Here is a 72,089-nt window from a genome sequence, read left to right as displayed (position 1 = left end):
TCTGTGCCTACTCAGTCACAGCCTCATTTCATGCTTTGCCTACATTCACAGCGATTGAACCACGGCAGGCATATATTCCACATACATAACTGGACTCTTACTCACACAGTTCCTTTCTTTTGCAGGTCAAGATGATAAACAACAGGGTGGAGCAGCAACGGACTGGAGTTGGGGTGTGGGGAGGGGCGGGGGTGCGGGGTGCGTAGGGAGAAGTTGAACTGCGCCAGCTTTCTGACGTGGAGGAGCAAGTGATGCAGCTTGTTGACCTGTAGGTGGTGGGAGCCATAGCTGGTGGAGACATTGAGCCCGCTGAGGGCAACAATGGTATCTTTATCCTCTCTTCTCATCCTACTTTCCCATTAAAGCAGAAGGTCTTATCACTTTCCAGCGCCTCATACTGTCTGCCTTCCTTGCTCCATTCCTTCCCCCCTGCCCTCACATCAATGTGACTCGTGTGTCATTTATGCTTTCAAATAATCAGCCAGCAGATGAGCAGCCTGTCCCTGAGCAACCTTCCCCCCACCCCCCACGCCCCCCGAGTCACGAGGGAGAAGAAGAGTGGGATGAGGATGAGGTGGAGGGGGAGGAGGAGGAGGAGGAGGAGCTAAGCACTGCATCACTGCTTCTCTCACCTGCAGGCACCAGCTCAGATACTGGCACTACGCGGTCCTTAGAGTTTGCTTAGTACAGGGGTCTGCACTGGGTGATGCAATGGGACCTAGCGGGCTGCAGCCCAGTCAAGGGGAAAGGGAAGCTCGGGAGCCATCTCCCCGGAGGGCGAATTCGCGTGCAGGTTCTGCTGCAGACGACTCAGATGCGGACCTCGATGGGGAGGCGTTCACACAAAGGGTGATGGCCATGCACTCCGACATGACACGTGCAATGGCAAGGGTACCCGAGAGACTGTCGGAAGTGCTAAGGAGCGTGGAGGAGTTCGCCTCCCACATTGTGCATGGAGCTCTGCACTTACCATGGAGCCCATCATTGCCAGTGTGCAGACGGTGGTGAATTCCAGGGGGACTGTTCGGATCCAGACCTCATAACGCGAGTCATGGGCGATGTGGCAGCTTCCATTGTGGCACAGGCGGAAGCAACGCAATATCTTGGTGCTGCAAAAATCAATGGTTGCTCGCATGGATGCTCAGACTGCTCTCATGTAGTCTCAGCTTGATGCCATGTAGCGTCTTGGTGATGTCATGCAGTCTCAGCTGCATGCCACGCAAGCTCTGACTACTGCCACCGCCACTGGGTCCACCACAGTCAACCGGGGATCTCCTGGTGTTGCAGCAGGCCACCAATCTGTGCTCCAGCAGATAGGTGGAGATGCTGAGATGCTGCTCCAGGGGAGTGACGGTGGGTCAGTGGAGCAGGAGCCTGCTGTCCTCTCTCAGGATGACAGCATTCCCGATCCCACCACTGCCACTCCACCATTACATTTGTCGATGCCTGTCACCCAGCCAGCCCAGACTGCCGCCGCCCAGCCTGAGGTGGTGCAGTCTACAGTTGGACCTTCCAGGCCCAGAGCTGTTCGAGGGAGTCCTCCAAGGTCATTTATAGTCTCTGGCCCTGATGCACAGCAGCCTTCCACCAGCCATGCTGCAGCCACGGGGAGCCACTTCAGAGTAGTAGTATAATAGGTGAACGAAAAAGGGGCTATAAGGAAATGCATAGGGGTGATGAATAAATACACAGTTACACATTTTATTGTTGTTTGATAAATGGTGATTGGAATGTTTAATGTTTGCTGTTGTCTCTCATTTCAGTCTTGGGGCTTTGGTATGGAAGGGCAAATTAATGTCATGATGGGGACGTCGAGAGGAACCGGGAAGAGGGATTGAAATCAATGAAAATGAGCTCTGATAAGATGGTTGCTGACCTCCCTTGCAATGGGGTTGCTGCCTCCTCCATCACGACTGTTGCTGCTATTGCTCCTCCTCCTCGTCCTGCTATTGCTCCTCCTGGTCCTCCTCCCCTTCTGAGGTGATGCGGCTATACCTGGTGGCAATGGTGGTGCTCTCATTGAGCAGCATGCAGCAGACGATGACAAATAGGGACACCCACTCAGGTGAGTACTGGAGGACTCCTCTCGAGCAGACAAGGCAGTGGAACTGTTGCTTCAGCACTCCAATGGTCTGCTCAATGATGCTCCTGCTGGCGTCATGGCCCTCATTTTATGAGTGCTGGGCAGGAGTAGTGGGGTTACGGAGGGGAGTCATGAGCCAGGTAGATAGCAGATAGCCCTTGTCTCCCAGTAGCCAGCTGCAAGCTGTAACAGAGCTGGCACACCGGTCTGGCGCAGGAGGAAGGCATTGTGGCTGCTGCCAGGATAACGGGCATTCACGGTCATTATTTTGCATGTGTGGTCACACACCAACCGGACATTCAGTGAGTGGTAGCCTTTGCGGTTATGGAAGATCTCTGGATTGTGATGTGCTGCACTAAAAGTGACGTGGGTACAATCAATTGCATGCTACACCATGGAGCAGCCCGTTATCCTGGGAAAGCCACATGCATGCTCGTGCTGCTGCTCTCTGCTCATGGGGAAGGAGATGTAGTTCCTCTTCTGTACAGAGCATCTGTGACCTCACGGATAGAGCAATGAGCGCCAAACTGGGAGATGTTGGAGATGTCTCCCGTTGCTCCCTGGAAAGATCCATTGGCATAGAAATTGAGAATGATGGTGACCTTGACTGCCACTGAGAGAGCCGTCCTCACCCTGGTGTGAGGCTCGAGGACTGCTTGCAGCAGATGGCAGAACTCTGTGACCAAGTCCTTTCTGAAACGGAGGCTTCGCACACACTGCTCCTCAGAGAAATTGATGTAGGAGAACTGCTGCCGGAATACCCTGGGGGAGTAAGGTCTCCTGTTGCCAGCCCTGTGGCTCCTTCTTCCTCTGACAACATGTTGATGTGCTTCTGCCGTGCCGCTGTCTGTGTTTGGACCTGTGCTGCTGGATGTGCTTGTCTGTCCCTTTCCCTGACCCTTTCCCTGTCCCTTTCCCTGTCCCTGTACTGCACCCTGTGGCATGCTCCATGGGCCTGTCCATGGGCCTTACCCTGTGGTGCTCCCTCTCTTTGTCGTAGCCTTTCTCTCTCCCTCTCTCGATGCCTTTTCCTCTGTAATTGGTGGCTCCTCTGTCTTCGGCAGTGCATGCTCTGATGGTGAAACCAGAGCAAGCGGCCGGCACAGCCCCCATGAAGTGACAGAAATGGTTGAACGTTGAAAGTGCTGTGAGTGATACAGGGGAAAAGGTAGGAGGCAGAAGTATCTTTAAGTTAAAAAATCTCTGCTATCGATCCACCAGAAACTCTGCCTAACTGTTGGAAAGCAGAAATAAGTAATGGCTGACAAAAAATACTTTCCGAAATGGCGCCTTTAAATAGCGCAGGACATCCGGTTCCCGACTGCAACTCAACAGCTCAAGCTGTCGTTGTCATCACCAGGCACGTGTGTGGGGGGCCTGACCCATCCACCTCCATGGCACGAACCTGGTATTGCAGTACTTGCAGTGGGTCTAGGCCTTTTGGCTAAGAGCATTGGCGCAGAGTGATCCTTGATGTGTGCAAGGTGACCTCTGGCGTTTGTGATTTGACAAAGAATTGGAAAGATTGGCTACGAATTAAAAAAAAAACTAAGGTAGGTTCCGCGGGCCAATTTAACTTCCGGGGTGGTAAGGGAGAGATGTGCACAGCGATGATGTCATCATTGGCGTGCACTGTAGAGCGGGGCGCTTCCGGCAGGATTCCGCGGGGACGATTTTTGTGCCGCGCCTGGGCGAGTTCTATTTTGCGTCCCATTAGCGCCTAATGGCCGTCGATAAAAGGAACAATTTTGGCCTCTTCAATTCTATTTTATTCAGTAATTTATACAGTTGATATACATAAATGATTTTATTTGTTTTCAATCATTTTCAGGTGTCATTCAGTAATATCAATGTTCATACAACCGAAGTTCTGCAACATTTCTAAGTTCTGTAATAGTCTGATCTACCTGGTAGATTTTTCTGTTCTCAGACCATGTCCATTCCTTTTAGTCTTCTATGAACTGGATGTGTCTGCGGAGAGCATGTGGCATTGGCTCCGGCTCCCAACTCCCTCAAATTGCAGAGAAGTGAAAACACTTTGCAAGGGCAGGCACGGGTAGCATGCCACCACACTCTCCCAGTTCTCCCTGGCCATCCTGGGCACTACCAGACTCCACCCTTAAAGCAACATTCATACTACTAACTCTTCACACTACACTCTGAGTAAGGGTGTCTACAAATCCCCTAAGACATACCAATTACCTTGCGCAATCTAAAAGCCCCTTCCTCCACTATAACATCCTCAAAACCCGCAACCCTCACTTCACCTCTCCCATCATAATTGCCACACACAACTTAACTGACCACTTTATCCTTACACATACAACCTTCCACCTCCTAAGTGTGCAACAAATAGATTTGTTTATTTGAAATACACCAGGCACTTGTCTCATGATTTGTTATTTATGACATATTGCAATGAATCACGAAATAGACCATTCAGTAGGTTCGGACTTCTTCACATGTGAGGATTCCTGGTCAGGGCCTGCTGGGCCAGCAGATCTGCTTTGGTGTCATCTGATAGGTGTGTAGAAAAAGGTAGGCTGAGGTGTTGACTACAGTTCATCAATTGATGAAGATATCCTGCAGAAATTTGACCTCTGACACCCTTTGCAGCGACAGGTGAGGTTTGCATCGCAATTGAGCTGGATGTCCTGGAATGGAACCCCTGCCAACTCATACATGTTAATGGAAAGGAAAACCGGTTGAGGTGTATAACAGGCGGCCAATCTGCTGCTGTCTATTTAGTACCCCCGCTGGAGTTGAATTTCACCCCTGTAAGGGGTTCTCGGGGAGTGTTGTTGTGCCTTGGGTGTCTCTCTCTGGGCTTCTGCCCTCACAGCTTATGCCTGACCTGTGAGGTACCCTGAATGCTGCAAGAGCACCCCTGGAGAGACTGTGTCCACAGCTTATGAAGGGGTTTTGAGATTCGTGCATCCCCACAGCTTATGCCTAGCCTGTGAGGCACCTGTGAGTGTCAAACACTCCTAACCTCTTCTTCCCTAGCCTGTGACACACAGTTGAGCATTTTCGAGGCGCTCCTAGCTTCCCTTACACTGTTCTGACATAAGACTCACGATCAGGAGATTTAATACAATAGAACTGAGACAAGGTGATTCCAAGAGGAACTTAGGCTTCCATTTATTTGACAAGGTGTATCTCAACAAACAGCAATACACCAACAAAACAATCCCCCTAAATCCCACTAAACGGACACAACGAAAATTTTTACACAAGTTTAGCAGTACAATGCCCAACCTCCCACCTTTCCTGGCCTAACTGAGTTGGGAGTTCTGGGGACCAGACACTACTGTGCCTTCTGCAATCTGGTGGTTTGTTTCTTCTATCTTCGGTGTCTTCAGACACTGGTTTTCCTTCAGTGTCGAGAAGCTTGCTGGTTGTTGGATCACGAGAGCAGAAAGCCACCCACACTGGGTCAGAAACCCCTTTTTATAGCCAGATTATCCAGTCCGCCTCTCGTGCTGAAATCGATCCTTCCCATTGGTGGGCTTTGTGATTTTGAAAAATGCAGCAGTTTTAGATTATTGCGGGGTTTTTTCCACTGATGTTAACCTACTCAAGGTTTGAGTAGGTGTTGAGTGCGTTGGCCTCTTGTAGCCATTGTGTAGGCCCTTGGGTTGTTTTGGGTTCCCTAGTTTTCTGAAGGTCAGCATAATTTCCCTCCATAGTGTAAACATGGGGAAGACAATAGCCCGATAATGGTAATGAGTCAGTCCCACAGTTTTTGAGCAAGTGCTCTCCCATTGGCTTGAAAGCCCCATGCTTCGGGCTGACTCTGTCCTACCATTGGCCCTCCGGTGTCCTCCTCCGTCCAATCACTGCTCTGCCAAGGTCAAACCATCTCGGTTTCAATTCACATTGCAGCACGGACAGATCCCACAGCTCTTTTCCTTCTGGGTAAAATGAAGGGTTTTCATCCTCCCCTACACCCCTATAGTTTTTGCTTCAACTAGTAATCCAGGAGGTAATTTCCACAGTGTCACAATTCTCTGTAAAGAAGTTTTGCTTACTCTTTGTCCTAAATATCTTGAATTCAATCTTTTATTAATGATCCCTCATTCTAGACCCTTCAACTACCCTGTCACTTACATATGCAGACTGTCGATATATTCTCTGTGTAGTCACTGTATAGTTGCATAAGATGGAGACTTGTTTACCTGATGTACTATCAATAAGGTTTACACTGTGTATATACTATGCTGGCACCACTAGAGGGTGCAACTGGTTGAGACCGGGGGTTTCCTGCCCAGGTGGCAGAAGCTGTATAAAAGGTTAGCCACCATGCGGCTGCCTCACTCTGGAGTTACAAATAAAGGACCAAGGTCACAACAGTTTGTGTACAATATATTGCCTCATGGAGTCATTCATAAGTACATTAAAGACATAACAACTGGCGACGAATATACGGACTTTCACGCGATTATGGCTACCTTTGGCACACTAAAAGACTTTGCAGAGGATGATGATTGGGATACCTTCACAGAAAGGCTCAAGCAATATTTCATGGCAAATGACCTGGCAGGGGAGACGGACGTAATGGCGGAGCAGCGCAAGGCTATACTGCTGACCAATTGTGGACCCGAGGTCTACCGCCTCATCAGGGACTTGCTGGCACGCACAAAGGTCAAGGATAAGACATACGATGAGCTGACTGAACTAATTCGCGACCAACTAAAACCAAAAGAGAGCATCCTCACGGCCAGGCACAGATTCTACACTCACCGCAGACCTGAGGGCCAAGAGATTTCAAAATATGCTGCTGACCTCAGGAGACTTGCGGCACCGTGTGATATTAGCACGCACCTCACCGAAGCATTGTGAGAAATCTTTGTTATGGGAATTGGCCACGAGGGCCTCCTTCACTTGCTATTATCTGCTGACACCACAGTCAACCTGCAGAATACCATCAGCATCAGTCAGGCGTTCATGACCTTGACCTGCAGCACCAAGCAAATTATTCATCCTGTGTACTCAAACCCGGCAAGTACTGTACACAGAATGGTGCCTTTCACAGGCAAGACTGTAGGATGTGTCTCTGCCCAGGTCAGAGAGCACAGATCTCAGGGTTCCAGAACTCAGAGTCCGCTGAGGGATGCTAATCGAGTAGCACCATGCTGACGTTGCGGAGGAAACCATAGGGCTCACCAGTGTCAGTTTGCGGAGTACGTATGCAAAGCCTGTATCACGAAGGGCCACCTCCGGCATATGTGTAAAAGTAATACGACTCACCGTCTAGCAGAGGAGTCGGTAGATAACTTTGAATCCAGCGGGGAGTATGATGATTTGGCCAGAGAGGCAGCTCAGCCCCAAGAAGAAGTGAATGGAGTGTATACCTGCACCACCGATTGTCCTCCAGTGAAGATGGAAGTCGAGAAAAACAGCATTCCAGTCTTCATGGAAGTGGACACGCGAGTGAGCCAGTCAGTGATGAGCCAGGATGCCGTTGAGAGGCTATGGAACGAAAAACGACCCGAGCTGGTTCCAGTACAGGAGCAGTTGCGCACCTACACCAAGGAGCTGATCCCAGTCCTTGGTAGTGCGGATGTAAGTGTAATCCATAATGGTGTGGTGTGCAAGTTACCTCTGTAGGTGATGGTCCAACGTTACTCGGAAGAAGGTGGATGGGGAAGATCCAGTGGAAAGGGAAAGACCTCTTCACTCTAGCAATCGATGTCATCCGTGCTCAGAGGCAGAGCAAAACCTCACCTTCGCTTGGGCCAGGCACCAGAGAACAGACCAGTGCAGCATCTAGGCACAGACCGTCCATCACGATTGCGTGGCATTGATCCAACCGGAACGACCTAAAAGTACCTTCCTGGCTCCAGTGGCAGGACTCCTGGGGAGGAAGATCGAATTCACAGGCACTCTTCCAGCTTTTGTGGCAGAATCATGGGAGAGAAGGATCAAGGCAGTCGACCTCAAGGACTGAGGCAAGATGGTGTCCCTGCTGCAGCGAGGTGCAGCGTGGCTGAAAAAAAAGTTGGCCGTGGCCATATCACAAGGTGCAAAGCTGAGGGACCAACACGTGGTGTCGAACAAAGGATTTGATTGGGGCAAAGCCAGCTGGGTTCTCTTAAAAGAGACCTACAACCAACTGAACTTAAAGAGACATTGTATGTATGGCAATCAATGTAACGAACCGATTAAGAATGTGAACAAAATGTTGTTGCGAGATGTCGGGAATAGAGTGTCCCCAAAGTAGCAAGCGAGCGAATTTGGGAGGGTAAAGGCGCTGATCCTGATGCCCTGCCCCAGGTGTCCCCACAAGTTATAGGCCAGTGACCTCAGGAGGGTAAAGGCACTGATCCTGATACCCTGCCCCAGGTCTATCCCATGCTGCAGGCACCCAATGGCACTAATTGCCACGGACAAGGAAACAAAAATGGTGCCAATATGCGCAGTCGGCCGCCGTTGCCCACCACCCAGGTGGAGACGGTGCAGCCCCCAGACCCACTCACTACCTCGGCCATGTCCGGGAGTGGAAGGTCAGAACAAACAAGCTCCCCATCGGGACCTGAAACAGCCAGGTTCCTAGCACTGTTAGAGAGCAGGCAGAAGTTTCTGCAGCCCTCAAAAGAGGACCGGGAGGCCACACACATCTGTGGCTCTGCCCCACTAGGCAATGACAAAGGCCCTGCATCCTGGAAAGGTGAGTGAACCAAACTCATCCTGCTAGCAGGGGGCGCAGCGCTGCTATCAGATGACTAGGATCTCGTCCGGTTGCTCTGGAACTAGTGTCTTCGCATATTGCTATCTCAGTACTGACCATGACTGAATCATGAATTCAATCTACCCAACCATAGTGCACGACCGTAAAATGTAACAAATGTAAGTCACTTCACCAAGGTTTCATGATACAAACTGTAAAAAAAAACATTTTTCTGCCTTTCTTTGTACTTGCACTGTGTCTGATCCTGTATGTTAATGAAATGGGCCAGCTGCATGATCTCGCTGTGGGGGGGGAGGGGGGGGAATGGATGTATGTAGCCATGGACACACACATGGATCACACCCAGAACCCACAGGGACCTCCACTGCATCATTGAACCATCCAAATTGGTAATCACTACCCAACGTTGTGGCAAAAGAACTTGGGAGTTAACAGGGAGAGAGCCAAGCCAAAGCACAGCCAAAGTGCAAGGGCTATGTACAGCAAAATTCTAAAGTGTAATAAAAAGGCAAGCCTGAAAGCTCGGTGCCTCAATGCGAGGAGTATTCGAAACACAGGAGAGGGCTCTGAGCTAGTTAGAGTGGGTGAGAGCGCAGATGAACAGGACCCCAAGAAAGAATGCAAAAGGCAGGAGGCAACAGAGAAGAGTAGCACTGGGGTAAGTGTAAACCACAAGGTGATAGGAAGGGACAATATGTATGAAGATAAAGGGGCTGCAGGAGGGGTCAAAACAAAAAATCATGGTTTAAAAACTAGGATTAAAACACTCTACCTAAATGCATGCAGCATTCGAAATAAAGTAAATGAGTTGACGGCACAAATCATTACAAATGGGTATGATTTGGCGGCCATTACAGAAACATGGTTGCAGGGTGTCCAAGGCTGGGAATTAAACATACAGGGGTATCTGACGATTTGGAAAGATAGACAAGAAGGGAAAGGTAGCTCTGTTAATAAAGGATGATATCAGGGCAGTTGTGAGAGACGATATTGGCTCTAATGAACAAAATGTTGAATCATTGTGGGTGGAGATTAGAGATAGTAAGGGGAAAAAGTCACTGTTGGGCGTAGTTTAGGCACTCAAATAATAACTTCACGGTGGGGCGGGCAATAATCAAGGGAATAATGGAGACATGTGAAAAAGGAACGGCAGTAGTCATGGGGGATTTTAAACTACATATCGATTGGTCAACTCAAATCGCACGGGGTAGCCTGGATGAGGAATTCATAGAATGCATACGAGATTGTTTCTTAGAACAGTATGTTACAGAACTTACAAGGGAGCAAGCTATCTTAGATCTGATCCTGTGTAATGAGACAGGAAAAATAAACAATCTCCGAGTAAAAGATCCTCACGGAATGAGTGATCACAGTATGGTTGAATTTCTAATACCGATTGAGGGTGAGGAAGTTTTGTCAGAAACGAGCATACTATGCTTAAACAAAGGAGGCTACAGTGGGATGAGGGCAGAGTTGGCTAAAGTAGACTGGGAACACAGACTAAACGGTGGCACAATTGAGGAACAGTGGAGGACTTTTAAGGAGCTCTTTCATAGTGCGCAACAAAAATATATTCCAGTGAAAAAGAAGGGCGGAAAGAGAAGGGATAACCAGCCGTGGATAACCAAGGAAATAAAGGAGAGTATCAAATCAAAGACCAATGCGTATAAGGTAGCCAAGGTTAGTGGGAAACTAGAGGATTGGGAAAATTTTAAACAACAGCAAAGAATGACTAAAAAAGCAATAAAGAAAGGAAGGATAGATTTCGAAGGTAAACTTGTGCAAAACATAAAAACAGATAGTAAAAGCTTTTACAGATATATAAAACGGAAAAGAGTGACTAAAGTAAATGTTGGTCCCTTAGAAGATGAGAAGGGGGATTTAATAATGGGAAATGTTGAAATGGCTGAGACCTTAAACAATTATTTTGCTTCGGTCTTCACAGTGGAAGACACAGAAACCATGCCAAAAATTGCTGGTCATGGGAATGTGGGAAGGGAGGACCCTGAGACAATCACTATCACTAGGGGGGTAGTGCTGGACAGGCTAATGGGACTCAAGGTAGACAAGTCCCTTGGTCCTGATGAAATGCATCCCAGGGTATTAAAAGAGATGGCGGAAGTTATAGCAGATGCATTCGTTATAATCTACCAAAATTCTCTGGACTCTGGGGAGGTACCAGCGGATTGGAAAGCAGCTAATGTAACGTCTCTGTTTAAAAAAGGGGGCAGACAAAAGGCAGGTAACTATAGGCCGGTTAGTTTAACATCTGCAGTGGGGAAAATGCTTGAAACTATCATTAAGGAAGAAATAGCGGGACATCGAGATAGGAATAGTGCAATCAAGCAGACGCAGCATGGATTCATGAAGGGGAATTCATGTTTAACTAATTTACTAGAATTCTTTGAGGATATAACGAGCATGGTGGATAGAGGTGTACCGATAGATGTGGTGTATTTAGATTTCCAAAAGGCATTCGATAAGGTGCCACACAAAAGATTACTGCAGAAGATAACGGTACGCGGAGTCAGAGGAAATGTATTAGCATGGATAGAGAATTGGCTGGCGAACAGAAAGCAGAGAGTCGGGATAAATGCGTCCTTTTTGGGTTGGAAATCGGTGGTTAGTGGTGTACCACAGGGATCGGTGCTGGGACCACAACTGTTTACAATATACATCGATGAACTGGAAGAGGGGACAGAGTGTAGTGTAACAAAATTTGCAGGTGACACTAAGATTAGTGGGAAAGTGGGTTGTGTAGAGGACACAGAGAGGCTGCAAAGAGATTTGGATAGATTAAGCAAATGGGCGAAGGTTTGGCAGATGGAATACAATGTCGGAAAGTGTGAGGTCATCCACCATGGGGGAAAAAAAACAGTAAAGGGGAATATTATTTGAATGGGGAGAAATTACAACATGCTGAGATGCAGAGGGACCTGGGGGTCCTTGTGCATGAATCCCAAAAAGTTAGTTTGCAGGTGCAGCAGGTAATCAGGAAGGCGAATGGAATGTTGGCCTTCATTGCGAGAGGGATGGAGTACAAAAGCAGGGAGGTCCTGCTGCAACTGTACAGGGTATTGGTAAGGCCGCACCTGGAGTACTGCATGCAGTTTTGGTCACCTTACTTAAGGAAGGATATACTGGCTTTGGAGGGGGTACAGAGACGATTCACTAGGCTTATTCCGGAGATGAAGGTGTTACCTTATGATGATAGATTGAGTAGACTGGGTCTTTACTCGTTGGAGTTCAGAAGGATGAGGGGTGATCTTATAGAAACATTTAAAATCATGAAAGGGATAGACATGATAGAGCCAGAGAGGTTGTTTCCACTGGTAGGGGAGGCTAGAACTAGGGGGCACAGCCTCAAAATACGGGGGAGCCAATTTAAAACTGAGTTGAGAAGGATTTTCTTCTCCAGTGGGTTGTGAATCTGTGGAATTCTCTGCCCAAGGAAGCAGTTGAGGCTAGCTCATTGAATGTATTCATGTCACAGATAGATAGATAAGGGAATTAAGGGTTACGGGGAGAGGGCGGGTAAGTGGAGCTGAGTCCACGGCCAGATCAGCCATGATCTTATTGAATGGCGGAGCAGGCTCAAGGGGCTAGATGGCCTACTCCTGTTCCTAATTCTAATGTTCTTAAGTCTGGGGAGAGCTAAGCCAGAGCACATAGTGCAAAGGTAATTGGCACAAAGGACTTGGGGGAGAGTGATGTTATATATGCAGACTATAGATATACTCTTTGTGTAGTCACTGTATAGTTGCATGAGATGGAGACTTGTTACCTGATGTACTATCCATAAGGTTTACACTGTGTATATACTATGCTGGCACCACTAGAGGGTGCAACTTGTGGAGACCGGCGTTTCCTGCCCAGGTGGCAGAAGCTGTATAAAAGGGTAGCCACCATGTGGTCACCTCAATCTGGAGTTACAAATAAAGGACCAAGGTCACTACAGTTTGAATACACATGTTGCCTCATGGAGTCATTCATAAGTACATTACAGGCATTACAGTGACATTCTTTCATAATTTTAAGGACTTCTGTCTATAGCACCCTGTAATTTGTATTGTTCTAATGAGGAAAAAAAAACATTTTTTTCAGTTTTTCTTCATATTTGTATTTTTTCATATCGACAGCATTGCAGTCAATCTGCCTTGTACCCTCTCATGTGGAAAAGCCCAGAATTCCATTAGCTTTCTTCATGGCCTCATTAACCTGCTAGTTGTAGCTTTTAAAAGAATGAGAGGGAATCAGATAATCTGAGAAAAATGATCCAATCACACATGGTTCAATAAATTGGGGGCAATTTTTACTTTGGGAGCGGGTGAAAAACTAGGTGCCCACCCCCCCCACCCATTATTGGACGGAATGTATAATGGGCAGCTTATTCACAACCATCAGCGTTCCACAAAAGTATTATAGGATGTGTTTGATGATGTGCACGAAAAGTAAAACTTTGAAAATTTGAGATGAAAATTCCTTGGGTCACAATCCCAACAGTTTTCCTGGGATCAAGTCTGACGGTGCCCCCAGCACTGAACCTGTAGGTAGTTTGTAGGGTTAATGTGAATAGCATGAACATGCAGGTGCAAACATCACCTCTGTTGTCCACCTGCCCCATTCCCATGGAAACGTTGGCTATGGTCCTCCCTTGGCCCGCAGTCCTGCACACATCCTCCCCCCTCCTCCTGCCCTGACCCCAGAAACATTCCACTCAGCTCCCTGAGGAAGGGACCAATTAAAATTCTACTCAGCGGAATTCAGTGGAAGGCATTTTTTAAAATTCTACTCAGCGGAATTCCAGTCTACAGATTCATAGAAACATTGTTATCTAGCAAGAATTGCACAGCAACTGAATGAATAATGTGTTCCTGGGGATAATGTTTGAGGAAGTGATATTGTCCAGGACATTCGGGGTTAGATCTTGACTTTGTGCAATAGTGTAAATCGGGTGTTAACGAGTCGGCAGCGCATTACATTTTTCCCGATTGAAGTTAATGGAACTAATAGTCGGGGGAGTTGTGAAATTGGCTGCTGACTCAATATCAGCAATTTTACACTATCGCACAAAGTCAAGATCAACTCCCAGGACTCTCCCTGCCTTTCTTCACAAAGTGCAATGGGTTCTTTTACATCCATCTAAACAGGCAAGAAAGGCCTTAGTTCAACATTTCATCTGATTTCAATGTTTCATGACCAATGTGGAGAAGCATGGCAGATGCAGTATAATGTAGATAAATGTGAGGTTATCCATTTTGGGGGCAAAAACACGAAGGCAGAATATTATCTGAATGGCGGCAGATTAGGAAAATGGGAGGTGCAACGAGACCTGGATGTCATGGTTCATCTGTCATTGAAGGTTGGCATGCAGGTACAACAGGAGGTGAAGAAGGCAAATGGCATGTTGGCCTTCATAGCTAGAGGATTTGAATATAGGAGCAGGGACTGCAGTTGTACAGGGCCTTAGTGAGGCCTCACCTGGAATATTGTGTTCAGTTTTGGTCTCCTAATCTGAGGAAGGACATTTTTGCTATTGAGGGAGTGCAGCAAAGGTTCACCAGATTAATTCCAAGGATAGCTGGACTGTCATATGAGGAGAGACTGGATCAACTGGGCCTTTATTCACTGGAGTTTAGAAGGATGAGAGGGAATCTCTTGAAATGTATAAGATTCTGACGGGATTGGACAGGTTAGATGCGGGAAGAATGTTCCCGATGTTGGGGAAGTCCAGAACCAGGGGATATAGTCTTAGGATTAGGACGGAGATGAGGAGAAACTTCTTCACTCAGAGAGTTGTTAACCTGTGGAATTCCCTGCCGTAGAGAGTTGTTGATGCCAGTTCATTGGATATATTCAAGAGGGAATTAGATATAACCCTTACGGCTAAGGGGATCAAGGGGTATGGAGAGAAAGCAGGAAAGGGGTACTGTGGTGAATGATCAGCCATGATCTTATTGAATGGTGGTGCAGGCTCAAAGGGCCGAATGGCCTACTCCTGCACCTATTTTCTATGTTTCTATGTTTCTAAGCTGCTGTTAAAACTAACAGGATATTGGGATGCATTAATAGAACCATTCAGTATAAGTCAAAGGACACCATTTTTTCACTATATAGGTCGCTGGTTAGACTGCCTCTGGAGTACTGTGCCCAGTTTTGGTCCCCACACATGGTGGGTGATATAGTGGCCTTAGAAAATGTCTAGACAAGAGCTATGAGAATGATTTATTGCTTTAAAAAACCTTAGCTACATAGATAGGGCTTAAGGCACTTGGTCTATTTACTTTAGAGCAACGTTGACTCAGAGGCAACCTGATAGAGGTCTATAAACTAATGAAAGGGCTGGATAGCATGCTATTGATAGATTATTGCAGTTTAACAGATTGGGGAGGACCAGGGGACCCGAGTTTAAACTATATAAGAGTGGGAATAAAATGAATGTTGGGCAGTTCTTCTTTTCCCAGAGAGTAATGAGCCTCTGGAATGTGTTGCTGGCTGGTGTGGTAGGTGTTGATTCTCTCTGTGCCTTCAAGAGGGAGCTGAACCAGATCTTGACTGTAGCAGAGGTTGCATCACATGAAAGATAAGTGTCTTTATATATTCAAAAAGGAGTTAGATGAAGTCCTTACTGCTAGTGAGATCAAGGGAAAGCAGGAATGGAGTACTGAAGTTGCATGTTCAGCCATGAACTCATTGAATGGCGGTGCAGGCTAGAAGGGCCGAATGGCCTACTCCTGCACCTATTTTCTATGTTTCTATGTTTCTATAGATAACACTTGATCCATGTGATTCCATGGACTGGTTTCAATCACCTGAGGGTGAGGACATTTTCAGAATTTATTTTACCTTATTGGCCCTAGATTTTTCTCTACTTTTTTTTGCCTCTCCCAAGACATTACATGGCTGTGGGAAGGGTTAGGATGTCTCTAGTCATGATGCTCCGGGCCTCATGAGTGTGTGAGTTATGGACCAGCTGGTCTTCTGATACCTGTCAATTTCATATGTTTGTAAAGATGACACATTCAACAATGCCGAGCTCCCTCAGCACTCTCTCAGATTGCAGTTTCAACCACAATTCAGAGATGAGTGCAACTAACTCAGTCAAGTTGACACTTCAAATCAATAAAACACAAGATACGAGTATTTATTTATTGCAGTACAAAAGAGTTTAATTTTTATGCTTGAAAATATGCAAGGTTTTTTTTACTATTTAAAAAAAGCACCTGTTGGCCAGTTCAACAATACTTTGGTTATATGCATATGAAAACTACATTATTTTAAATGCTATTGGATGACTTGTTGGAGCTTTTAGCAAGAGATAGGGTACAAGCTCCTATTTTGAATATCTAATGACAGCATATTTACTTAAGGAAATCTCAATAAACGTGAATTTAAAATGCAAAGCCATTTTTTTTTGTTGCCACGTAGAGCAATCCACAAAGGAGAAACATAATGCGTAAAACTTAATATAATCTAAATATTTTGTCATAAGGTTCAAGTTGTTATTCCCTGAATCCACTTAATATACTCCTTTGTGATCCTTGTATAAATGCCAGGCTTTGTAGGAAGTCCACAGCTATGCCCATAAGATACAATTCCTCTGAGCTCTTTCTTACATATCAGTGGTCCACCTGAGTCTCCCTGAAATAACAAGGAAAATAGGTTATTCTAAAACTACAGGATACGCTTTAGCACTTGTGTTTTGATAAACCGGCTAAATGTTTTAATGCGTAAGTGTTATTAAGCATTTATAACTTGATATTCCTGGAAATTGAGAATATATAAGGACTGGGACTGATCTTGCGGCATCTAACACATTTAGAGCAGGTGACATAAATAATGACATAAGCCACAAGCAGAAACTTGATCGATTGTCATCAGAATCCCGAGAATTGGAGACACTTGCGAACACTGATTATCTTCTTGACGCTTTCCTACCACCATATTGTCTATTACCAACATGAACAGGTCACTATAGAATGTTTTTCTGAGTGGCTCTGTTTCATGCAACACCCATGCTTTGCACACTGCTTTAATAGAAGATAATGATGGGCTCTCCCACCTTGGTTGACTTGGTAAATTCCTTAAACTCTTTCATAAACTGCTTCCAGGTGCACTGTATGCTGCTGTTAGCAATCACAGTGATTGCCACTTCCTGCCATTCTCCATGAGAAGCTCACCTTTGTGTCCTTTGCTCCATCCCAAAGAGGGTCCCCTCCTCTGCCTTACTTCCGAAAGTAATTTAAACAGCTTTATCCTGAAACTGGGACATTCTCAGGTCAACTCTACTCCTTACAGACAATGTGAACCACTGAAGAACCATACAGCATTCAAAGTGGGAAATCCTGGCCTGTTAAATTACTGCAGGCCTGTTAAGTTATTGTGGACCTTTACAAACTGCAGCAGAAACACCAGATTTTCCACCCACCCCCCTTGCTGCCTGCCCCCGTTAGATCCTCCAATCTGCGCGGCCATCTGGCATAAAGGCTAGTGACAGTCTCTTTGGTTGCCCTTCAAAATGGGAACACAACCGAGGTTCACCATATTGAGGAAATTGAGGCAGGAAACACTATTAGGCCCTGTCCCTTCGTTTCCATGTGAAAAAGAAATTTCTGGGTCTGTTGGAGGTGCATGCGCTGCACTCGCTTCTTCGGGGGAAGCAGTGAAAATCCCAGTGTAAAAAAAAGATAGGACCAGGGGCTGGATTCCCACTTGTGGCAGTGTTCCTGCAGGGTAGGACTTCTATGCTGACACTGCTACAATCTAGTTGTGGGACCTCTGCTGCAGCACAAGAAAAATTGGACGAGGATTTAAAGTGGCAGATGAGCCCCGAAATGTAAAATTCTCATCCCTTCAAGGCCTCACTCCTCCCTATCTCTGTAATCACATCCAGTGGCATGGGCTCGATGGGCTGAATGGCCACTTTCTGTGTTGTAACCATTCAATGATTCTAACCTTCCCCCCCCCACCCCTCGACTCTGTCTTACTCCGACACTGACCTCTGGCATCCTCCACTCCTTTTGCCCCACTATTGGCACTGTGCCTTCAGTTGTCTAAGTAGCAGGCCAGGTGGATTAGGTGGTTAAGAAGGCATACGGAATGCTTGCCTTTATTTGAGGCATAGAATACAAGAGTAGGGGTGTCATGCTTAAATTGTATAATACTTTGGTTAGGCCACAGCTGGAGTACTGCGTGCAATTCTGGTCACCGTATTACAGGAAGGACGTGATTGCACTAGAGAGGGTGCAGAGGAGATTTACTAGGATGTTGCCAGGAATGGAGAATCTTAGCTATGAGGACAGATTGTTTAGGTTGGGTTTGTTCTCATTGGAACAGAGGAGGTTTAGAGAAGACCTCATTGAGGTGTACAAAATTTTGAGGGGGCTAGATATAGTGGATAGCAAGAGCCTATTTCCCTTGGTGGAGGGGTCAATTACAAGGGGACATAGTTTTAAGGTGGTTGGTGGAAGGTTCAGAGGGAATTTGAGGGGAGGCTTCTTCATGCAGAGGGTTGTGGGGGTCTGGAACTCACTGCCTGGAAGGGTGGTAGATGCAGGAACCTTCACCACATTTCAAAGGTGCTTGGATGGGCACTTAAAGTGCCGTAACCTGCAGTGTTATGGACCTAGAACTGGTAAGTGGGATTAGACTGGATAACCTCATGTTGGCTGGCATAGATACGATGGTAAGTACTGAAGGGACTCGAATATGGCCAGGGTGGTCTCCTGGACTAGTTTTGATCACTTGGATGGGTTGGAGAGGAATTTTCCTAGATTTTTTTTCACCAATTAGCCTGGGTTTCGATCTGGTTTTTGCTTCTCCCAGGAGATCACATGGCTCCTGCTGGGGTGGAGTGCAGAATGTTTCGATGCAAGGGATGTCACAGTTGTGTGGGACGGACTGGTTGGGCTGGGTGCTCTTTATCTTTCCTCCATTGTTCATTGTTCATAGGTTTATTTGTAACCTTCAGGGCTGCTGACCGAGGGTCATGTGGCTCTTTGTCAGCCAGCACGGACACGATGGGCCGAAATGGCCTCCTTCTGCGCTTTAGATTTCTTTGTTTCTATGTCTAGGCCCTATGCTGTGGAATTTTCTCCTTAAACCCCTCTGCCTTTCTACCTCTCTTTCCTCCTTGAAGACCCTCCTTAAAATCCTTCTCTTTTATCAAACTTTTAGTCACCCCTTCTTAATATCTTCTTCTTTGGCTCGGTATCCGTATTTGTCTGACTACGCTTCTGTGAAGGATCTCGGGACATCTTTCGACATTAAAGACACTATATAAATGCAAGTTATTGCTATTTTGTTGAAATCCCAATTCCTGCTGTCATAGATCTCCGTCCCTTTTACCTCTGCTTTTAACCTGGGAATTAGATGTTTCCACACATTATAGGAGAGGTAGAATTGACCCATAAAGATGACATTGTAAGAGACTTATATTTGTTTACTCATGATGTTTGGCACCCCTACAATAGAGAATTTAAATACATTATAATAACTAAACATGTGAATAGATTAACTATATGAAACTTTTTTTTATAGCTCCACAATTTTGATCATAAAGCATGAAATACATTTTATACAGCACTTTGCTAGCTAAAATAACCAATTCTGATTGTTCTGCCCCAATATTGCAAACATTTTTTTACACAATCCAACTTACATTGCACGCATCTTTTCCACCTTTTTTGTCACCAGCACAGAGCATATTCATGGTTATTTCAGGCTTTCTGTTGTAATAATTCTGACTGTTGCACGTTTTTCTGTTTATGATGGTTATGTTTACTTCCTTAAGATTGTCAGATGGTTTGTTTGACTTTACATTTGTCGTTCCCCATCCTACAACCGTGCAGACAGTTCCACTTTTCACATCCAAGCCTTTTTTGGGCAGAGGCAGGAGCTTCACAAACTTGTCAAGTTTTGCCTCAGAATGCAGCTGTAACAAGGAAATGCAATTGCATTGTCTTCTTCCATAAAGCAAGAATCTCTCCAATGTATTATTTACTTTACATATCGTTAAATATGACATGAAAAATTGCTGGAAGCACACAGCAATTCAGTTAACAGCGATGGAGGGATCAGACATAGAAACATAGAAACATAGAAAATAGCTACAGGAGTAGGCCATTCGGCCCTTCGTGACTGCACCACCATTCAATGTGATCATGACTGATCATGCAACTTCAATACCCCGTTCCTGCTTTCTCTCCATACCCCTTGATCCCTTTAGCCGTAAGGGCCACATCTAACTCCCTTTTGAATATATCTAACGAACTGGCCTCAACAACTTTCTGTGGAAGAGAATTCAACAGGTTCACAATTCTCTCCATGAAAAAGTTTCTCCTCATCTCGGTCCTAAATGGCTTACACCTTATCCTTAGACTGTGACCCCCTGGTTCTGGACTTCCCCAACATCGGGAACATTCTTCCTGCATCTAACCTGTCCAATCCCATCAGAATTTTATATGTTTCTATGAGATCCCCTCTCATTCTTCTAAATTCCAGTGAATATAAGCCTAGTCAATCCAGTCTTTCTTCATATGTCAGCCCTGCCATCCCGAGAATCAGTCTGGTGAACCTTTGCTGCGCTCACTCAATAGCAAGAATGTCCTTCCTCAGATTAGGAGACCAAAACTGTACACAATATTCAAGGTGAGGCCTCACCAAGGCCCTGTACAACTGCAGCAAGACCTCCCTGCTCCTATACTCAAATCCTCTCGCTATGAAGGCCAACATGCCATTTACCTTCTTCACCGCCTGCTGTACCTGCATGCCAACTTTCAATGACTGATGTACCATGACACCCAGGTCTCGTTGCACCTCCCTTTTCCTAATCTGCCACCATTCAGATAATATTCTGCCTTCCTGTTTTTGCCACCAAAGTGCATAACCTCACATTTATCTACATTATACTGCATCTGCCATGCATTTGCCCATTTACCTAACTTGTCCAAGTCACCCTGCAGCCTCTTAGCATCCTCCTCACAGCTCACAGTGCCATCCCAGCTTAGTGTCAACTTGGAGATATTACATTTAATTCCTTCATCTAAATCTTTAATATATATTGTAAATAGCTGGGGTCCCAGTACTGAATCTTGCAGTACCCCACTAGTCATTGCCTGCCATTCTGAAAAGAACCTGTTTATTCCTACTGTTTTCTTCCTGTCTGCCAACCAGTTCTCTATCCACTTCAATACATTACCCCAAATACCATGTGCTTTAATTTTGCACACTAATCTCTTGTGTAGGACATTGTCAAAGGCCTTTTGAAAGTCCAAATACACCACCTCCACTGGTTCTCCCTTGTCCACTCTACTAGTTACATCCTCAAAAAATTCCAGAAGATTTGTCAAGCATGATTTCCCTTTCATCAATCCATGCTGACTTGGACCGATACTGTGATTGCTTTCCAAATGCGCTGCTATTACAATTTTAATAATTGATTCCAACATTTTCCCCACTACCGATGTCAGGCTAACCGGTCTATAATTCCCTGTTTTCTCTATTCCTCCTTTTTTAAAACGTGGGATTACATTAACTACCCTCCAATCCATAGGAACTGATCCAGAATGTTGGCAAATGACCACCAATCCATCCACTATTTCTAGGGCTACTTCCTTAAGTACTCTGGTATGCAGACTATCAGGCCCTGGGGATTTATCGGCCTTCAATCCCATCAATTTCCCTAACATAATTTCCTAACTAATAAGGATTTCCTTCAGTTCCTCCTTCTTGCTAGATCCTCGGTCCCCTAGTATTTCCGGAAGGTTATTTGTGTCTTCCTTAGCGAAGATAGAACCAAAGTATTTGTTCAATTGGTCTGCCATTTCTTTGTTCATAGAAACATAGAAACATAGAAAATAGATGCAGGAGTAGGCCATTCGGCTCTTCGAGCCTGCACCGCCATTCAATGAGTTCATGGCTGAACATGCAACTTCAGTACCCCATTCCTGCTTTCTCGCCATACCCCTTGATACCCCTAGTAGTAAGGACTACATCTAACTCCTTTTGGAATATATTTAGTGAATTGGCCTCAACAACTTTCTGTGGTAGAGAATTCCACAGGTTCACCACTCTCTGGGTGAAGAAGTTTCTCCTCATCTCGGTCCTAAATGGCTTACCCCTTATCCTTAGACTGTGACCCCTGGTTCTGGACTTCCCCAACATTAATAAGAACATAAGAACATAAGAATTAGGAACAGGAGTAGGCCATCTAGCCCCTCGAGCCTGCTCCGCCACCCAACAAGATCACGGTTGATCTGGCCGTGGACTCAGCTCCACTTACCCGCCCGCTCCCCATAACCCTTAATTCCCTTATTGGTTAAAAATCTATCTATCTGTGATTTGAATACATTCAATGAGCTAGCCTTAACTGCTTCCTTGGGCAGAGAAATCCACAGATTCACAACTCTCTATTCCCCGACCAGTGGAAACAACCTCTCTGCCTCTATCTTGTCTATCCCTTTCATTATTTTAAATGTTTCTATAAGATTACCCCTCATCCTTCTGAACTCGAACGAGTAAAGACCCAGTCTATTCAATCTATCATCATAAGGTAACCCCCTCATCTCCGGAATCAGCCTAGTGAATCGTCTCTGTACCCCCTCCAAGGCTAGTATATCCTTCCTTAGGTAAGGTGACCAAAACTGCACGCAGTACTCCAGGTGCGGCCTCACCAATACCCTATACAGTTGCAGCAGGACCTCCCTGCTTTTGTACTCCATCCCTCTAGCAATGAAGGCCAACATTTCATTCGCCTTCCTGATTACCTGCTGCACCTGCAAACTAACTTTTTGGGATTCATGCACAAGGACCCCCAGGTCCCTCTGCACTGCAGCATGTTGTAATTTCTCCCCATTCAAATAATATTCCCTTTTACTGTTTTTTTCCCCAAGGTGGATGACCTCACATTTTCCGACATTGTATTCCATCTGCCAAACCTTAGCCCATTCGCTTAACCTATCTAAATCTCTTTGCAGCCTCTCTGTGTCCTCTACACAACCCGCTTTCCCACTAATCTTTGTGTCATCTGTAAACTTTGTTACACTACACTCTGTCCCCTCTTCCAGGTCATCTATGTAAATTGTAAACAGTTGTGGTGCCAGCACCGATCCCTGTGGCACACAACTAACCACCGATTTTCAACCCTAAAAGGACCCATTTATCCCGACTCTCTGCTTTCTGTTAGCCAGCCAATTCTCTATCCATGCTAATACATTTCCTCTGACTCCACGTACCTTTATCTTCTGCAGTAACCTTTTGTGTGGCACCTTATCGAATGCCTTTTGGAAATCTAAATATACCACATCCATCGGTACACCTCTATCCACCATTCTCGTTATATCCTCAAAGAATTCCATTAAATTAGTTACACATGATTTCCCCTTCATGAATCCATGTTGCTTCTGCTTAATTGCACTATTCTTATCTAGATGTCTCGCTATTTCTTCCTTAATGATAGCTTCAAGCATTTTCCCCACTGCAGATGTTAAACTAACTGGCCTATAGTTACTTACCTTTTGTCTGCCCCCTTTTTTAAACAGAGGCGTTACATTAGCTGCTTTCCAATCCACTGGTACCTCCCCAGAGTCCAGAGAATTTTGGTCGATTATAACGAATGCATCTGCTATAACTTCCGCCATCTCTTTTAATACCCTGGGATGCATTTCATCAGGACCAGGGGACTTGTCTACCTTTAATCCCATTAGCCTGTCCAGTACTACCCCCCTAAAGATAGTGATTGTCTCAAGGTCCTCCCTTCCCACATTCCCGTGACCATCAATTTTTGGCATGGTTTTTGTGTCTTCCACTGTGAAGACCGAAGCAAAATAATTGTTTAAGGTCTCAGCCATTTCCACATTTCCCATTATTAAGTCCCCTTTTTCATCTTCGAAGGGACCAACATTTACTTTAGTCACTCTTTTCCGTTTTATATATCGGTAAAAGCTTTTACTATCTGTTTTTATGTTTTGCGCAATTTTACATTCATAATCTATCTTCCCCTTCTTTATTGCTTTCTTAGTCATTCTTTGCTGTCGTTTAAAATTTTCCCAATCTTCTAGTTTCCCACTAACCTTGGCCACCTTATACACATTGGTTTTTAATTTGATACTCTCCTTTATTTCCTTGGTTATCCACGGCTGGTTATCCCTTCTCTTACCGCCCTTCTTTTTCACTGGAATATATTTTTGTTGAGCACTATGAAAGAGCTGCTTAAAAGTCCTCCACTGTTCCTCAATTGTGCCACCGTTTAGTCTGTGTTCCCAGTCTACTTTAGCCAACTCTGCCCTCATCCCACTGTAGTCCCCTTTGTTTAAGCATAGTATGCTCGTTTGAGACACTACTTCCTCACCCTCAATCTGTATTACAAATTCAACCATACTGTGATCACTCATTCCGAGAGGATCTTTTACTAGGTGATTTTTTATCATTCCTGTCTCATTACACAGGACCAGATCTAAGATAGCTTGCTCCCTTGTAGGTTCTGTAACATACTGTTCTAAGAAATAATCCCATATGTATTCTATGAATTCCTCCTCAAGGCTACCCCGTGCGATTTGATTTGACCAATCAATATGTCGTTTAAAATCCCCCATGATTACTGCCGTTCCTTTTTCACATGCCTCCATTATTCCCTTGATTATTGCCCGCCCCACCGTGAAGTTATTATTTGGGGGCCTATAAACTACGCCCAACAGTGACTTTTTCCCCTTACTATCTCTAATCTCCACCCACAATGATTCAACATTTTGTTCATTGGAGCCAATATCGTCTCTCACAACTGCCCTGATATCATCCTTTATTAACAGAGCTACCCCACCCCCTTTCCATTCTTGTCTATCTTTCCGAATTGTCAGATACCCCTGTATGTTTAATTCCCAGTCTTGGCCACCCTGCAACCACAATCATATTGTAATGATTTGTGCCGTCAACTCGTTTACTTTATTTCGAATGCTGCGTGCGTCTAGGTAGAGTGTTTTAATACTAATTTTTAAACCATGATTTTTAGTTTTGACCCCTCCTGCAGCCTCTTTATATTCATACATATTGTCCCTTCCTATCACCTTGTGGTTTACACTTACCCCAGTGCTGCTCTGCTCTGTTGCCTCATGCCTTTCGCATTCTTTCTTGGGGCTCTGTTCATCTGAGCTCTTACCCACTCTAACTAGCTCAGAGCCCTCTCCTGGGTTCCCCATTACAAATTCACCTGATTCTGACTGCAAGGGACCTATGTTAGTCTTCACTAATCTTTTTCTCTTCACATATCTATAGAAGCTTTTGCAGTCAGTTTTTATGTTTTCTGCAAGTTTACTCTCAGACTCTATTTTCCCCCTCCTAATTAAACCCTTTGTCCTTCTCTGCTGAATTCTAAATTTCTCCCAGTCCTCAGGTTTGCTGTTTTTTCTGGCCAAATTATATGCCTCTTCCTTGGATTTAACACTATCCCTAATTTCCCTTGTTAACCACGGTTGAGCCACCTTCCCCATTTTATTTTTACTCCAGACAGGGATGTACAATTGTTGAAGTTCATCCATGTGATCTTTACATATCTGCCATTGCCTATCTAGCGTCAACCCTTTAAGTATCATTCGCCAGTCTATCCTAGCCAATTCACGTCTCATACCATCGAAGTTACCTTTCTTTAAGTTCAGGCCTCTCGTCTCTGAATGAACTGTGTCACTCTCCATCTTAATAAAGAATTCTGCCATATTATGGTCACTCTTCCCCAAGGGGCCTCGAACAACAAGATTGCCAATTAATCCTCTCTCATTACATAAGACCCAGTCTAGGATGGCCTGCTCTCTAGTTGGTTCCTCGACATATTTGTCTAGAAAACCATCCCTTATACACTCCAGGAAATCCTCCTCCACAAGCTAATGTTTCAGGTGTTGATCCTTCAGTTGAACCAGAGGATATTGTAAATGAACAGCATTTCAAAATGAACAGAAAAAGGGGAAGGGGGACAGAAAATACACATGTGTGCATGTTTTTTTCCATCTGCCTTTCTTTTGTTCTGATCATTTTCAAATCCATCTATAAAATGCACTGCAGCAACTCGCCAAGGCTTTTTCGCAGCATCTCCCAAACCCATGACCTCTAGCACCGAGAAGGAGTAGGGCAGCAGGCGCATGGGAGCAGCATCACCTGCAACTTCCCCTCCATGTTACACACCATCCTAATTTGGAAGTATATCGCTGTTCCTTCATCGTCGCTGGATCAAAATCCTGGAACTCCCTCCCTAACAGCACTTTGGGAGTACATTCACCACAAGGACTGCAGCGGCTCACCACCACCTTCTCAAGGACAATTAGGGAATGGGCAATAAATACTGGCCTTGCCAGCGACGCCCATATCCGAGAACGAATAAAAATAAAAATCCACCTGTTCTGTTCCCTTCACAGATGCTGCTTGACTTGCTGACTGCTTCCAGCATTTTCTGTTTATGTTTCAGTTTTCCAGCATCTGCAGTTCTTTGCTTTATGTTTATATTCTTAAATAAATTGGCTTTTTTTGATTATAAGAATTATAACAACTTGTAAACCATACTATTTTTGCATCTCCGGTTCAGTTTTTCCTAACTCTTTATAAATATTAAAATGAAACTTTGGCAGATTAACTTACCTTTACTGCTGTAAATATTTGTCTTTGAAGGGATACAATTTTATGAAACCTTCCCCCACCCTCCCCCCCCCACCCCCACCGCCCCCTTGTGATTAGAAAGCTTTGTGTGATCTGTCCAAGGATTTGCTCATGAGTACAACTTAAAGAGGTCCATTTTTTACATGTGCTTTGTGCCTGGGAGACATTTATTTCTGGGTGCAAAACAAAATAAAAGGGGCAGAGACCTGTGACTCTGGGGTCTCCACCCAATATGTATTGCCAAGGATTTCTTTGGGATCCCTCGAATGTGGTGAAGTGCTTGTATCCACAGCAGGCAGAATCATGGAAGAGCTATGTAACTGGGGTGGGACAGGCATTTCCCACCACATTTTCTGATCTCAAAGCCAGGCAGGTGTCTATTAGGAAATGCACTCAGAAGAAGGGACCCCTTGGAGTAGAACCCAGACCTGCTCAGATTGGAGGATCTGAGAGGAGCAAGTAACAAGGACATGGCGGGCCTAAAATGCTAAGTACGCACTTTTGTTGGATTCTGCACTGGAGCTTCAGGGCTGGGGCCTTCTGGCGACTGCAGCCAACAGCCATTACTGCTTATGATTAAAAATGCTTCAGTTTTGAGTTAACTTTGTTTGTAAAAATGAAAAATCAGAGGGAATCTGAATGGCTAGATTAGAATAAAATTATGATGAGATATGTAAAACAGCATACAGGATTGATTTAAATATGTAAATACGCATTGGAAATTAATTTGAATGGTAAACTCTAATACAAGTAATCAGCATGTGGGAAATAACGAGAAGCAATTGTGACTTTGGACACTTATGTAACTAGGCACACTATACAATGAAATATTATGAACTCAAGGAGGAGACAAGGTAAAATGGCAATGGAATAAACGGATTGAAAATGATCTTACAGTTCGACAACTGAGTTTAGATGGGTGTATAGTTTACTCTATTTGTGCAAGTGCATATGGAAATAATTAATTAAAAATCACATACTTGGAGCAGCATGATGTCATTTTCTGTGCTTTTGTTGTCAAAGTAAATATGAGGGAATCTCTCCTTCACCTTGATTACTTGCTTTGACATCACTTTCTTTCTCAGTGAATCAGTTCCAAGTACCACCTCAACTTGGTGGCATTTAAAATTGCTATACATGATAGTAAAAGATGTGAAGAAGACATATTAGGTACATAATCAGTTTAATACATTATTCACTTTAGAATGTCTTTATAAAATCCCAGAGCCATTTGAAATGGATTTCAAATTATTGCAATTGCAGAACATATCAAACTCAGAATTTTGAAGAATTTAATTAATTCATGTTTATAATCCTCATAAATATGAAAATGCAAATGTATGGTACTCTTCCATAATAATGGTTTCTCTTGGGATGGCTAGAAGCCTACTAATTTATATAATTATATTATGACACATATGGCCACTCCCATTTCTAGGACACGCCATCAATAGCGCACTGAATACCCAGGGCTGGACAGATCTGACAGCTGCCATTAGACTAGACATCCATCGATCAGTGGGTCTGCAGATCCAGGGCCCAGTGGAATGGTGGTGATTGGAGTAGTTGTGTCCGATACTTATATCTCTCAGTCCCTCAGAATACTATGGCTATATATGGTGGTGGGCAGGACCAGCCTGCCCAGGAGCTCCCTCCAGAGATGCAGCCAGCAGCGGCTCACTGTCAGGAGCCAACTTAAATGAGTCAAGAGTTAATTAGTCTCATGACCCTTTAGTACAACAGGAGCAGCCGTCTACCTCCCACTACAGGCCCTCAGAGAGAACTTCGACACAGCACAGGGACAGGAGATAGGAAGGCACGGTTAGGCACGAGGTGGAAGCACAGTGCTAAGAAAGAGTAGGTCTTATAATTTAGACACAAATATTATTTTTCTGTAAATAAAATAAATGTTTTGTTTGGAATACACTGTGCAGGTATCTTGTGCTTTGCTACTTATGATCATGACAATCTTTCAAGAAATGGAGCCCTCATTTGTTGTGGCATTTTTTACTCAGGTAGAACTTCATGGCAAAGTCCTGTTGTGCCAAAGAGGTCTGCTGTGGTATCATTTGGAAGGATGGATAGGGGAAGGTAAGGCTGCGATGCTGCCACTGCAGTTGATCAGTCAATGAAGATGTCCTGCAATATCTGCCCTCCAGCAGCAGCGCTGAGGACAATGCCGAGTTTGCATCATAGACAAGCTGGATGTTCTAGGAATGGCATCACTTCCTATTCACATATGACAGTGACTGCTCAGTTGGCACCTTCAGTGCCACGTGCATGTCATTATGGTACCCTGCCCCCTGAGGAATCAAGCTATCCTATAGAAGTATAGCACAGGCACAGCATGATGGGCTGTATGGCCTCCTTCTGTGCTGTATTATTCTATAATTCTAAGTCCCTGGCTCTATGCCTCTGCTGCCTGGGGATGATGCCCATGTGGAGGGAATCGGCTGCTCTATGAAAGAGGGTGTCTATCACCTGCTTGATACATACCCTAACAGCTCCTTGGCACAGGCTACCTGGAAGGATGTGAAGCCGTAAAAAGAGGGCTGCTGTAACTTTAATTGCCATGGACAGGCAGTTGTGGCAGTGGAGTGAGTCTGCAAATCCCCGTGATGATGTTAACAGAGATCTCCAATGGCACAGAGCGGGCTGCCCATGGGGAAAGCCATCCCTTCACCAAGGTCCCTTTAACAAAACGCGCAAGTTTCAAAAGGCATTCAGTACTCAAAAGGGTTAATCTGCACCATTTTATTTCAGTGATGTGAAGGAAAGGGTTAAAGGAAATTCCTCAGAAACCTTCAATCAGTAAGTGAAGTTGGTGCCCTCTTTAGCTCACCAGCTCCTCACTTACACTTGTCTGAATTATTGGGGGAGCCGTTAGTTGTTTTGGGTATCAAGTTACATTGATTGCATGGGTGATGTAAATCCAGGAATCTTCCACGTACTTGAACAGTGCAGCTATGCAAATGAGCCCTTAGGGGCTTTGACGGGTGTAAGGTGTGCACTGTTAAAAAGATCAAGGAAACTTACATTTAGCGCAATAACGGTGTAAATATACCCAAATGTGTTAAAACCCAGATATCCTTGATCTTTTCAGCCCAATAACAGCATAACAACAGTGTAATTGCTGAAGACAATGAGGAAATTCAGGGCTTATGAGAAATGCCAACAATAGACTGCCAGACAGAAGATGTAAACCACTTATAGATCACCAAAGTTGTGAACACCTTGACTGATGACATCATAGGGAAAAGATACAAAACAGTAAACTACTCGAAGAATGGTTCATACACATACATACAGTCATTGTAACTTACAGATTGCAGTGTGCTGCAGTCAATATCCAGGCTGGCTTGATTAATACTCCTCCACACTCATGCTTTTTATTAACCTGGATTGATGCCATGTAAGGTTTGGAATGAGTTCGAACATCTTTACCCCCAATGATTTCCACGCAGTCATCTTAAAAAGCAAATAGAGAGACGATATTACCTGTGAGCAGAGGTTTGACTCTGAAATAGAGAATACTACAAGTGATAAAGTATATTGGGTCAGATCAAAAACACGACTTGTTTAAATACTTGGTGGACTCTGAAGGCTAGAAATTGGAGTTGCACCTGAAATTTGGCACTGGACCTCGGGGCCAAAATTTAGGCCCTCCAGAAAGCTGGCGCAGTTACAGTTTCTAGATGTTTTTACCGTCGGTTCCAACGAGGCAGACTCTTGATCCATTTTCACCTCTTTGACAATTTTTTGGAGCGGACCGGAAGTCGCTCATATCGGGGGCGGATGTGCGGTGGCAAGTGCCGAAGTGGGGGTGGGACGGCGTCTCCGCCACTGTCACTCAGCGGCAGAGCACGTGTGTCTCACCACATCTCTCCCCTCATTTAAAGGGGAGAGAAGCAGTGAATTTTTAGGTTCGGCCACTGGGACAGCAGGAAGGGTTTCGGCCGGCTTGTTGGCTGATCAAAGACACCCAGGTCACTTTGTACATCGACATTTCCCAAGTTATCATAATTTAAATAATACTTTGTCTTTATGTTTTTCCTACCAAAGTGGATAATTTCACATTTATCCACATTATACTGCATCTGCCATGTGTTTGCCCACTCACTCAACCTATCTAAATCACCTCGCAGCGTCTTTGTATCCTCCTCACAACTCACAATCCCACCTAGTTTTGTGTTACCAGCAAACTTGGAAATATTACATTTGGTGCCCTCATCCAAATCATTTTGTGAATAACTGGGGCTCAAGCACTGATCCCTGTGGTACTCCACTAGTCACTGCCCACCATCCCGAAAAAGACCCGTTTATTCCTACTCTCTGTTTCCTGTCAGTTAACCAATTTTCAATCTATGCCAGTATATTACCCCCAATCCAATGTGCTTTAATTTTGCACACTAACCTCTTATGTGGGACTTTATCAAAGGCCTTCTGAAAATCCAAATACACTACATCCACTGATTCTCCCTTATCTATTCTATCAGTTACATTCTCAAAAATCTCCAATAGGTTTGTCAACCAAGATTTTCCTTTCATAAATCCATGTTGACTTTGTCTAATCCCATTGATATTATCTAAGTGTGCCATTATCACATCCTTTATAATAGACTCTAGCATTTTCGCTCCTACTGATGTTAGGCTAACCGGTCTGTAGTTCCCTGTTTTCTCTCTCCCTCCTTTTTTAAATAGTGGGGTTACATTTGCCACCCTCCAATCTGCAGGAACTGTTCCATAATCTATAACATTTTGGAAGATGACAACTAATACATCCATTATTTCCATGGCTACCTCTTTTAGCACTGTGGGATGCAGATTATCAGGCCCTAGGGATTTATCAGCTTTCAGTCCCATTAGTTTCTCCAGCACTATTTTCTTACCAAGAATAATTTCCTTTAATTCCTCTTTCTCACTGGACCCTTGGTTCTATAGCATTTCTGGGACGTTATTTGTGTCCTCTTCCGTGAAGATAGAACCGAAGTATTTATTTCATTGTTCTGCCATTTCCTTGTTCCCTATTATAAATTCTCCCATTTCTGACTGTAAAGGACCTATATTTGTCTTCACTAATCTTTTTCTTGTTACGTACTTGTAGAAACTTTTGCATTCGGTGTTTATGTTCCTTGCAAGTTTACTCTCATACTCTATTTTTCCCCTCTTAATCAGTCTCTCAGTCCTTTTTTGCTGAATTCTAAACTATTCCCAATCCTCAGGCTTGCTACTTTTTCTGGCAACTTTGTATGACTCCTCTTTGGATCTAATACTATCCTTAATTTCTTTTGTTAGCAATGGTTGGGCCACTTTTCCTTTTGTGTTTTTGCGCCAGAAAGGAATGTATAACTGATGCAATTCATGCATTTGTTCCTTAAATGTTAGCCATTGCCTATCCACCGTCATGCCTTTTAATGAATCCTCCTAATCTATCATAGCCAATTAATTCCTCATATCTTCGTAGTTTCCTTTGTTTAGATTTAGGATCCTAGTTTCGGATTGGACTAGTTCACTTTCCATCTTAATAAAGAATTCAATCATGTTATGTTCACTCTTCCCTAAAGGACCCCGCACAACAAGACTGCTAACTAACCCCTTCTCATTGCACAATACCCTATCTAGGATAGTCTGTTCCCTAGTAGCCTCCTCAACGTACTGGTTTAAAAAACCATCTCGTACACACCCTTGGAATTCATCTTCCATAGTATTATTACGAATTTGGTTTGGTCAGTCTTTATGTAGATTAAAGTCACCTACGATTACTGTTGTACCCTTGTTACATGCATCTCTAATTTATTGTTTGATGCCGTCCCCTACATTAGCACCACTGTTTGGAGGCCTATAGACAGCTCCCACCAATGTTTTCTGCCCCTTGTTGCTCCTTATCTCCACCCAGACTGATTCTACATCTTGATTTTCTGAGCCAATTCCTTTCTCACTATTGCTTTGATTTCATCCTTTTCTAACAATGCCACACCACACCCTTTTCCTTTTTGCCTGTCCTTCCTAAATATTGAATATCCTTGGATATTCAGTTCCCAACCCTGGTCATCCTGCAACCAAATCTCTGTAATTGCAACTATATCATATCTGTTTACATCTATTTGCGCTATTAATTCGTCTACCTTATAAGAACATCCGAACATAAGAAATAGGAACAGGAGTAGGCCATATGGCCCCTCGTGTTTGCTCCGCCATTCAATAAGATCATGGCTGATCTGATCATGGACTCAGTTCCACTACCCGCCGGCTCCCCCTTACCCCTTATCCCCTTATCGCTTAAGAAACTGTCTATTTCTGTCTTAAATGTATTCAATTTAGGCAGCGAATTCCACAGATTTACAACCCTCTGAGAGAAGAAATTTCTCTTCATCTCTGTTTTAGATGGACGGCCCCTTATTCTAAGATCGTGCCCTCTAGTTCTAGTCTTCCCCATCAGTGAAAACATCCTCTCTGCATCCACATTGTCAAGCCCCCTCATAATCTTATACGTTTCGATAAGATCACCTCTCATTCTTCTGAATTCCAATGAGTAGAGGCCCAACCCTACTCAACCTTTCCTCATAAGTCAACCCACTCATCCCCGGAATCAACCTAGTGAACCTTCTCTGAACTACGGATGCTTCGTACATTCAGATACAGTGCTTTTAGATTTGTCTTTTTAACATTATTAGACATCTTAACATTATTTTGTACCATAGCCCTATTTGTCATACCGCTAATTTTACTTGCCGGGATTCTATTGGTTAGTGCATTCTTTTGTTTGTATGCTCTGCCCCTTCCTGACATAATCTGCTTATCCTTACCACAATCACTTTCCTGTATTACTTCCTTTTCTTTTCTTATTAACATTCTCGATTTCTCTCCACTGGGACCATCCTTCCCGCCCCCGTCCCTCCCCCACTTATTTAGTTTAAAGCCTTGTCTACCTTCCTAGTTATTTGTTTCGCTAGAGCTCTGGTCCCAGCATAGTTCAGGTGTAGTCCGTCCCCACGGAACAGCTCTCTCTTTCCCGAGTATTGGTGCCAGTGCCCCACGAATTGAAACCCACTTCACCCACACCAACCTCTGAGCCATGCATTCATCTCCCTGATTCTAGTGACCCTATGCCAATTTGTTCGTGGCTCAGGTAATAATGCAGAGATTATTACCTTTGTGGTTCTGTTTTTCAATTTAGCCCCTAGCTGCTCAAACTCTCTCAGCAGAACCTCTTTCTGAGTCCTACTTATATAATTGGTACCTACGTAGACCACGGTAACGGGATCCTCCCCTTCCCACTCCGTTCTTCTCCAGCCTGGAAGAGATGTCCTTTACCCTGGCACTGGGTAGGCAACACAGCCTTCAGGACCCACGCTCTCAGCTGCAGAGAACCCTATCTATCCCCCTAACTAAACTATCCCCTACTACAACCACCTTCCTCTTTACTCCCCCAGACTTGAATGGCTTTCTGTATCACGGTGCCTTGGTCAGTCTGCTCGACCACCCCACAGTCTGCACACTTGTCCTCAAGGGCTGCAAGAACCTCAAATCTTTTCGACAAGTGCAGGGATTGAGGCTCCTGCAATACTACCTCCTGGATCTCCTTACCTGCCTCACTCACAGTCACACCCTCCTGTCCCTGACCATGTGTCAATTCTAAAGTATTTAATCTATTAAACTTTCTCCCTCCCTGATGTCTCGCAATGTCTGCAGCTTGGACTACAGCTCCACAACTCGGAACCGAAGTTCGTCGAGCCTCAGACACTTACCGCAGATGTAGTCACCCTGGACCAAGATGTCCAGAAGCTCCCACATATTTCAGCAGCAACATGTTTTCCCATTATTTTATTTAATCAATTAGTTTAGTGTTAATCAAAGCATTTACCCTAGACATTTTATTAAAATAGTTAAACAAATAAAAGTTAGTTTTTAGAATTTAGTTATATGCTATATGGTCATTTAAAAGAAAAACAGCCCACAATCACGACCAATCACTTACCTGCCTTACCTGTGAAGTCACACTGCAGAGTTCTCCCCACCCAGAGCTGTGCAATCTCCTGGGAGAGGCAAAAAAACAGATGAAAACCCAGGCCAATTAGGGAAAAAATCTGGGAAAATTCCTCTCTGGCCCAACCAGGCGATTGAAATTGGAGAGAGGCAACCCTGGGGACAAGCACTGTGCCCCAGCGGCTGGCAATTCTTTTGTGGAGCCATTAGGAGCACGCCTGCTCCTTTCGACTCCACAAAATAGAGACATTTTCACAGTTGGGGGCGGTTTCCTAGTGGCCTTCAGCATTCCCTTTAAGGAAAAAAATGGGATGAGGTCCTACAAGCTGAATTTAGGGAGCTAGGAGTTAAATTAAAAAGTAGGACCTGAAAGGTAGTAATCTCAGGATTGCTACCAGTGCCACGTGCTAATCAGAGTAGGAATCGCAGGATAGCTCAGATGAATACAGGGCTTGAGGAATGGTGCAAGGTGGAGGGATTCAAATTCCTGGGACATTGGAACCGGTTCTGGGGGAGGTGGGACCAGTACAAACTGGACGGTCTGCACCTGGGCAGGACCAGAACCAATGTCCTATGTTTGCGAGGACTGTGCTGTTGGGGAGGGGTTAAACTAATATGGCAGGGGGATGGGAACTTATGCAGGGAGACAGAGAGATGTAGAATGAGGGCAGAAGCAAAAGGTAGAAAGAAGAAAAGTAAAAGTGGAGGACAGAGAAACCCAAGGCAAAAATCAAAAAGGGCCACATTACAGCAAAATTCTAAAGGGGCAAAGTGTGTTAAAAAGACAAGCCTGAAGGCTCTGTTCCTCAATGCGAGAAGTATTCGTAATAACGTGGGCGAATTAACTGCGCAGGCAGCAATTAACGAATATGATATGATTGGCATCACGGAGACATGGCTCCAGGATGACCAAGGATGGGAACTCAACATTCAGGGGTATTCAACATTCAGGAAGGGTAGACAGAAAGGAAAAGGAGATGGGGTAGCATTGCTGGTTAAAGAGGAAATTAATGCAATAGTAAGGATCAACATTAGCTTGGATGATGTGGAATCTGTATGGGTGGAGTTGCAGAATACCAAAGGGCAGAAAATGCTAGTGGGAGTTGTGTACAGACCACCAAACAGTAGTAGTGAGGTTGGGGACAGCATCAAACAAGAACTGAGGGATGCATGCGATAAAGGTACATCATATATCATGGGCGACTTTAATCTACATATAGATTGGGCTAACCAAATGGGTAGCAATACAGTGGAGGAGGATTTCCTGGAGTGTATAAGGGATGGTTTTCTCAACCAATATGTTGAGGAACCAACTAAAGGGCTGGCCATCCTAGACTGGGTGATGTGTAATGAGAAAGGATTAATTAGCAATCTTGTTGTGCGAGGCCCCTTGGGGAAGAGTGACCATAATATGGTAGAATTCTTTATTAAGATGGACAGTGACACAGTTAATTCAGAGACTAGGGTCCTGAACTTAAGGAAAGGTAACTTCGATGGTATGAGACGTAAATTGGCTAGAATAGATTGGTGAATGATACTTAAAGGGTTGATGGTGGATAGGCAATGGCAAACATTTAAAGATCACATGGATGAACTTCAACAATTGTACATCCCTGTCTGGAGTAAAAATGAAACTGGGAAGGTGGCTCAACCGTGGCTAACAAGGGAAATTAAGGATAATGTTAAATCCAAGAAAGAGGCATATAAATTGGCCAGAAAAAGCAGCAAACCTGAGGACTGGGAGAAATTTAGAATCCAGCAGAGGAAGACAAAGTGTTTAATTAGGAGGGGGAAACTAGAGTATAAGAGGAAGCTTGCTGGGAACATAAAAACTGACTGCAAAAGTTTCTATAGATATGTGAAGAGAAAAAGATTAGTGAACAAAACGTAGGTCCCTTACAGTCAGATTCAGGTGAATTTATAATGGGGAACAAAGAAATGGCAGACCAGTTGAACAAATTCACAAAGGAAGACACAAATAACCTTCCGGAAATACTAGGGGACCGAGGGTCTAGTGAGAAGGAGGAACTGAAGGAAATCCTTATTAGGCGGGAAATTGTGTTCAGGAAATTGATGGGATTGAAGACCGATAAATCCCCGGGGCCTGATAGTCTGCATCCCAGAGTACTTAAGGAAGTGGCCCTAGAAATAGTGTAATGTATTGGTGATCATTTTCCAACAGTCTATCGACTCTGGATCAGTTCCTATGGACTGGAGAGCAGCTAATGTAGCACCATTTTTAAAAAAGGAGAGAGAGAGAAAACGGTTAACCTGACATCAGTAGTGGGGAACATGTTGGAATCAATCATTAAAGATGAAATAGCAACACATTTGGAAAGCAGTGACAGGATCAGTCCAAGTCAGCATGGATTTATGAAAGGGAAATCATGCTTGACAAATCTGCTAGAATTTTTTGAGGATGTAACTAGTAGAGTGGACAAAGGAGAACCAGTGGATGTGGTGTATTTGGACTTTCAAAAGGCTTTTGACAAGGTCCCACACAAGAGATTGGTGTGCAAAATTAAAGCACATGGTATTGGGGGTAATGTTCTGACGAGGATAGAGAACTTGTTGGCAGACAGGAAGCAGAGAGTCGGGATAAATGGGTCCTTTTCAGAATGGCAGGCAGTGACTAGTGGGGTGCTGCAGGGCTCATTGCTGGGACCCCAGCTATTTACAATATACATCAATGATTTAGATGAAGGAATTGAGTGTAATATCTCCAAGTTTGCAGATGACACTAAGCTGGGTTGTGGTGCGAGCTGTGAGGAGGATGCTAAAAGGCTGCAGGGTGACTTGGATAGGTTAGGTGAATGGGCAAGTGCATGGCAGATGCAGTATAATGTGGATAAATGTGAGGTTATCCACTTTGGTGGCAAAAACATGAAGGCAGAATATTATCTGAATGGCGCCAGATTAGAAAAGGCGAGATGCAATGAGACCTGGGTGTCATGGTACATCAGTCATTGAAAGTTGGCATGCAGGTACAGCAAGTGGTGAAGAAGGGAAATGGCATGTTGACCTTCATAGCAAGGGAATTTGAGTATAGGAGCAGGGAGGTCTTACTGCAGTTGTACAGGGCCTTAGTGAGGCCTCACCTGGAATATTGTGTTCAGTTTTGGTCTCCTAATCTGAGGAAGAACGTTCTTGCGATTGAGGGAGTGAAGCGAAGGTTCACCAGACTGATTCCTGGGATGGCAGGACTGACATATGAGGAAAGACTGGATCGACTGGGAGTGTATTCACTGGAGTTTAGAAGGATGAGAGGGGATATCATAGAAACATATAAAATTCTGATGGGGCTGGACAGGTTAGATGCAGTGAGAATGTTCCCGATTTTGGGGAAGTCCAGAACCAGGGTCACAGTCGAAGGATAAGGGGTAAGCCATTTAGGACTGAGATGAGGAGAAACTTCTTCACTCAAAGCTCAGTCACATGATATGCTCCTCCTGTACCACGTGGGAACGCAGGGACACTTCCGGTGTCCCTGACGACTACGTGTGCGGGAAGTGTATCTGCCTGCAGCTCCTGACGGTCCGCGTTGCGGAATTGGAGGTGAGGGTGGATTCACTCTGGAGCATCCATGATGTTGAGAATGACGTGAGTAGCACGTGTAGCGAGTTGGTCTTACCGCAGGTGAAGGGTCCACAGCCAGATAGGGAATGGAAGACCAGCAGGAAGAGCAGTGCCAGGAAGGTAGTGCAGGGGTCCCCTGTGGTCATCCCCCTGCAAAACAGATACACCGCTTTGAGTACTGTTGAGGGGGATTTCTCATCAGGGGAGGGCAGCAGCAGCCAAATTCATGGTGCCGTGGCTGGCTCTGCTCCACAGGAGGGCAGGAAAAACTGTGGGAGAGAGATAGTGATAGGGGATTCTATTGTAAGGCAAATAGATAGGCGTTTCTGCGGCCGCAACAGAGACGCCAGGATGGTATGTTGCCTCCCTGGTGCAAGGGTCAAGGATGTCTCGGAGCGGGTGCAGGACATTCTAAAAAGGGAGGGTGAACATCCGGTTGTTGTGGTGCATATTGGTACCAACGGTATAGGTAAAAAAAGGGATGAGGTCCTACGAGAAGAATTTAAGGAGCTAAATTAAAAAGTAGGACCTCAAAAGTAATAATCTCGGGATTGCTACGAGTGCCATGTGCTAGTCAGAGTAGGAATCGCAGGATAGCACAGATGAATACGTGGCTTGAGCAGTCGTGCAGCAGGGAGGGATTCAAATTCCTGGGGCATTGGAACCGGTTCTGGGGGAGGTGGGACCAGTACAAACCGGACATTCTGCACCTAGGCAGAACAGGAACCAATGCCCTAGGGGGAGTGTTTGCTAGTGCTGTTGGGGAGGAGTTAAACTAATATGGCAGGGGGATGGGAACCAGTGCAGGGAGACAGAGGGAAGTAAAATGGGGGCAGAAGCAAAAGACAGAAAGGAGATGAGTAAAATGGAGGGCAGAGAAACCCAAGGCAAAAAACAAAAAGTTCCACTGTACAGCAAAATTCTAAAGGGTCAAAGTGTAATAAAAAGGCAAGCATGAAAGCTCGGTGCCTCAATGCGAGGAGTATTCGGAACACAGGAGAGGGCTCTGAGCTAGTTAGAGTGGGTGAGAGCTCAGACGAACAGGACCCCAAGAAAGAATGCAAAAGGTAGGGGGCAACAGAGCAGAGTAGCACTGGGGTAAGTGAAAACCACAGGTGATAGGAAGGGACAATATGTATGAATATAAAGGGGCTGCAGGAGGGGTCAAAACTAAAAATCATGGTTTAAAAAACTAGTATTAAAACACTACCTAAACGCACGCAGCATTCAAAATAAATTAAATGAGTTGACGGCACAAATCGTTACAAATGGGTATGATTTGGTGGCCATTGCAGAAACGTGGTTGCAGGGTGGCCAAGACTGGGAATTAAACATACAGGGGTATCTTACAATTCGGAAAGATAGACAAGAAGGGAAAGGAGGTGGGGTAGCTCTGTTAATAAAGAATGATATCAGGGCAGTTGTGAGAGATGATATTTGCTCTAATGAACAAAATGTTGAATCATTGTGGGTGGAGATTAAATATAGTAAGGGTAAAAAGTCACTGGTGGGCAGAGTTTATAGGCACCAAATAATAACCACGGTGGGGCGGACAATAATCAAGGGAATAATGGAGGCATGTGAAAAAGGAACGGCAGTAATCATGGGGGAATTTAACCTACATATCGATTGGTCAAATCAAATCGCACAGAGTAGCCTTTAGGAGCAATTAATAGAATGCCTACGGGATTGTTTCTCAGAACAGTATGTTACAGAACCTACAAGGGAGCAAGCTATCTTAGATCTGGTCCTGTGTAATGAGACAGGAATAATAAACGATCACCTAGTAAAAGATGCTCTCGGAATGAGTGATCACAGTATGGTTGAATTTATAATACAGATTGAGGGTGAGGAAGTAATGTCTCAAATGAGCATACTATGCTTAAACAAAGGGGACTACAGTGGGATGAGGGCAGAGTTGGCTAAAGTAGACTGGAAACACAGACTAAACGGTGGCACAATTGAGGATCAGTGGAGGACTTTTAAGGAGTTCTTTCATAGTGCTCAACAAAAATATATTCCAGTGAAAAAGAAGGGCGGTAAGAGAAGGGATAACCAGCCGTGGATAACCAAGGAAATAAAGGAGAGTATCAAATTAAAAACCAATGCGTATAAGGTGGCCAAGGTTAGTGGGAAACTAGAAGATTGGGAAAATTTTAAATGACAGCAAAGAATGACTAAAAAAGCAATAAAGAAAGGAAAGATAGATTACGAAAATAAACTTGCGCAAAACATAAAAACAGATAGTAAAAGCTTTTACCGATATATAAAATGGAAAAGAGTGACTAAAGTAAATGTTGGTCCCTTAGAAGATGAGAAGGGGTATTTAATAATGGGAAATGTGGAAATGGCTGAGACCTTAAACAATTATTTTGCTTCGGTCTTCACAGTGGGAGACACAAAAACCATGCCAAAAATTGCTGGTCACAGGAATGTGGGAAGGGAGGACCTTGAGATGCAGGAAGAATGTTCCCAATGTTGGGGAAGTCCAGAACCAGAGGTCACAGTCTAAGGATAAGGGGTAAGCCATTTAGGACCGAGATGCGGAGGAACTTCTTCACCCAGAGAGTGGTGAACCTGTGGAATTCTCTATCACAGAAAGTTGTTGAGGCCAATTCACTAAATATATTCAAAAAGGAGTTAGATGAGGTCCTTACTACTAGGGGGATCAAGGGGTATGGCGAGAAAGCAGGAATGGGGTACTGAAGTTGAATGTTCAGCCATGAACTCATTGAATGGCGGTGCAGGCTAGAAGGGCCGAATGGCCTACTCCTGCACCTATTTTCTATGTTTCTATGTTTCTATGTTTCTATGTTTCTATCACTCGGGGGGTAGTGCTGGACAGGCTAATGAGACTCAAGGTAGACAAGTCCCCTGGTCCTGATGAAATGCATCCCAGGGTATTAAAAGAGATGGCGGAAGTTATAGCAGATGCATTCGTTATAATCTACCAAAATTCTCTGGACTCTGGGGAGGTACCAGCGGATTGTAAAGCAGCTAATGTAACGCCTCTGTTTAAAAAAGAGGGCAGACAAAAGGCAGTTAACGAAAGGCCGGTTAGTTTAACATCTGCAGTGGGGAAAATGCTTGAAGCTATCATTAAGGAAGAAATAGCGGGACATCTGGATCGGAATAGTGCAATCAAGCAGACGCAACATGGATTCATGAAGGGGAAATCATGTTTAACTAATTTGCTGGAATTATTTGAGGATATAACGAGCATGGTGGATAGAGATGTACCGATGGATGTGGTGTATTTAGATTTTCAAAAGGCATTCGATAAGGTGCCACACAAAAGGTTACTGCAGAAGATAAAGGTATGCGGAGTCAGATGAAATGTATTAGCATGGATAGAGAATTGGCTGGCGAACAGAAAGCAGAGAGTCGGGATAAATGGGTCCTTTTCGGGTTGGAAATTGGTGGTTAGTGGTGTGCCACAGGGATCGGTGCTGGGACCACAACTGTTTACAGTATACATAGATGACCTGGAAGAGGGGACAGAGTGTAGTGCAACAAAGTTTGCAGATGACACAAAGATTAGTGGGAAAGCGGGTTGTGTAGAGGACACAGAGAGACTGCAAAGAGATTTAGATAGGTTAAGCGAATGGGCTAAGGTTTGGCAGATGGAATACAAAGTCGGAAAATGTGAGGTCATCCACCTTCGAACAAAAAACAGTAAAAGGGAATATTATTTGAATGGGGAGAAATTACAACATGCTGCGGTGCAGAGGGACCTGGGGATCCTTGTGCATGAATCCCAAAATGTTAGTTTGCAGGTGCAGCAGATAATCAGGAAGGCGAATGGAATGTTGGCCTTCATTGCGGGAGGGATGGAGTACAAAAGCAGGGAGTCCTGCTGCAACTGTACAGGGTTTTGGTGATGCCGCACCTGGAGTACTGCGTGCAGTTTTGGTCACCTTACTTAAGGAAGGATAAAGTAGCTTTGGAGGGGGTACAGAGACGATTCACTAGGCTGATTCCGGAGATGAGGAGGTTACCTTATGATGATAGATTGAGTAGACTGGGTCTTTACTCATTGGAGTTCAGAAGGATGAGGGGTGATCTTGTAGAAACATTTAAAATAATGAAAGGGATAGACAAGATAGAGGCAGAGAGGTTGTTTGCACTGGTTGGGGAGACTAGAACTAGGGGGCACAGCCTCAAAATACGGGGGAGCCAATTTAAAACCGAGTTGAGAAGGAATTTCTTCTCCCAGAGGGTTGTGAATCTGTGGAATTCTCTGCCCAAGGAAGTAGTTGAGGCTAGTTCATTGAATATATTCAAATCACAGATAGATCGATTTTTAACCAATAAGGGAATTAAGGGTTATGGGGAGCGGGCGGGTAAGTGGAGCTGAGTCCACGGCCAGATCAGCCATGATCTTGTTGAATGGCGGAGCAGGCTCGAGGGGCTAGATGGCCTACCCCTGTTCCAAATTATTATGTTCTTAACCTGTGGAATTCTCTACCGCAGAGAGTTGTTGATGCCAGTTCATTGGATATATTCAAGAGGGAGTTAGATAAGGCCCTTATGGCTAAAGGGGTATGGAGAGAAAGCAGGAAAGGGGTACTGAGGTGAATGATCAGCCATGACCTTATTGAATGGCGGTGCAGGCTCAAAGGGCCGAATGGCCTACTCCTGCACCTATTTTCTATGTTTCTATGTTTCTCGGACCACTAGTAAGCCTACTGAAAACCCGGCACAATCTCTGTTCTTGTATAAAAGGAAAAAGTGTAACAGAATTTCAGTACTTTGACTTTTATCGCAACACTGGTCCCTAGAACTTTTGGATCGCAGTCAAAGTGATATGTTTCTCTTCCTCCTACCTCCCCTAAAGGTTGTAACACTTGCTAGAGTATAATTTATAGTTACTAAGGGTTTTCTGGCACTTTGCTCCAGTGACATTCTTCACATGTACAGTAAGGGATAAATTTGACCCTCTCAAAGCCTCTCCAGCATCTACAAGGCTAAAGGCAGGAGCGTGATGGATTACTCACCATTCCCCTGGATGGGTGTAGTTGCAGCAGTACTCAAGAAGCTCGATATCATTCAGGACAGAGCAGTTCAGTTGATCTGTGCCTTTGCCACCTGACACCCTTTGGGGCTGGTCAGCTGCTCGCAAGTTTTAGGTGGGAGTGGCAGCTGGCTAGAGGGGAGGGAGGAATGAAGATCGGCTTGCCCAGAGGCCACCTTCTAGAACCACGGGAAGCCTTCTGGCAAAAATATATGTCCGGGGTGTAGGGGTATATGCGAGGATCTTGCAGCCGGTGCAGGGTGGGGCGGGGGTGCCATAGGAGGAGTGCCTGAGGCAGCAGAAGCCTTAACTTTACTTCTGGAGTCCAGACGAGAACCCTTGCTCCTCCTGGCCCCACTAAGGAAATTTTTCTAACTTACCTCAAAGGATGTTGCTGACTTCCCGACTGCTCTACTTGATGGAGCACTGTGGCTTAAAATACTTCCAAGGTTCCATGTACATTTACATTTACATTTACAACTTACATTTATTAAGTCGGAGTCCAGCTGGACCTACATACACTGTCAAACCAATGGCATTAAAATGGGACATCGGAGGGAAGAGAGTGGAAAAGGGAGCTGCTCCATTTTAACTGCTCCCCCCTTTATTTTGAGTCGATCAGAGTCAAATTTCCCCCTTGTATTTCCATCACAGATTTCTAGTATTTATGCTTTTTAAATCTCATATATCTAATTGGAAGTGGCTGTGTGTCCAATATACAAACACACATACATTTCAACTAATAATTCCTATCAATATAAGTCAGCTCAAAGTAAATAGGTGTACTTACAGCCTGATGTTAGGAAGAAGATAATCGTCGCAGAACTGAACAAAGCCTGAAACATCATTGTTGCAGTCAATTTGTGAGCATTGAGTTAATGCAACTTCTGTCCATATATAACGAAGGCTGAGGATGTGGTGTGGTCAGTTTGGTTTAAAATGTTCTCGAACATCTTTCAGTAACTCTTGAGGGTCATGGATGCAATTTCTCAGAAATTACACACGCTTAAAAGAAACAAATTCCCGATTTGTGAAGAAAAATGTGAAGAATGTGAACGCCAGTTTGAGCTGTGAAGATGGTTGGAAAGAAATGATGAGGCAGAAAAGTAACAGATGAGGAAAAATAAATAAATAATAATAAAATGTCAAATTTAAATAATTTGTTGCGAACAGTCAACAGTTCTCAATTTTTTCTGAGGGCATGTACTCTCAGAAGTGAACGCTCAATTTTCTCCTTGTGTTAGTTGGCCCTGCCTAGGTCTCATGCGTCTGCCATTCCAGATCTCTGCCAATCGTAGCTTGAACTGAGCATCTAGAGGCACACAATAGCAACCTCAGATCAGCTCGCCCATCACATCCATCCACAGCAGGAATGGAATAGAGTGATGGAGGCCAATTTTAACTGGCCGCTCACCATAAACAGGCTGTGGTGATTTGAAAATAGTGTCGGACCTGTTACCACATAGTCTGCACTTCAGCCTCCTCCATCTCGCTCGGGGCCTTTAGGTGGGCAGCCGGATTAGTCATTTGTTTCAGCAGGAGATTACTTTTAATGTGCAAATTTGATTCACATGATGCAACTTTGAGTCAGAAACGGGCAGGAATGCTCCCCTTGGTCCCACAAAAATACTCTGACACGCTGCAAACCTTTGCACCTAGTGCCTGCTGTTTCATCTTTTAGGTGCCATTTCCTTTAGCTCAGCCAGTCTGATACTTGAACCAGGCTGTTCAACAGTACCCCAGGGTATTGTTCAAAAGTAAGAACAAGCATGCATTCAGATAATGGCTTGCACAACCTCAGCTTGTCCTAAAGTGCTTCATTGCCAATGAAGTACTTTTGAAGTGTAGTCACGATTGTAATATATAAACATGGCAGCCAATTTGCACACAGCAAGGTCCTACTGAAATAAATGGCCAAGTAATCTGTTCTTCGTGATGTTGGTTGAGGGATAGATTTTGGCTTGGACACTGGGAGAATTCCCCTGCTCTTTGAATAATGCCTTGGGATCTTTTATATCCACTTGCCAGGGCGGATGGAGCCTGAGATTAACATCTCATCTGAAAGACAGCACCTATGACAATGCAGGACTCCCTCAATACTGCACTGAAGCATGCTCAAGTCCTGGAGTGGGGCTTGAACCCATAACCTTCTGATATAGAGGGAAGAGGCACTGAGCCAAGGCTGACACCTGGCACTGATTGACTGACCAACTAGGCTCAGTGATTTGACTTGGATGAGTAGGCCCGTTGTGAGGAGTTGCCACTTGGCTCAAGATCTACCTGGATAAACATCTGGAAACTTACTCCAACACAAAAGCAAAATACTGTGGATGCTGAAATCTGGAATAAAAACAGAAAATGCTGGACATCTTAGCGGGTCAGACAGCATCTGTGGAGAGAAAGCAGACTTAACTAGTCATGCTAGGGCACACAATTTTAGCTCTTTGAACATCAGCAAAACACTTGTGTAACTTGGGGAGGGCATCAGTGCCGACGTTCATCCTTGAATTGGGTCAAAGGGACACTGACTCTGCAATGCTGGTTGTCTGTTGAAATGTAGTGGCTGGGATGAATGCACCAAACAATCCCCAGCAGCTCACCTAGATGGCCATTTGTTATATATCAGCAGCCTTTTCTACCACAGGGGCCATCACAGCTCAGAGAAATCCTGTCCTTACCTGATCTCTGTTATGTATGTAAACATTGTAACTGCGTAAGACTTGCCACCAGAGGGCGCAACTGTTGGAGGCCCAAGGGTCATCTGCACACCTCGTGCAAGGGAGCTTAAAAGGTTGTCTGCCATGCTGCTTAGGCACTCTGGAGTTGTATTAAAGAGACTAAGGTCACATCAGTTTTAGCTCACAGTACTCAGTCTTGTGGAGTTCTTCCATACTTAACAATTGGCGACGAGTAACAGATTACGAACTTTCACGTGGTCATGACTGCCGTTGGTATTTTAGAGAGATTTGTAAAGGGTGATGATTGGGAAGCCTTTGTTGAGCGTCTCGACCAGTACTTCGTCGCCAATGAGGATGGGGACAATAAAGCAATCAAGCGCAGGGTGATTCTCCTAACCTTGTGTGGATCCACAATATACGGCCTCATCAAGAATCTGCTAGCACCGGAGAAACCAGCGGAGAAGACATATACAGAGTTGTGTACGCTGATTCGGAACCAAGCCGAAGGAGACCGTCTTAATGGCTAGATATCGCTTCTACACACACCACCACTCTGAGGCTCAGGACGTGGCGAGTTATGTCGCTGACCTGAGATGCCTTGCGGGAACTTGCGAATTTGCTGGATTTTTGGGGGAAATGCTGCGGGACTTTTTTGTGCGTGGAATCGGCCACGAGGTCATTCTTCGCAAGCTACTGTCCGCCGAATCCCTAGACCTGAGCAAGGCCATCACGATAGCCCAGGCATTCATATCCACGAGCGATATTACCAGACAGATATCTTCCCAGCATCGAAGCTCACCAGCAAGTACTGTGCATAAAATAACGTTGCTAGCAGGCAGAACTGCATATGGCAGGGCCTACGCATCTGTAGCGGCAAGACCTAGGATGACTCAGAGTCCACCATGGGGCATAAATGCAAATCCATTAGCGCCATGTTGGTGCGGTGGAGGTAATCATCGAGCCCATCAATGTCGATCCAAGCACTACATGTGCAAAGGTTGCGAAACAATGGGGCACCTCCAGCGAATGTGCAAGAGTGCTGCGACTCACCACGTGGCAGAGTCGGCAGAGATGATCGATCCAGCGCGGATCACGCAGAACAAACAAGAGAGGCAACTCAACCCAAGGAAGAAATCTATGGGATACTCACCTTCACCACCAAGAGCCCTCTTCTCATGCTGAAAGTCAAATTGAACGGTATTCCGGTATCAATGGAGTTGAACACAGTGGTGAGTCAGTCAATTATGAGCCAGAAGGCTTTTGACAAACTGTGGGGCAACAAGGCACAAAGGCCCAAACTGAGCCCGATTCAGACTAAGCTGCAGACCTACACCAAAGAGCTCATACCAGTCATTGGCAGTGCGGCAATTAAGGTATCGTACGATGGAGCTGTGCATGATTTATCACTGTGGATTGTACCAGACGATAGCCCAATGCTATTCGTCAGAAGTTGGCTGGGAAAGGTTCGATGGAACTGGAACGACATCAAAGCACTGTCTTCAGTGGATGATGCCTCGTGCGCCCAAGTGCTGAGCAAGTTTCCATCACTATTTGAACCAGGCATCGGCAACTTCACAGGCGCCGAGGTGCAGATCCATATAATTCCCGATGCAAGGCCCGTTCATCACAAGGCCCGAGCGGTTCCATATATGATGAAGGAGAAAGTCAAGATCGAACTGGACAGACTTCAATGAGAGGGAATCATATCGGCAGTCGAGTTCAACGAGTGGGCCAGTCTGATTGTTCTGGTGTTGAAAAGCGATGGCACAGTCAGAATCTGCATAGACTACAAGGTAATGATCAACCGAGTCTCGTTACAAGACCAGTACCTGCTACCCAAGGCGGATGACCTGTTTGCAACGTCAGCAGGAGGGAAGACGTTCACCAAGTTGGACCTAACCTCCACCTACATGACACAGGAGCTGGCTTGAATCTTCGAAAAGATTGACGTGCATCAACACGCACAAAGGACTGTTTATATACAACAGGTGCCCTTTTGGGATTCGCTCGGCTGCTGCCATCTTCCAGAGGAACATGGAGAGCTTGCTGAAATCAGTTCCGCGCACTGTTGTGTTTCAAGACGACATCCTGATCACCAGTCGTGACACCACCGAATACCTGCACAACCTGGAAGAGGTTCTAAGTCGACTAGACAGAGCAGGACTCAGGCTGAAACGCTCCAAGTGTGTTTTCCTGGCGCCAGAGGTCAAATTATTGGGGAGAAAGATTACGGCAGACGGCATCAGACCCACGGACTCAAAGACAGAGGCCATCAAGAATGCACCCACAGAATGTGATAGAGCTGTGTTCGTTCCTCGGACTCCTCAACTATTTTGGTAACTTTCTACCTGGGTTAAGCACTTTGTTGGAACCATTGCACATGTTGCTACGTTCGGGTGACAACTGGGTTTGGGGTAAATCTCAAGAGACAGCCTTTGAGAAGGCCAGAAACCTACTTTGTTCTAATAAGTTACTTGTACTGTATGACCTGTGTAAATGATTAGTGCTAGCTTATGATGCATCTTCGCATGGGGTCGGCTGTGTTACAGCAAACCAATGTATCGGGCAAACTTCAACCGGTTGCATACATGTCTAGAAGTCTGTCTAAGGCTGAAAGAGCCTACAGTATGGTCGTGAAAGAGGCGTTAGTATGTTATATGGAGTTAAGAAAATGCACCAATACCTATTTGGACTTCGGTTTGAGCTTGAAACCAACCACAAACCGTTCATTTTGCTGCTTTCAGAAAGCAAAGGTATCAACAGCAATGCTTTATCCCGCATCCAAAGATGGGCACTAACATTGTCTGCCTATGACTATGTAATCCACAGGCCAGGCACGGAGAACTGTGCTGATGCCCTCAGTCGGCTACCATTGCCCACTACCGGGATGGAAATGGCGCAGCCCGCAGACTTGCTTCTGGTCATGAATGCTTATGAGAGCGAGGGGTCACCCGTCACTGCTCACCAGATCAGGACCTGGGCCAGCCAGCATCCTGTGCTATCACTTGTAAAAAGTTGCGTCCTCAATGGGAGCTGGTCGGCCATTCCTGGGGTAACGCAAGATGAAATTAAGCTGTTTCACCGACGCAAAGATGAAATGTCCATCCAGTCGGATTGTCTCTTATGGGGTAATCGCGTGGTTTTACCAAAAAAAGGCAGGGAAACGTTTATACATGACCTACACAATACCCACCTAGGCATAGTCATGATGAAGGCTATAGCCAGGTCACATGTTTGGTGGCCCAGCATTGACTCGGACTTAGAGTCATGCGTACACCAGAGCAACACATGCTCACAATTGAGCAATGCACCAAGGGAGGCTCCATTGAGTCTGTGGTCATGGCCCTCCAAACCATGGTCCAGGATCCACGTAGATTTTGCTGGCCCCTTTCTTGGAAAGATGTTTTTAGTTGTAGTGGACGCTTACGCTAAATGGATTGAATGCGTAATCATGTCATCCAGCACATTCACTGCCACCATTGAAAGCCTCCGGGCTAGGTTCACCACCCATGGCTTGCCTGACGTCCTTGTCAGTGACAATGGACCGTGTTTCACCAGCTCGGAATTCAACGAGTTTATGACCCGCAATGGTTTCAAGCATGTCAGCTCTTCCCCGTTTAAACCCGTATCCAACAGTCACGCGGAATGGGCAGTCCAAACTAGCAAGCAGAGCTTGAAACGCGTGATGGAAGGCTCCTTGCAGACCCGGTTATCTCGGGTTCTGCTCAGCTACCAGACACGACCCCACTCGCTCACTGGGGTTCTCCCTGCAGAATTGTTAATGAAGTGAGCACTCAAAACTAGGCTCTCTCCCTAGTCCACCCGGATCTAAATGATCATGTGGAAACCCGGCGTCACCGGCAAAATATGTACCACGATCGCGCGGCTGTATCGCGTGACATTGATGTTAACAACCCTGTGTTTGTCCTTAATTACGGTCATGGTCCTAAAGGGGTCGCTGGCACTTTCATGGCCAAGCAGGGGAATAGAGTGTTTATAGTCAAACAATTGAATGGACAAACGTGCAGAAAGCATTTGGATCAGACAAAACTGCGGTTCACCGACAACCAGGAACAACCTGAAGAGGACATCACCATCATCGAACCACCAACACACACTCAACCAGTAATCGACTTTGCTGTTAATCAAGAGGATGAACCCACCATTCCCAACAGTCCTGTCAGACCAGCCGCGCCACAGTGCAGCAATGGTCCGACCAACTCACCCATGTCAGAGTTTGAACTTAGACGATCAATCAGGGAGCGTAGGGCCCCGGATCATCTCAACTTGTAAATAATTTGAATCAAAGACTTTGGGGGAAGTGATGTTATGTTTGTAAACATTGTCACTGTGTAAGACTTGCCACCAGAGGGCGCAACTGTTGGAGGCCCAAGGGTCACCTGCACACCTCGTGCAAGGGAGAATTAAAGGTTGTCTGCCATGCTGCTTAGGCACTCTGGAGTTGTATTAAAGAGACTAAGGTCACTTCAGTTTTAGCTCACAGTACTCAGTCTTATGGAGTTCTTCCATTCTTAACAATCTCCACGCAAATGCACATTCCAGAAGTGTAGAAGATAGTAATGGAAACTCTGGCTAATTTTCCTTTCACAGATCAAAATAGAGGTTACTGTAACCTAATTGTGTACCCCTGCCTGAAGCATATAGAATCATATGCCTCAGATGGAATCTAATTAAACAGCGAAGTAAGGGCAACTATAGCATAAAGTAATGGAAGTGGTATGGCCCTGAGTTATACAGGCCACAAATATTCAAGGTTTGATGTTTTATTTGTAATCTTGATTCTGAGTAAGATAATGGGACTAAGGCGGATAAATCCCCTGCACCTGATGGCTTGCATCCTAGGATCTTAAGAGAAGTAGCGGCAGGGATAATGGATGCATTGGTTGTAATTTACCAAAATTCCCTGGATTCTGGGGAGGTCCAAGCAGATTGGAAAACTGAAAATGTAACACCCTATTTAAAAAAGGAGGCAGACAAAAAGCAGGAAACTATAGCCTAACATCTGTGGTTAGGAAAATGTTGGAGTCCATTATTAAAGAAGCAGTAGCAGGACATTTGGAAAAGCAAAATTCGGTCAGGCAGAGTCAGCATGGATTTATGAATGGGAAGTCATGTTTGACAAATTTGCTAGAATTCTTTGAGGATGTAACGAACAGGGTGGATAAAGGGAAACCAGTGGATGTGGTGTATTTGGACTTCCAGAAGGCATTTGACAAGGTGCCACATAAAAGGTTACTGCACAAGATAAAAGTGCATGGGGTTGGGGATAATATATTATCATGGATAGAGGATTGGCTAACTAACAGAAAACAGAGAGTCGGGATAAATGGTTCATTCTCGGGTTGGCAACCAGTAACCAGTGGGGTGCTGCAGGGATCAGTGCTGGGATCCCAACTATTTACAATCTATATTGACGACTTGGAGGAAGGGACCGAGTGTAACGTAACCAAGTTTGCCGACGATACAAAGATGGGAGGAAAAGCAATGTGTGAGGAGAACACAAAAAATCTGCAAAAGAACTTTGGGCTAGAACCTCCACTTTTGTGGTTATCAAAATGGGCAATATTTCTGGCGTGGGCAGTAAAAAAGGGTTTTCAGATCGCCGGCTTCTCGCCCATTCTCAAACCACCCAGTCTCCACTTTTGAAAATGGGCGTTACTGTGAGCGGTATAAAATGGGCAGTAGCGTTAAATTTTTCTGATCTTCTGCCATAAAGCACAGCATGGCAATGCTTGATTCCCATGAATCTGGAGGTCAAGGGTCACCATGACATGCGCAGAAGAGCAAATAGAGAAAGAGGGAGCTCAGAGGGACTGAAGGCATGGCTGGGTGTGGTATGGCTGCTTTGGGAGGAAGGAGACTTTAGAGCTTCACAGCAAGTAGGCAAACAAAAAGTAGGTGTTACCAGTCACATATTTGCCCGAATTTGGCCTATAATGGAGGGAGAGGAGGAGGCATCACAGCACACTGTGGAGACTGACGCTAGAGAGAGCAGTGAGGTGGGAGAGGAGCACATTGAAGGGCGCAAAAGAGCCAGGAGATTCTCGGACGAGGCAAATGCCTCCCTCCTGCAGGAGATCGAGTTACGCTGGGGTGATTTGACACAGGGAGGGCGTGGGAAGCCCACCCCAAAGGTCTACCAGAGGATATGGACCGAGATAGCAGAGGTGGTCTCGTCAGCGACCAACGAGGTGCGTGAGGGCAAACAATGCCGCAAACGATGGAACGACCTTGTGGGATCTGCAAGAGTAAGTATTACATTGATTTACATGTACTTATGTATTAATATAATTTGATTTATAACAGTCATGAGTGACTATCAGCAGATGAGGTCTTGCACTATTACTGGGAATGTTTTACTCAAAGCCTGTGATCACGGTATACGTCTTTAAGTAAAGAATAATAATTATCATAATAATCATGATTACATCTGTCGGTTATGTGTTGTATCAGTTTCTGTGATAGTACCTAGCAATGATATCACACAATGATCTCATGCCATGTCGCCCTGTCACTTTTTACAGAAAAAGCTATCAACGATGAGGTCTGTGCAGAGGTGAACGGGTGGGGGGGCCACCAGTCCCCAGTGACATCACTGACATGGAGGAGCATGTGCTTGCACGCGTGGGGAAGCACCCCCGGACAGTTACGGATGCAGCTGCAGACCCTGAATTGATGCCACGTGAGTAAAGCTTACACCATTGTGTCATGTAAAGTCGATAGATTGCCACACCCACTCATATCCAAACAATCATATATGGTAGATGATTTCTATAATTGTCATAGAAATAATGCTGCCTAATGAAAATCATTGCAATGCACAATGTGTTGATGGTCATGAAATCTGATGTCTGTGATGATTTTGATAGCAGTGGTGCTTTTGCCGTGCATATGCTGTGTGTAGCGCTGGACTCACCTTGTCACCCTAGCACCCCCTTCTCCTCTAATAACCTCATTTGTGTTTTGCAGCTCAGCCAGCAGCGTGGCTCCAGGCAAGGCCACAGAGGCCAGAAGGTGGGGGCGCAGGGCAGGAGTCGGTGGACGATCCTACATCTGGTGCTGAGGAGCTCCGATTCTTGCCCGACAATCCGCTGGATTTGTTTCCCACGGATGAGAGCGCGGACTTCGAAGAACCTGCATCATCACGCTCCAGAAGCCACTCCACCCCAAGGCCATCTAGTGGTCCTCCGGTCATTCCCGCCTCCACTCTGGAGATACCGGCCCCAAGCTCCTCGCCACAGGGCTCCCCATTTGTCCCCAGGACGGTGCCGACACCGTGGAGGCCTCGTGGACGTGGCAGGTCTGTTCCATGAGCGCGACAGGAGATCGGAGAGATGATACAGTTGTCCAGGAGGACTGGAGACATTGGTGGCCAGCTCATTGGAGGGCATATCTCGACAGATGGCCACCATGACCAAGTACATTCCATGCATGGCGGGGGACCTGAATGCGACAGCCAGAAACATTGCTGCCACAGGCCTCCCAGTGGTCCCTGAGCATGGCACTCCACCCCTAGGTTCCGCACCATCATTGCGAATGACAGATGAGAGCAACGACCAAGATCCTGCTTCTGCATCAGAGAATGCTGCCCCCACGGCACCCCGCACTCCCGTACGCATCTGCCTTCATCACCCTCAATGAAGCACCACCTGAGGAGCTCCAGGTGACATGGAGTGAGGAGGGGAAGGGATAGAGGTGGGGAGAATAAGGGGAGGAGGGAAGGAAAGTGAGGTGCATGTGCACAGGTGATGGCTGTGTTATATCTCCATCTGGGTGTATGCAATTTGTTGCAATGTATGGGGGCTGAGAACCACGCTCCTGCTTTGCCTTTGTATTCTGTTGTTGCTGGACATGTTGAACATGTGATTTATGTCAATGGTGGGAAAAGTGGGGTGTGTGCGGGGTTGGGTATTATTGGCTGTGTTTTATGATTTCAGGCAATGTTGGTATTAAATTTTTGTTATTGAACATAACCTTGTTGCGCATTGTCTCAGATAGCTGGACCGTTACACACTGGTGATTCCTGACCATGAAAGGGTTAAATACAACTTAACATCAATCAGCAGAAACTTTAACTGGCACCAAGGTGATGGGCACCATTGATGTCTGAGCTGCACACACACAGCAATGTGTCAGCATTGTCACTCACATCAGCGCTCTTTTAGGCAAATCTTTCAGATATTAGTTCCTCATGTAAGAGTGGGATTTAACAAATGCCAGCCACACCGCTGGCGTTCGTTCCGGTTAGTTCCACTTTTTGTGGGCGTTTTTTTGGGCAAGCGATATTGTGGGCGATATGTGTGCGAGGTGGTGAAATTGATGCTGGGCGATCTCATGGCCGCTAATTGGGTAAATATGCTCTTTACGATCTTGCAGGATCTTGCGGCGACATCGTTGGTGATATATCTCCAGCGACTTGAGGTGTCTTCTGTACATCGTCCATGCCTCTGATCCATACAGGAGGGCAGGTATTACTACAGCACTGTAGACCATGTTGCTGGAGATATATCACCAACGATGTATCTGCTAGATATAACAAATCCCCTGGGAGGACAGGCGCACCACCATTAGTATCCTCGTCCAGGCTAACATCCCCAGCATTGAAGCACTGACCACACTCAATCAGCTTCGCTGGGCAGACCAGATGGTTCGCATGCCAGACACGAGACTCCCTAAGCAAATGCTTTATGAGGAGCTCCTTTATGGAAAACGAGCCAAAGGTGGGCAGCGGAAATGTTACAAGGACACCTCAAAGCCTCCCTGATAAAGTGCGACATCAACACTGACACCTGGGAGTCGCTGTCGAAGGCCGCCCGAGGTGGAGAAAATGCATCTGGGAGGGCGTTGAGCTCTTCGAATCTCAAAGCTGAGAGCGTGAAGTGGTCAAGCGCAGGCAGTGGAAGGAGTGTGTGGCAAACCAGTCCCACCCAAACCTTCCCTCGGCGAATGTCTGTCCCACCTGTGACAGAGTCTGTGGCTCTCATATTGGACTGTTCAGCCACCAAAGAACTCATTCAGAAGTGGAAGCAAGTCTTCCTCGATTCCGAGGGACTGCCTATGATGATGATGATGACGATGCTCTTTAGGACAAAAAACAATTGGCGGGCGTTAATATTGAATCTCGGCGGAAATTCCGTGCGGAAAGTAACGCTGGACGATATTATGGGCGTTGATTTCGCCCATTCTGCTGATTCCGCCCAAAAAAGGGGGCGGGTGGAAATATTTTTTCCCGGTGTTAAGCACATGGGGAAAGTAACGCTCGGCGATAAATTTCCTAAAAATGCCCGTCAGTTTCTATTTTGTGCCAAAATGGGCGATAAGTGGGCGTTAATTATGCAAAAAAGAGTGGAGGTTCTAGCCCATAGACAGGATAAGTGAGTGGGCAAAAATTTGGCAGATGGAGTATAATGTTGGAAAGTGTGAGGTCATGCACTTTGGCAGAAAAATGAATGGGAGAGCTATAGTGATAGGGGATTCGATTGTAAGGGGAATATATAGTGTTTTTGCGGCCGCAAACGAAACTCCAGGATGGTATGTTGCCTCCCTGGTGCAAGGGTCAAGGATGTCTTGAAGCGGCTGCAGTGCATTCTGGAGGGGGAGGGGGAACAGCCAGCTGTCGTGGTACATATAGGTACCAACGATATAGGTAAAAAACGGGATGAGGTCCTACAAGCTGAATTTAGGGAGCTTGGAGTTAAATTAAAAAGTAGCACCTCAAAGATAGTAATCTCAGGATTGCTACCAGTGCCGTATGCTCGTCAGAGTAGGAATTGCAGGATAGCTCAGATGAAACGTGGCTTGACGAATGGTGCAAGGGGGAGGGATTCAAATTCCTGGGATATTGGAACCGGTTTTGGGGGAGGTGGGACCAATACAAACCGACGGTCTGCACCTGGGCAGGACTGGAACCGATGTCCTAGGCAGAGCGTTTGCTAGTGCTGTTGGGGAGGATTTAAACTAAAATGGCATTGGGTTGGGAATCTATGCAGGGAGACAGAGGGAAGTAAAAAGAGGACAGAAGCAAAAGGTAGAAAGGAAAAAAGCAAAATTGGAAGGCAGAGAAATCAAGGGCAAAAATCAAAAAGGGCCACATTACAACATAATTCTAAAAGGACAAAGAGTGTTAAAAAAACAAGCCTGAAGGCTCTGACTCTCAATGCAAGGAGCATTCATAATAAGGTGAATGAATTGACTGCGCAGATAGCTGTTAAAGGGTATGATGTCATTGGGATTATGGAGACATGGCTCCAGAGTAACCAAGGCTGGGAAGTCAACATCCAGGGGTATTCAATATTCAGGAAGGACAGACAGGAAGGAAATGGAGGTGGGGGAGTGTTACTGGTTAAAGAGAAGATTAACGCAATAGTAAGGAAGGACATTAGCTTGGATGATGTGGAATCTATATGGGTAGAGTTGCGAAACACCAAAGGGCAGAAAACATTAGTGGGAGTTGTGTACAGACCACCAACAGTAGTAGAGAGGTTGGGGATGGCATCAAACAGGAAATTATGGATGCATGCAATAAGGGTATAGCAGTTATCATGGGTGACTTTAATCTACATATTAATTGGGTTCACCAAACTGGTAGCAATATTGTGGAGGAGGATTTTCTGGAGTGCATAAGGGATGGTTTTCCAGACCAATATGTCGAGGAACCAACTAGAGAGCAGGCCATCCTAGACTGGGTCTTGTGTAACGAGAGAGGATTAATTAGCAATCTAGTCGTGAGGGGCCCCTTGGGGAAGAGTGACCATAATATGGTCTAATTCTTCATTAAGATGGAGAGTGACACAATTAAATCAGAGACTAGGGTCCTGAACTTAAAGAAAGGAAACTTCGAAGGTATGAGACGTGAATTGGCGAGGATAGACTGGAGAATGATACTTGAAGGGTTGACGGTGGATAGGCAATGGCAGACATTTAAAGATCACATGGATGAACTACAACAAGTGTGCCGTAAGAATAAAAAAGGGAAGGTGCCTCAACCGTGGCTAACAAGGATAATTAGGGAAAGTATTAAATCCAAGGAAGAGGCATATAAATTGGCCAGAAAAAGCAGCAAACCTGAGGACTGGGAGAAATTTAGAATTCAGCAGAGGAGGACTAAGGGGTTAATAGGAGGGGGAAAATAGAGTATGAGAGTAAGCTTGCAGGGATCATAAAAACTGACTGCATAAGCTTCTATAGATATGCGAAGAGAAAAAGATTAGTGAGGATTAATGTAGGTCCCTTGCAGGCAGAATCAGGTGAATTCATAATGGGGAACAAGGAAATGGCAGACAAATTGAACAAGTACTTTGGTTCTGTCTTCACCAAGGAAGACACGAATAACCTCACCAAAATACTAGGGGACCAAGGGTCTAGCGAGAAGGGTGAACTGAGGGAAATCCTTATCAGTCAGGAAATTGTGTGAGGGAAATTGAAAGGACTGAAGACGGATAAATCCCCAGGACCTGATAGTCTGCATCTCAGGGTACTTAAGGAAGTGGCCCTAGAAATAGTAGATGCATTGCTGGTCATTTTCCAACATTCCTATGATTTGGAGAGTAGCTAATGTAACCCCACTTTTTAAAAAAGGAGGCAGAGAGAAAACAGAGAATTATAGACCAGTCAGCCTGACATCGGTAGTGGGTAAAATGTTAGAATCAATTATTAAGGATGTCATAGCAGCGCATTTGGAAAGAGGTGACATGATAGGTCCAAGTCAGCATGGATTTGTGAAAGGGAAATCATGCTTGACAAATCTTCTGGAATTTTTTGAGGATGTTTCCAGGAGAGTGGACAAGGGAGACCCAGTTGATGTGGTGTATTTGGACTTTCAGAAGGCTTTCGACAAGGTCCCACACAAGAGATTAATGTGCAAAGTTAAAGCACATGGGATTGGGGGTAGTGTGCTGACGTGGATTGAGAACTGGTTGGCAGACAGGAAGCAAAGAGTAGGAGTAAATGGGTACTTTTCAGAATGGCAGGCAGTGACTAGTGGGGTACCGCAAGGTTCTGTGCTGGGGCCCCAGCTGTTTACATTGTACATTAATGATTTAGACGAGGGGATTAAATGTAGTATCTCCAAATTTGTGGATGACACTAAGTTGGGTGGCAGTGTGAGCTGCGAGGAGGATGCTATGAGGCTGCAGAGTGACTTGGATAGGTTAGGTGAGTGGGCAAATGCATGGCAGATGAAGTATAATGTGGATAAATGTGAGGTTATCCACTTTGGTGGTAAAAACAGAGAGACAGACTATTATCTGAATGGCGGCAGATTAGGAAAAGGGGAGGTGCAACGAGACCTGGGCGTCATGGTACATCAGTCATTGAAGGTTGGCATGCAGGTACAGCAGGCGGTTAAGAAAGCAAATGGCATGTTGGCCTTCATAGCGACGGGATTTGAGTACAGGGGCAGGGAGGTGTTGCTACAGTTGTACAGGGCCTTGGTGAGGCCACACCTGAAGTATTGTGTACAGTTTTGGTCTCCTAACCTGAGGAAGGACATTCTTGCTATTGAGGAAGTGCAGCGAAGGTTCACCAGACTGATTCCTGGGATGGCGGGACTGACACATCAAGAAAGACTGGATCAACTGGGCTTGTATTCACTGGAGTTCAGAAGAATGAGAGGGGATCTCATAGAAACGTTTAAAATTCTGACAGGTTTAGACAGGTTAGATGCAGGAAGAATGTTCCCAATGTTGGGGAAGTCCAGAACCAGTGGTCACAGTCTAAGGATAAGGGTAAGCCACTTAGGACCGAGATGAGGAGAAACTTCTTCACCCAGAGAGTGGTGAACCTGTGTAATTCTCTACCACAGAAAGTTGTTGAGACCAATTCACTAAATATATTCAAAAAGGAGTTAGATGTAGTCCTTATTACTAGGGGGATCAAGGGCTATGGTGAAAAAGCAGGAATGGGGTACTGAAGTTGCATGTTCAGCCATAAACTCATTGAATGACGGTGCAGGCTCGAAGGCCTGAATGGCCTATTCCTGCACCTATTTTCTATGTTTCTATGTTTCTATGACTCGCCCCCATGTCCAGTTCCATCGATACCAGCACCACATTAAATTTCATGTTGATCTTTATCCGCTTGCTCTTAGTTAGGAATGAGTACAGTCCATACACTTCCTCCTCTGGTATCTCGGATTGCGTATGCGGATCTGCGCTAGTCTGACCATCATCCTCCACGTGGTGTGTCACAGCACGCTTGCTCATCTGCAGACACTTGCGCTGAAGATGTCCCACTCTCAGACAGCCTTTGCAACTATATTGCTTAAATTGGCACTGCTGGTGCCGGTGATTTCCCCCACAATGCCAACACGGAAACATCAGATGCATTCCCGCTGGCGGACTTTGGGCAGCCACAGATTTTGCGTACGCAGTCGGGTAAGCCCTGCCATGTGCCGCTCTGCCGAATGCCGAATCAATCATATTTACAGTACTTGCCGAGTTTCGATTTTTCACTGATATCTGCTTTCGACTTCTATCCATCGTCATGCATGACTGAGCGATCATGATGGCCCTGTTCAAGTCCAACATCTCCACCGCCAGTAGTTTATGCAGGATCACCTCGTGGTTGATACCGATTACAAAGAAGTCCCGCAGCATGTCTGCTATCACAGCCCCGAATTTACACGGTCCCACTAGACATCTCAGGTCGGCAACGAATTCCGCCACATTCTGGCCCTCCGAGCGAATGTGCGTGTAAAATCTGTATCTTGAGATGATGATGCCTTCGTCTGGCTTAAGCTGGTCCTGTACCAGTGCACACAATTCTTCATACGTCTTCTCTGTTGGACTCACAGTTAGGAGTAGATTCTTTATCTGACCATAAATATTTGGACCGCAAACTGTGAGGAACACCGCCAGGCGCTGACCTGCGTCGCCGACCTCCTCCATTTTGTTGGCCACGAAGAACTGGCTCAAATGGCTTATAAAGTCTGCCCAATCTTCTCTTTCCACAAATCGCTCTAACAATCCAATTGTGCTCATTTTTGCATGTAAAGGGTCTTGTTGCCTTGTCGCCAAATGTTGTGTATGCAATAACTGTTACACTGAGTACTGTTTAACTCCAAGAGGTATGACCTTGGCTCTGCTTTATTAAGGTCCAAAGTGACTAATATACAAAATGGCTGGCCTTTTATACTTGGGCTGCACACATGCGTGCAGCCCAATAGTCTCCAACAATGACGCCATCTAGTGGCTAGTGATCCCAAAAGTACATACATGACAGTAGCACAGAGGATTTCTGAGCCTCAAGCAACAACCCAACTTGGGAGCTGCAAAGCAACATTACAGACGACTCAAGGCTGAGGACCAACAAAAAACCCGGGACCTAAAGAACAGGTGGTGGTTGGAGAAAGCACAGGATATGCGAGGATTCTTCATTGCAGTCAACGCCACCTACGGTCCAAACTCCCCACCTCACTCCAGGCCGGGGAAACACTCATCAAGGAAACTGAGGCTGTCAAGGCCCAATGGAAGGAGCACTTTGAAGATCTCCTCAATTGAGACTCTGCCTTTGACTCGAGTGTTCTCGACTCCATCCTGCAGCATGCAACCCGCCACCACCTCAGTGAAACTCCAACGCTGCACGAGGTTGGCAAAGTCATAAAACAACTCAAGACTAACAAGGCTACGGGTGCGGATGGAATTATTGCTGAGGCGCTAAAGTATGGCAGAGAGGCGCTGTTGTTGTGGATATATGACCTCATCTCTCTCATTTGGAGAGGGGAGAGCATACCAGGCGATCACAGAGATGCGGTGATCATGACCATCTTTAAAAAGGGGGACAGGTCCACCTGAGGCAACTGCAGGGGAATCTTCCTGCTATCAGCCACTGGGAAGGTTGTCGCTAGAGTGCTCCTCAATCATCTTCTCCCTATGGCCGAGGAGCTCCTCCCAGAATCACAGTGTGGATTTCGTCCCCTATGGGGTACAACAGACATGATCTTTGCAGCACGACAGCTGCAGGAAAAATGCAGGGAGCAGCGCCAGCCCTTATACATGGCCTTTTTCGATCTTACAAAGGCCTTTGACACTGTCTACCATGAGGGCTTATGGAGCGTCCTCCTCCGTTTTGGATGCTCCAAAAGTTTGTCAACATCCTTCGTCTGCTCCACGACGACATGCAGGCCGTGATCCTTACCAACCGATCCACTACAGACCCAATTCACATCCAGACCGTGGTCAAACAGGGCTGCGTCATCGCTCCAACCCTCTTCTCAATCTTCCTCACTACCATGCTCCACTTCACAGTCAACAAGCTCCTCGCTGGAGTGGAATTAAACTACAGCAACAGTGGTAAGCTGTTTAACCTACGCCGCCTCCAGGCCAGGTCCAAGATCACCCCAACCTCTGTCATTGAGCTGCAGTATTCGGACGACGTCTGCGTCTGCGCACATTCTGAGGCTGAACTCCAGGATATAGTTGATGTATTCACCGAGGCATATGAAAGCATGGGCCTTATGCTTAACATCAGTAAGACAAAGATCCTCCACCAGCCTGTCCTCGCTGCACAGCATTGCCCCCCAGTCATCAAGATTCACGGCGCGGCCCTCGACAACGTGGACCATTTCCCATACTCGGGAGCCTTTTATCAATAAAGGCAGATATTGATGCGGAGATTCAAAATCGCCTACAGTGCGCCAGTGCAGCTTTTGGCCGCCTGAGGAAAAAAGTGTTCGAAGACCCAGGCCCTCAAATCTATCACCAAGCTCATGGTCTACAGGACTGTAGTAATACCCACACTCCTGTATGGATCGGAGGCATGGATGATGTACAGAAGACACCTCAAGTCGCTGGAGATATATCACCAATGATGTCTCCGCAAGATCCTGCAAATCCCCTGGGAGGACAGGCTCACCAACATCAGTGTCCTCGTCCAGGCTAACATCCCCAGCATTGAAGTACTGACCATACTCGATCAGCTTCGCTGGGCAGACCACATAGTTTGCATGCCAGACACAAGTCTCCCTAAGCAATTACTCTATGTGGAGCTCCTTCATGGCAAACGGGCAGCGGAAACGTTACAATGACACCCTTAAAGCCTCCCTGGTGAAGTGCGACATCACCCCTGACACCTGGGAGTCCCTGGCTGAAGACCGCCCTAAGTGGAGAATATGCATCTGGGAGGGCGTTGAGCTCTTCAAATTGCAACGCCGCGAGCGTGAAGAGGTCAGGCGCAGGCAGCGGAAGGAGCGCGCGGCAAATCAATCCCACCAGCCCCCCCCACCCCTCCCCCACCCCGCCGACGAATGTCTGTCCCATCTATGACAGGGTCTGTGACTCGTGACTCTCGCATTGGACTGTTCAGCCACTAAAGAACTCACTTTAGGAGTGGAAGCAAGTCTTCCTCTATTCTGAGGGACTGCCTATGATGGTGGGGTAGTATTCAGGCCTGGACTGTTGGCTGGGTGGATGTTCCAGTAGTGATTGCATCCTGCCAGAAAATCCAGGCTGATGTATTTTAAGAAGCTACTGGTAATGAAGCTACCAGCCTCATTACAATTATTTATCTGACACCTTTATTATATTTACCCAGTAAAGTTCTCTGAAGCTAATTCATTTATGTTTTCAGCATTTTAGTACTCTGTCCTTTTCCCATTTTGCTGCCATAATGTCAGATTTTCTATTGTGAATATTTCAGATTCTCTGTGAACTTTCAGCATAGATCCCTCATGAAGAAAACCTATCCTTGACCCCTCTGCCTTTGCAAACTACTACTTCACCTTCAACCTGCCTTTCCTCTCCAAAGTCCTTGATTGTATTGTTGCTATCCAAATCTGTGCCCACTTTCCCACAACTCTTTTTACCAAGGAGGAAGATGCTGCCAAAGTCATAGTGAAAGAGGATGTAGTTGAAATACTGGATAAAAATTGATAAAGAGGAGGTACTAGAAAGGCTGGCTGTATGTAAAGTAGATATGTCACCAGTGATGCATCCTAGGTTGCTGAGGGAGGTAAGGATGGAAATTGCGGAGGTACTGACCATAATCTTCCAATCGTCCTCAGATATGGGGGTGGTGCCAGAGGACTGGAGAATTACAAATGTTACACCCAACAACTACAGACCAGTCAGTTTAACCTCGGTAATGGGGAAGCTTTTAGAAACCATAATCCAGGACAAAATTAACAGTCACTTGGACAAGTGTGGATTAATTAAGGAAATCCAGCACGGATTTGTTAAAGGCAAACAGCGTTTAATTAACTCGATTTAGTTTTCTGATGAGGTAACAGAGAGGATTGATGAGGGCAATGTGGTGTACATGGACTTCCAAAAGGCATTTGATAAAGTGCCACATGATAGGTTTGCCAGCAACGTTGAAGCCCATGGAATAAAATGGACTGCGGCAATATGGATATGGAATTGGCTAAGTGACAGGAAACAGAGAGTAGTGGTGAACTGTTGTTTTTCGGATTGGGGGAAGGTATACGGTGGTGTACCCCAAGGGTCGGTACTAAGACCACTGCTTTTCTTGATATGAATGACTTGGACTTGGGACAATTTCAAATTTGCAGATGACACAAAACTTGGAAGTACAGTGAACAGTGAGGAGGATAGTGATAGACTTCAAGAGGACATACGACATAGACAGGCTGGTGGAATGGGTGGACACGTGGCAGATGAAATTTAACGCAGAAAAGTGAGAACTGATACATTTTGGTAGGAAGAACAAGGAGAGGCAATATAAACTAAGGAGTACAATCCTAAAAGGTGCATGAATTGGGGATATATGTGCACAAATCGTTGAAGGTGGCAGGGCAGGTTGAGAAAGAACAAGGAAGTTATGATGAACCTTTATAAAACACTGGTTCGGCCTCAACTGAAGTATTGTGTTCCATTCTGAGAACCGCACTTTAGGAAGAAGGTGAAGGTCTTAGAAAGGATTCAGAAAAGATTTACAAGAATGGTTCCAGGGATAAGGGACTCCAGTTATGTGGACAGACTAGAGAAGCTGGGATCATTCTCCTTGAAGCAGTGAAGGTTGAGAGGAGATTTGATAGAGGTGTTCAATATCAGAAAGGACTAGAAATTACCCTCCATCCTAAACGGAGTGGATAATTCGAATTAAATGAATATTCTCCGCCCAAATCCATGGGGCGGAGAATCAAGGGAAATTGACCTCTTTAACTTTTTTAAATCGTTGCAGTGGTGTTTGGGGTGGCTGAAGGGCAGAAGTGCATCTGGAATGGGGCAGAAGGCAGGTGGTGGCATCAGCGGCGCGTTGAGCACGTCAGCTGGGCGCTAAGGGGTCGGGGCGTGCCCGACAGAGTTTCCGCTTGTTTCCGCCTCCCCCAGCCCAGGGACAATTTCGGAAGGCTCAGCCCATCTGCCAGCCTCCAGTTGGAAAATCCTTACAGCCCCAAGCGGTAATGGCCCTTTAAGAGGGAGGCAATTTCAACCCTAAAGTGTCTAGACAGAGTAGATAGCGAGCAACTGTTCCCATTGGTGGAAGGGTTGAGAATCAAGGAACACAGATTTAAGGTGATTGGTAGAAGAACCAAAGGCGACATGAGGAAAAACATTTTTACACCGTGAATGGTTATGTTCTGGAATGCACTGCCTGAAAGGATGATGGAGGCAGATTCAATCATGGATTTAAAAAGGGAATTGAATAAGTAACTGAAGGAAAAAAATTGCAGGGCTACGGTGAAAGGGCGGGGGAGTGGGATTAGCTGAAGTGCTCTTGCAGGGAGCCGGCATGGGCTCGATGGGCCGAATGGTCTCCTTCTGTGCTGTAACCGTTCCATGATTCCATTCTATGATTCTATGAACTCCATGATGGAATCTCTCCAATCAGGGTTCCGTTCCTGCCACAACACGGAAACGGTCCTAATTAAATTCACAAATGACCTCCCTGTGGCCTTTGACAATGTCAACCACACCAATCTCCTCCAATGCTTATCGTCCATGTCTAGCTCAGTGGTTCCTTACTTGGTTCCACTCTTACTTATACAATCATAGTCAGAGCTTCTCCAACAAAAGCTTTTCTGCCACCCGCCCTGCTCCCAACCCTCAATACTCCTGCTCTATTGGCTGGAATTTTCTGGGGTCCATGTGGGCGCGATTGGAGGCAGGATGCATGGGAAATTTGAAATAAATTGCAGTGGGTCGGGAACCCGCTATCATCCCGCCATTTCCTTGGGCGCATTTGCCAGTATGGAGGCGACCCGACTGCAGAGGCGGGCGACCTAATTAAAATCATTAACAGGTCATTGTCAGACCCTTAAGAGCCTTTTTCAGCCTATCTCTCAAATTTCCCTGGCTGCCCACGGGATTCACGCAGTTCGGGAACCACGTCTGTCAGCCTGAGGTGGGTGGCCATTGCGCCAGCTGATTAGATGACAGCATGAAATGTAATATAAAAGCTCCCACCTCACAGCTGGCCACTTTCCTCAGGTTGCTGACTGCATTCCCCACACACATTTAGAATTGTACAGGCTGCAAGTGCTTCCAGCAAAGTTGCCATCCAGTCTCACCTCATTCGTAGAATCTATCACACCATTGACAGATTGCTTCTCTGATCTCTACTTGACCTGCCATCTTGTCCATCAGCATGGGTGCCGTTTATACTGTGTCACCTTGGCCCTCAGAATCAGATCACGATGAGCCCCAACCCTAGCAGCACCAGGCACACCAGCAGCACCAACAAACAACAACATCTACCTTCTCTTCAACCACCTGATGCTGTACAGGACAGAGGGCATCAGTGCAGGGCAACACCGCGCCAGAGGCAATGCCCCCAACACAGGGTATACAGGTAGAGGATAAGCTTCCTCAACATGACTGAGCAGCAGTGCCAAAGGAGGCTCAGGCTATTGCACCAGATCGTCGCAGACATTTGCACATTGCTGGAGAAGGACCTGCAACCCAGAGGAGCAGATGGACACGCCTTCCAGTGGCTGCCAAAGTTACCAGCGTACTCAACATCTTCATCTCAGGCTCCTTCCAGGGGTCTGCAGCATGCATTTGCGGCATCTCGCAGTCAGCCACCCACAGATGCACCACACAGGTCACCGACGCCCTGTTTGACAAGTCAGCCAATGATATTAACATTGCCACTGATGAGGCCAGTGTTACTGTGCGGGCGCTCGGCATTGCCACTATGACTGGCTTTCCAATGTGCTTCCCTTTGGTGTTAGCATGTGTTACATGATTTCATAGATCTAACCTTGTGCTACTCCCAAATGCTACCAAAGTGAGGTGGCAGAAATGCTTTGGGTGACTGGTTGCTGTGATAATAAAAGGGTCCATTGGGACAGAGCTGGTGCACATCTGACAGAAGCTAATTCCTGAGAGGGAAGTGCTGCACTTGTGTGTCATGGACTCCTCTAATTATCCTGCCTTCTGCAGCACATTGACTGACCCCAATGCTTGCACATGCACTTCATGTTCGGACAACATCCTTTAATTATAAGTTGGATCAGTGAGCTCTAGATCCCCAGGCTTTTCAACTGAGGGGTGATGCATCACAACTCTGTGATCAGCAATGTGTTCCTCCTCATCTTCCATCCCAGAAGCTCCTGCTCACTCGTGCTGTGTGTACCACAAGCCGCGACAGGTTGGAATCATCCCACAGCAATACCATAAAGGATTCCGTCAATGACAAAGCCATTCCTTTCACACTGCCCACCATTACTGGAGATACCGTTCTGTCTCAAAAGTCACTGCAACTCACTAAGCCACTTCTAAAGGTGCACACAAATGCGTCCAAGTGGTGAAAATAAAGATTTTTATGGTTGACAATATATGAACAGAAACTTAACATTAACATTGACAAAAACACCCATGTGGCTACCATTGTGTATCTACTTGTGTGTCATTTAGAACATAGGAACATAATAAATAGGAGCAGGAGTAGGTCATTTGGCCCCGTGAGCCTGCTCCACCATTTAATAAGATCATGGCTGATCTCATCTTGGGCTCAGCTCCTCTTCCCTGCCCGCTCCCCATAACCCTTTACTCCCTTATCGCTCAAAAATCTATCTATCTCTCCCTTAAATATGTTCAATGACACAGCTTCCACAGCTCTCTGGGGCAGAGAATTCCACAGATTTACGACTTTCTGAGAGAAGAAATTCCTCCTCATCTCAGTTCAAAATTGCGACCCCTTATTCTTAAACTATACCTCCTAGTTCCAGATTCCCCCACCAGTGGAAACATCCTCTCTGCATCTACCTTGTCGAGCCCCCTCTGTATCTTATATGTTCCAATGAGTATAGGCCCAACCTGCTCATCCTTTCTTCACAAGTCAATCCCTTCATCCCCAGAATCAATCTAGTGAATCTTCTCTGCACTGCCTCCAATGCAAGTATATCCTTCCTTAAATAAGGAGATCAAAACTGTACGCCTCACCAATATCCTATACAATTGTAGCAGGACTTCTCTGCTTTTATACTCCTTGCAATAAAGGCCATCATTCCATTTGCCTTCCTGATTACTTGCTGTACCTGCATACTAGCTTTTTGTGTTTCATGCACAAGGACCCCCAGGTCCCTCTGTACAGTAGCATTTTGTAGTTTCTCTACATTTAAATAATAATTAGCTTTTTTATTTTTCCTGCCAAAGTGTACAACCTCATACTTTCCCACATTGTACTCAATCTGCCAAATATGTGCCCACTCACTTAGCCTATCAATATCCCTTTGCAGATTTTTGTGTCCTCCTCACAACGTGCTTTCCCACCCATCTTTGTATCATCAGCAAACTTGGCTACATTACACTCGGTCCCTTCATCCAAATCATTAATCTAGATTGTAAATAGTTGAGGCCCCAGCACCGATCGCTGTGGCACCCCACAAGTTACCTATTGCCAACCAGAAAATGACCCATTTATCCCCATTCTTTGTTTTCTGTTAGTTAGCCAATCTACTATCCATGCTAATATATTACCCTCAATCACATTAGTTCTTATCTTATGCAGTAACTTTTTATGTGGCACCTTACCGAATGCCTTTTGGAAATCCAAATACACCACTGGTTCCCCCGCATCCACCCTGCTCATTACATCCTCAAAGAACTCCAGCAAATTTGTCAAACATGCTTTCCCTGACTCTGCTTGACTGTATTATGCTTTTCCAAATGTCCTGCTACTGCTTCCTGAATAATGGATTCCAGCATTTTACCAATGATAGATGTTAGGCTAATTGGTCTATAATTTCCTGCTTTCTGTTTGCCTCCTTTTTGAAATAGGGGCGTTACATTTCCGGTTTTCCAATCCGCTGGGACCTCTCCAGAATACAGGGAATTTTGGTAGATTACAATCAATGTATCCACTATCTCTGCAGTCACTTCTTTTAAGACCCTAGGATACAGGCCATCAGGTCCAGGGGACTTGTCGACCTTTAGTTCCATTATTTTACCGAGTATTTTTTTCTTCAGTGATAGTGATTGTTTTAAGTTCCTCCCTCCCTATAGCCCCTTGATTTTCTATTATTAGGAAGTTTTTAGTGTCTTCTACTGTGAGGACTGATCCAAAATATTTGTTCAAAGTCTCCACCATTTCCCTGTTCCCCATTATTAATTCCCCAGTCTCATTCTCTAAGGGACCAATGTTTACTTTAGCTGCTCTCTTCCTTTTTATATACCTGTTGAAACTCTCACTCTCTGCTTTTATATTGCTTGCTAGTTTACTCTCATACTCTATCGTCACTCTCTTAATTATTTTAGTCGTCCTTTGCTGATTTTTTAAAATTCCCAATCTTCTGGCCTCTCATTAACATGGCAACTTTGTGTACCATTTTTATCAATTTGATACCATCCTTAACTTCCTTAGTTAACCACGGATGGTTCTCCCTTTTCTTAAAGTCTTACTTCTCACTGGAATATATTTTTGTTGTGCGTTATGAAATACCTCCTTAAATGCCTGCTACTGTTTATCTTACACTTTAATCTATTTTCCCAGTCCACTTTAGCCAACTCTGCCTTCATGCATTTGTAGTCTCCTTTATTTAAGCTTAGGACACTAGTTTGAGAACCAATTTTCTCAATCTCCAACTGAATTGGAAATTCAAACATGCTATGGTCACTCTTTCCTAGAGGATCCTTTACAATGAGATCATTTATTAATCCTGTCTCATTACACAGTACCAGGTCCAAGAGAGCCTGCTCCCTGATTTGTTCCACAATGTACTATTCAAAGAAACCATCTTGGATACATTCTATGAGCTCTTCCTCAAGGTTACCTTGGCCAATTTGATTTGTCCGATCAATTAGTGGGAAAGCGGGTTGTGTAGAGGACACATAGAGGCTGCAAAGAGATTTAGATAGGTTAAGCGAATGGGCTAAGGTTTGGCAGATGGAATACAATGTCGGAAAATGTGAGGTCATCCACCTTTGGAAAAAAAACAATAAAAGGGAATATTATTTGAATGGGGAGAAATTACAACATGCTGCGGTGCAGAGGGACCTGGGGGTCCTTGTGCATGAATCTCAAAAAGTTAGTTTGCAGGTGCAGCAGGTAATCAGGAAGGTGAATGGAATGTTGGCCTTCATTGCGAGAGGGATGGAGTACAAAAGCAGGGAGGTCCTGCTGCAACTGTACAGGGTATTGGTGAGGCCGCACCTGGAGTACTGCGTGCAGTTTTGGTCACCTTACTTAAGGAAGGATATACTAGCCTTGGAGGTGGTACAGAGACGATTCACTAGGCTGATTCCGGAGATGAGGGGGTTAACTTATGATGATAGATTGAGTAGACTGGGTCTTTACTTGTGAAGTTCAGAAGGATGAGGGGTGATCTTATAGAAACATTTAAAATAATGAAAGGGATAGACAAGATAGAGGCAGAGAGGTTGTTTGCACTGGTCGGGGAGACTAGAACTAGGGGGCACAGCCTCAAAATACGGGGGAGCCAATTTAAAACCGAGTTGAGAAGGAATTTCTTCTCCCAGAGGGTTGTGAATCTGTGGAATTCTCTGCCCAAGGAAGCAGTTGAGGCTAGCTCATTGAATGTATTCAAATCACAGATAGATAGATTTTTAACCAATAAGGGAATTAAGGGTTACGGGGAGCGGGCGGGTAAGTGGAGCTGAGTCCACAGCCAGATCAGCCATGATCTTTTTGAAAGGCAGAGCAGGCTCGAGGGGCTAGATGGCCTACTTCTGTTCCTAATTCTTATGTTCTTATGTTCTTATGTTCTAATATGAAGAGTAAAGTCGCCCATGATTATTGCCGTACTTTTTTTGCAAACCTTCATTATTTCTTTATTTATACTTCATCCAACAGTGTAGCTATTGTTAGGGGGCCCATGGATCATGCTCGCCAGTGAATTTTTCCCCTTATTATTTCTTATCACCAACCAAACTGATTATACAGCTTGATCTTCTGAGCCAATATCATTTCTCACTACTGCACTGATCTCATTCTTTATTAACAGAGCTTCACCACCTTTTTTTCCTTTCTGTCTATCCTTCCGAATTGTCAAATACCCCTGAATATTTTAGTTCCCAGTCTTGGTCACCTTGCAACCATGTCTCTGTAATGACTATCAGATCATACCCATTTGTATCTATTTGTACCATCAACTCATCTATCTTGTTATGAATGCTGCATGCATTCAGATAAAGAGCTTTTAATTTTTTCTTTTTATCATTTTTCCCTGCTTTAACCTCACATTTTGATACACTCTTATTTTTATACATTCTATCCCTTCCTGTCACACTGTGATTATCATTTCCCGCATGGCTACCCTACTCTAATGCCTTCTCCTTGCTCTGACTTTTTGAATTTCCGCTCACCTGAACCCTCCCCCCGACTATTTAGTCTTTATATCCCTCTTTATAGCCCTAGTTATTCGATTCGCCAGGACCCTAGTCCCAGCATGGTTCAAGTGGAGCCCGTCCCAGGAACAGCTCCCTCTTATCCCAGTACTGGTGCCAGTGCCCCATGAACCGAAACCCATTTCTCCCACACCAGTCTTTGAGCCACGTGTTCATCTCCCTGATCTTATTTACACTATGCAAATTTGCTCGTGGCTGAGGTAGTAATCCAGAGATTATTACCTTTGTGGTTCTGCTTTTTAATTTAGCCCCTGGCTGCTCATACTCCCTCAGCAGAACCTCTTTCTTTGTTCTATCTATGTCATTGGTACCAACATGGACCACAACAACTGGATTTACCCCCTCTGACTCCAAATTCCTCTCCAGCCCAGAGGAGATATCCTTAACCCTGGCACCGGGCAGGCAACACAGCCTTCAGGACTCACACTCCCGACTCTCCCGTTGTTTCAGCTCCGACTCCCCCACTCGTGCTGTTTTTATGCTGCTTGTTGTGCTGCTCCTGACACTCGCGTTGTTTCAGTCATCTTGTTCTTCCATGTGCTTCTACGAAGTGCTACCCCTGTGGCTTCAGCAGAGGTAGAGGTAGCCTGCTCACTTCCCGGCTGTGACTGCTTAGACACTCTTGGCAGACATCCTCTGAGTTTTGGAGGCTGTGATGACCTCACCAAAGTCTGCTGCTCCTTCTGCGACTATGCAGGAGAAGACTCGACTATCACGATCCGAGGAGCCATCTGGAGCTCTGAATGAGAGGGTGGCAATAGGCGAGAAATGTAAGTACTTTGAGAGGAGCCCACACTTCCCTCTCCCCTCTCACTGTCATCCCTCTCATGGGCCACCGCACTTCCCTGCTAGCAGGGAGCTGGGGAGCACCTTGCTGCACAGCAGTGGGGCCATGAGGACCCATGTCTCCACTGACATTCCTCCTAGACAGGAGGTTAAGAGCCTTTGCCATCTATGCTCCATAGAGACCAGGTGGTCATGTGAGTGGCACATTAACTGCTCCATGCAGGTGGTCATCTTTTACATGGAAGAGCCTACAGTCACCGTCGTCTGAGACACGGTAATGCTCATGTTGGCGATGGACTCCTCTATTCTCTGCACATTTGCAGATATCATAGTCGTTAAACTTGTCAGAGCCCCCTGCACTTCTTCCAATGCACTCCTGGCTGGCCTCCCACATTCTACCCAATGTAAACCTGAGGTGATCCATAGCTCGGCTGCTCGTGAACTAACTCGCACCAAGTCCCGCTCACCCATCACCGCTGACCTACATTGGACCCGGTTAAGCGACGCCTCGATTTTAAAATTCTCATCCTTATGTTCAAATCCTTCCATGGCCTTGCCCCTCCCTATCTCTGTCATCTCCTTCAGCCCCACAACCCCCCAAAATATCTGTGCTCCTCTAATACTGCACTCTTGAGCCTCTCTGATTATAATCGCTAACAACCATTGGTGGCCATGCCTTTTGTTGCCTAGGCCCTAAGCTCTGGAATTCCTTGCCTAAACCTTTACGCCTCTTTATCTCTCTTTCCTCCTTTAAGATACTCCATAAAAGATACCTCTTTGATCAAGCTTTTGGTCACCTGCCCTAATTTCTCCTTATGTGGCTCGGTGTCAAATTTGTTGTCTCATAATA

General features: G+C 45.4%; 1 protein-coding gene across 1 annotated transcript; it reads right to left on the bottom strand.

The window, feature by feature from the left end:
• Window positions 1-16,268: 16,268 nt before the first annotated feature.
• LOC139228909 (granzyme K-like) lies at window positions 16,269-46,842 on the bottom strand. The gene is made up of 6 exons (XM_070860416.1): window positions 46,816-46,842; window positions 34,390-34,447; window positions 29,735-29,879; window positions 27,392-27,542; window positions 19,435-19,707; window positions 16,269-16,415 (listed from the first exon to the last, which is right to left on the bottom strand). The coding sequence occupies exons 1-6, from the start codon at window positions 46,840-46,842 to the stop codon at window positions 16,269-16,271; spliced, it is 801 nt and encodes a 266-aa protein (XP_070716517.1).
• Window positions 46,843-72,089: the final 25,247 nt, after the last annotated feature.

This window comes from Pristiophorus japonicus, chromosome 2 (genome assembly GCF_044704955.1).
Source record: "Pristiophorus japonicus isolate sPriJap1 chromosome 2, sPriJap1.hap1, whole genome shotgun sequence".
NCBI lineage: Eukaryota > Metazoa > Chordata > Chondrichthyes > Pristiophoridae > Pristiophorus > Pristiophorus japonicus.
Note: the sequence above shows the minus strand (reverse complement) of the source record. Positions and strands in the feature narration are given on the sequence as shown.

What these genes read in the sequence shown, in the direction of transcription:
- LOC139228909 (XM_070860416.1), bottom strand. Translation starts at nt 46,842, where the DNA reads ATGAGAAGAGGGCTCTTGGTGGTGAAG. An exon ending in GAGGGCTCTTGGTGGTGAAG is followed by an intron (nt 34,448 to 46,815) that starts GTGAGTATCCCA and finishes TGCCTCTCCCAG; the next exon opens with GAGATTGCACAGCTCTGGGT. An exon ending in ATGACATCATGCTGCTCCAA is followed by an intron (nt 19,708 to 27,391) that starts GTATGTGATTTT and finishes TCCTTGTTACAG; the next exon opens with CTGCATTCTGAGGCAAAACT.